Consider the following 69,032-nt stretch of genomic DNA (forward strand, 5'->3'; position numbering starts at 1 on the left):
CAGGCTCCCCGGCAGGCAGGTTCCTGCTGACTGTCCTGGAGGCAGCTGCCCCTCAGAGCCTGCCTGACCCATATCCCAGGCCATCCAGGGACCCGAAAGCACCACTAAATGTACAGCAGGGACTGCTCGGTCCTGGGACAGGCAAAGGCGGGTCTGCGCTGGATGGGACAGCGCCTCTGGGCCGCGTGAAGGCCACCGGGTCCTGCTCTCCTGATTCTCAGTCCAGATCCCAAAGGCAGACCCACCCTGAGTGATGCAAATGAGCCAAAGCCAGCCTGAACGGTGCCCCGTGTCCTCAGGGCACCCCAGCAATGCGCCATCCTGCGTTGCCACAGCTCCAGACCCATGTGGAGCCCTGAAAATCAATTTCCAGGGGCACTTGACTGAGTGTGGAATGCTTTCGTTTCACCTCTCCTCCCGCTCCCAAATTTGCCTGGATGGGTTATTAATGGGCCCATTTTCTTCTGCTATTTGGAGAGCAGGAGGCTGCCTGGGGAGAAAGGCGCCAGGGAGAGGACAGGGGCCTCCAAATGCAGGACCCCCGAGTCCCCCCAGCAGCTCCAGCAGCGAGGGGCCCCGCACAGAATGCCGTCTGTTTAAAGAACAAACCCTCCGTGTTGCAGCATCTGGGGACGGATGGCCCCGCACCGGCTCAGAGACTCGAGCTGTTCAGTCGATATGCTTCTTCTGTGACAACACAGCGCGTCACGCAAACCGGCCGCTCCCTGAACAGGGCCCTGGAGACTGGATCCCAGGGAGATGCTCAACCGAGAGCCATCTGGCAGCGCTGAGAGATTCGCCAGCTGCACCCTGCTCCACCCCACCCCTCCCCCTCCGCCCCTCCCTCATCCCACCCCCAGCCCCACCTCCATCTCCACCCAGCTTGCCTCCAGCCTGAGAGGCGTCTCCAGGGGGATTCTGTGCTGACTCCCTTCTCACTTCCAGGACGAACAGCGCTGCCGTCTAAAACCCTCTCCTGCACGTCCTGTCCATCACAGACCCAGACTGGCTGGAAAACAAGCCCCTTCAAGGCACTGTGGTCGTGGCCGTCCCTGGGGCCCTGCTGGCAAGCCCCCTGCAGTCCTGCCATCCACGACCTCCTTGATTTCTGGCTCGTGTGCCAGGATGAGTGAACAGGGAAAACTGACTGTAACTAGAAGGCAGGAAGCCCTGTGCAGGGCGCAGCAGCCGCGGTGACCTGCGTGACACAGGCGTGATCTGCCACGGGGGGCGGTGCCCAGACTCCAGGGGCCCGGTCCTGGTGGAGGAAGGGGCTGCCTTCCCAAGACCAGAGGGTGGGGACAGATGGGGAAGTTGGCTCTTATCTTGCAGACGCTGTAAACAGCACAGGGGTTTGAAGCAAAGAGCGAGAGATGCAAACCAGGACGGTGGAAGGACCCCTTTTGGGCGACCGGCAGAGGCAGGATGAATGCTCTGCGGGGAGATTGGGGGCGGGGCAGGAAGGACCGCAGTGGTTCCGGTGACAAGGACCACGCCCAGGGCTCGGTCACAGGGATGGGCAGGGTGAGAGGCGGGACGTGCCTGCTTCTGGTCCTCAGAGCAGGTGACACGTGTGTTAGTCTATTCAGAAAGCTTTTGGAAGTTGCCCTTGTGGCACAGCAGAAATGAACCCAACTAGCATACATGAGGATTCGGGTTTGATCCCTGGCCTCGCTCAGTAGGTTAAGGACGTGGTGCTGCCATGAGCTGTGGTGTAGGTCGCAGATGTGGCTCAGTTCTGGTGTTGCTGTGGCTTGATGTAGGCCGGCAACTGCGGCTCCGATTCATCCCCTAGCCTGGGAACCTCCATATGCCGTGGGACCGGCCCTAGAAAAGGCAAAAAGACAAAAAAAGAAAAAAAAAAAAAAGAAAAGAAAAAAAAAGAAAGAAAGAAAAACAAAATAGGGAATACAAGGGAAAAAAAAAAAAAAAAAAAAAGCCTTTTGCTGGCACCTGCTCCAGGTCCCAGGCCCCAGGTCCCAGGCCACAGCCAGGAGCAAGGCCACAAGGCCGGCCCTCTACAGCTTTCAGATGCCCCAACTCCCAGGGGATGTGCAAAGAGCCAGCTCCTCCCTGAGTCACAGCAGCATTCCAGAGCTGGAGAGACGCACCAGAGTTCCAGATAAATGACTGCCTGACACCCCTGCTGTGCCTGCTCCTTGTCCCCGTCCGCCCTGTGCCCTCTCGCCTGTGCCACAGCCCTGGGCTGACCCGGCCCAACCGCACCTCCCCCCGCTTCCCGCCGCAACGCCGGGCCTGTGGCCCTGAGGTTGGAAGCTCAGGTCTTCAGACCACCTGGGGACCAGACGTCGGGACCATGAGGAGGCGAGGGGCGCGGTGGGCCCGACAGAGCTGAGGAGCAGCAACCCCAGGTCTGTGGCTGCCTCTCCTCTGATGCTCACCTCCCAGACTTCGTTCGAGTCCTGGGACGTGTGCTTTCTTCCTCAGATACAGGTGACAGATAGGAGACAAAACGGGTAATACTAAGAAAGCCTCGGAGTTCCCAGCATGACTCAGCAGTAACGATCCCAACCAGCACCCATGGGGATGCAGGTTTGATCCCTGGCCTCGCTCAGTGGGTTAAAGATCTGGCGTTGCCGAGAGCTGCAGTGCAGGTCAGAGATGCGGCTCAGATCTGGTGTGGCCGCGGCTGTGGCTGGGGTGCAGGCCGGCAGCTGCAGCTCTGATTCCACCCCTAGCCTGGGAACCTCCATGTGCCGCGGGTGTGGCCCTGAAAAGCAAAGGAAAAAAAGGAAACCTCTTCAAAGGGTCTGGCCCACCGTCATTGCTACGTAACCTCGGCTCACACAATGACCGTGGCCGTTGTCGTCTGTTGAAGGACAGAAACCTTGAGCAGCCCCAGCACAAGGCTGCCCACAGAAGAGGTGTTTAGAAAAACAACGGTTTCAATCTATCCTGAGCCCTGTAAAGAAGAAGATGGAACCGTCACTTATTCATTAATAATTATTTATAGTCGCGCATTTACCAGAAACTCCCTGAGGTAGGCTGCATTTTTCCAAACATGGCCAGTCCACTGGAGCCCACACCCCATGCTCCGTCTACACGGCAATGTCAGCCCTCCTCCCTCATGGGTAGGCCTGTGTCCCTCTCCTTAAGCCTGGGCAGACCTTGTGCTACCTCGACCATTAGGGCACAGAGGAAGGTATGCCAGGCCACAAAAACGCCGGGCACCTACTTCCGCATTGTTTCCGCGGATGGCCTCCCTTGGCACCAGGCGCCATATGGGGAGAAAGCCAGGCAGGCTGCGTGGACAGGCCAGGGGCAGAGTCTCTGGCCAATAGCCCCAGCTGTGGTCCCACCTGACAGCTGGCATCCATGGCTGGCACGCAGGTGACAAGCCTTCTGGCGAGTCCAGCCCCCAGCCCTCGAGTCCTCTCCAGCCTTCAAGCCCCCCCAGCAGATGCCGTGAGGAACAGAAGCAGTCATCCTACCCGAGTCCTGCTAAAACGGCAGATCTGTGAGCAAAGTAAGGAACCATCGTTGTCGGCCTGAAATCTTGGCTGAGTTCCTAGAGGAGCAGAGGGCAGGGAGCTGCCCTAACCCAAACCGAAAATATGACTTTAGCTTGGGTTCCAGATGCCAAGAAGAGACGAGAGAAGCTTCGAGCTTCTTGGTCAAGATGAAAGGTGCATGATAGTTACCTCTCAGGTTATCGGACACTGAAAGGGCCAGGAGGAGGCTGACGGCGAGGGTTTTCGGAAGGTCGGGGACCATGCTGGAGGCTTTTGAGGGGTGTGGTGCTGGAGAGGGAGCTTGGTACCACGGCTGCTTTGGTTTCCTGGAAAATCAGAAATAAACTTACTGAACCCAGTGAGTTACCTGAGGAGTTTCCAGATGGAATATTCAAAGCACCACCCGGCTGCTCCTGGAGGCCCAGGATGAAATGCCAGGGAAGAGAGGGGTTCAAGATTGACCTGGCAGGTCTAAAGGGACGAGGACTGGCTGCATTTGAAAACAAACAGCCTCTCCTTCCTTGGTCCTCAGGCTGGTAAATGATGCTAAAATCAGAAATGGTGTCCAGAGCGGCTTCATTTCCAGGATACATAAGCCCTTAACCAACCAATCCTCTTGCGAAAAACAACTCTCAGTGCTGGATGAATACAAAACAGCAAGTGGGCGAAGGCTGGGGAGTGGACAGAGCGGGCAGATGCTCCGTGGGAATAAGAACGTGGAAGCAGTGGGTCTCTGCAGCTGTGTCCGCAGGGGGCGGGGGTCACCGGGGGTAGTGCCTGGCAGCGGGCACTCCAACAGGAAGACCTGCTGTCCTTCTGGTGGGAAAGAACCGCAGGAAGGAGCCCAGGCAAGAATACGGGGACCCGGAAAAGGAGGGAGCCAAGAAAGGGAGCCCGCATTTCACAGCAAAGCTCCGCCTGGGGCTCTGGCTGGACCATGGAGCACACAGGTGTGGAGTGGACAAAGAGCAGGTGAGCAACGGTTTGCGCCCAGCCATCCACAGGTGTGACACAGCTCACCATTTGGGTCTAGCTGAGTAAATGGCCCTAGAAACGCCAACCCTTTGGAGCCATAAGATGGAATCCGAAATCTCAGAATGAAGCCGTAATGGTTTCTGAAGTTATTCGACAACTGAAGAGTGAGGAAAATGTGACATCTTTTCAGGGACAGGAGCCCGAGGTGGACCAAATGTGCACTCGGGGACGAGAACAGCCACGTCTCACCACGTCAACATGGGAAGGGAAGCACCCTCCCGATGAAGGAAAGAAAACCAAGTGGAGAAAATAGAAAACGTCAAAACCTCCAAGCAGGTATCTTGGAACCGAAACATAAAGCATCATAAATTTTAAAAGTTTCCAGATGGGCTTAATGAAAGAATCCATGACCTTGAATATACAATGAGAGACATCACCCAACATGAAGAAGAGAGAGAAAAAGCACTACGAAAACGAAGAGCATCCTTGGAGAAAACTCTCTCAACAAGACGTCAACATCCAATTAGAGACGCTTCGACAGTAAAGAATAAAGTCTTTCTCAGGTACAGGACAGCAAAGAGCACCCTTCTCCAGATCCTACACTGCAAGGAAGGCTAGAGGGCCGCCCCCCAGGACAAGGCAACGATGCCAGGTGGGCATATGGAGCTTCAGGACTGAATGAAGCACCCAGACATGGCTAGGATCTCCGTGAATAGAATTTGACTCCTTTCCCCTTAATTTCTTTAAAACACGCATGACTGAAGAAAGCAAATACCAGACACTGTCCTTGGGGTTTACGACATCATGTGGAGTACTCCAATTGACAATGACAGCATAAAGGATGGATCTGCAGGAATGGAAGTGGTGTACAGTGTTAGTTGGCACAGGCTGGCACAGGTCCTTAAAATTAAGGAGTGTAGAGCGTACTCCCTACATAACCCCTAAAATAACAAAGCAAAGATGTGTAACGTAAGAGCCTAGAGGTAAATCATAATGGAATTGTTTTTAAATGGTTAAATAATCACAATAAAATAAGAAGGTAGGAGTTCCCGTCGTGGCTCAGTGGAAACAAATCTGACTAGCATCCATGAGGACGCGGGTTCGAATCTGGCCTTGCTCAGTGGGTTAAGGATCCAGCATTGCCATGAGCTATGGTGTAGGTCGCAGATGCAGCTCGGATCTGGCATGGCTGTGGCTGTGGTGTAGGCCAGCAGCTGCAGCTCTGATTCCACCCCTAGCCTGGGAACTTCCATATGCTACAGGTGTGGCCCTAAAAAGCCAATAAAGAAAGAATAAGGTGGAAAAGGAACAATTATAACAAAAACCTGAAGAAAAAACAGAAAATAAACATAAAACAATATACCTAAATATTCATAGAATACGTACTCCAGTCAAAAGGCAGAGGTCATCAGAATGGACTTTTAAAAAAGCAAGACCCAACTCTATACTGTCTACGAGAAAAGCACTTCAAGTAGAAAGACAAAAGCAGGCTGAGAGTAAACAGATGAAAGCACACATCCCATGCAAAGAATACAAGTCCGTTTCAGTAGCTTTATTAACACCATCTACAATAGGCAGGACGATAACAACTGTTGCCAAAAATAGATATGGACATTTCATAAAGACAAAAGGGCCGATTTATCAAGAGGACGAGACAATCATGAATGTGTGTGCACCTAATAACAGAGGCTCGAAATACACGGAACAAACTCAACAGAACTGAAGGAGGAAACACAATTCCAGAGCCTAGTAAGATATTGCAATGCCCCCTCCTAACAACTGATAGAAGAGCAGGGAATAAAAATCAACAAGACACGGAGGATCTGAATGACACGATTTATCACCATGACATGGTGGATATCTCTCAAACGCTACCCCAGCAAAGAAAAACGCATCTCTTTGTCTAAGTGCACGTGGTCTGCTCACCCAGACAATGTATTCGGGCCACACAGCAAGTAAGCTAAATTTAGGAGAACTGATATCAGACAGATCATGTTTCCTGACCACAGTGGATTTAAACGATAAATTAAGAAGAGTAAGATGTCTAGGATTTCCCAAACGTATGGATATCAACAGCATCTAAATAATCCATGCTCAGAAAAAAGGAGTCACAGTGGAAAGCAGAAAATCCTTCAGACTGAATGGTAATGGACAAAACCTCAGGGGACGACTTATGGGATGTAGCTAAAGCAGTGTGTTGAGGGAAATGGGTAGCTTTAAACAGCTTGTATCAGAAATGAATAAAGGTCCACAATCAAAAACTTAAGGTTCTGTCTTCCATCCTGGTCTATCCCAAGAGACTGGATAGAGTTCCCTGCGCTGTACCGAAGGACCTCATTGCTTATCGATTCTAAGGGTCAGAGTCTGCATCTGCAAAGCCCAGACTCCCCGTCCATCCCACCCCTCCCCCTCCCCCCAGCAACAGCAAGTCTATTCTGTCTGTGAGTCCGTTTCTGTTCTGTAAATAGATTCCTTTGTGCCGTATTTTAGATTCCACACGTAGGTAGCATTATGAGAAAAAGAATGCATATGTGTATGCAACTGGGTCAGTTTGCTATGCAGCCGAAATTGGCACAACATTGAGAACCAACTAGACTTTCATTCAAATAAATAAATAAAATAACCGAAGATGCTACCTCATGAACTAAAAGAAGAGCAAAATCAATCCAGAGTAAGTGGAAAGGAGAAAAGAATAAAGACAAGGAAAGGAAAAAAAATAAAGGAAACCAATGAAAAAGAGAGAAAATTAACAAAGCCAAAAAAAACAAAAGAGAGAGAGAGAAACCACAAATTATTACTATCCGAATGAAAGATTGGTTGTTATTTCAGATCTTATAAGATAATAAGAATATAATATGGCTAATTTTATGCCGATAAACTCCATAACATTAAAAGTTTAGTAAGAGAATTGATGAATAACTTTATGCTAACAAATCTGACAACTTTGGTTAAAAGGACAAACGCCTTTTTAAAAAAAACCACTTATCCAAATTTACACTAGAAGAAAGAGAAAATCTGAATATTTCTGTGGCAATTTTTTTCATGAGTTGTCTCTTTTTATGTACTTATTTATTTAGTCATTTTGCCTGTCCAGGGCCGCACCCGCGGTATGTGAAGGTTCCCAGGCGAGGGGTCGAATCAGAGCTGCAGCTGCCGGCCTGCACCCCAGCCACAGCCACGCCGGATCCTTAACCTACTGCGCGGGGCCAGGGATCGGACCTGCGCCCTCACGGATACTAGTCGGGTTCGTTTCAGCTGAGCCACGACGGGAACTCCTTGCGAGTCTTTTCAAATAAAAATGAACAAATCTTCCCACCAAGAAAATTCCAGGCTCAGAATGTCTCACTGATGAATTCTATCAAAGATTCAAAAAGCTATGACAAAATTTATATATCAAATTTACACAAACCCTTGCAGATAACAGAAGAGGAAGGAGTTATTTAACTGGCTTTAGGAGGACAGCATAATCCTTATACGAAAACAAAGCCATTGCAAGAACACCAACAATGAACCAATATTTCTCATGGCCGTAGACAAGAATGTCCTCATGAAACTATTAGTGACTCAGGAAATACAGCAACACATGAAGAGAATAACACATCACAGAGACTTCCTGTCATGGCTCAGTGGTAACAAACCCCACTGGTATCCATGAGGCTGCGGGTTCGATCCCTGGCCTTGTTCGGTGGGTTAAGGATCCAGCGTTGCCTTGAGCTGTGGTGTAGGTCGCAGACATGGCTCGGATCCCACGTTGCTGTGGCTGGGGTGTAGGCCGGCAGCTACAGCTCCAAATCTGCCTCCAGCCTGGGAACCTCCACATGCCATGGGTGCACCACCCCCCCCCCAAAAAAAAGAAAAAGAAATAAAAGCATACAGATCTGAAAAGAAATCATCCAGGCTCTTTGAGGTTGAAATAATTGCTCATGCTCTGCCCCAGCTTGTGCCAGCCCCTCTGCCCTTCTCCCAAACCTGTGCCCCCAGAGCAAATTCCAAAAGGATACAGGATGTGAAGGGTGCCCCAGATCCCTTACTAAGGAGACGGAAGCTCCTGGGAGCCTCTGATGAGTCCCCCGCCTTGGGAACCCCAAAGGCGCCAGTGTTATTCACCAAAACAAAGCCTTTGAAAGTGGTCCTGGAGGCCCAGGGGTTGCCCACTCCAGCTCCAGGCATCGGCCTGGCTCCGAAGGCCCTCGGGGGGTGTCCCTCAATAGCAGGTTGGATCCAGAACTTCAGACCTTCCTCTGTGTTCTGCTGTTGCTGACAAAATCCTAGCAGGAGAGCCCAAGGAAATTGATGGGCCTGATTTCAGGTTGCCTTTTGTGTAAACTCGCCTTTGGCCAGCGCCTTGAATGGCTTTTGCTTTCCTTTCTGTCTTTGTTCTCAAATTGCACCCGGGGGATGCAGGCATTCAGCAGGCGAAGCTGCAGCCTGGAGAGCGGGGGTGGGGGTGGGGGGGTCTCCACAGCTGAGTCCATGCCAGCGGAGGATGAGAGAGCCCGGCTCGGGATCCTGAGGCTCCTGGGTTTGAGGCGGCCTCTGCCGCTGGCCGATCCCCTAAGCCTTGGACTCCCTGCTCCCTGCCTGAGTCTCCTCCTAGAAGCAGGTGAGAGACAACAGCTTCCAGCCAGGGCCTGGCCCCGGCTCCTTGTGGAGCAATTGCCAGGGTCCCATGGGCTCAGCTGCAAGGGTGGAATTGGAAGGTGTCTCCAGCGCTGCAGGGCAGCATGGGGCAGCGAGCAGGGCAGGAGCCTGGACGCCATGGGGGCAGGGCGCTCAGCATCCGGGCACCCTGCTTCCTCTCTCTGAAAAGATGGAAGCATCTCGGCTCAAATATAGACACAGTGAGGGTACCCTTCACGCCTGCAAGGTCCCCAGCGCCGAGACGCACGGCGGGGTTCAGGATCTCTGGTCCCTCCCTTGACCAGCCAGGCATGGGGTTGGGGGTCTGTCCGGGTCCTCGGGCAAGAAGAGGGGGGCACTGGGTTGGACCCAACACTACAGCCGCAGTGGATGGCGGGCCCTGGCCTGAGGGCGGGGGCCTCCCGCCTCGTCCACACTGGGTCACCCTGCCTGTCCCTGCAGCCTCGTCCCCGCTTACAGAGCCCATCAGACCCCCAGGGTGCCCATCCCAGCAGCCCACCTCCACCTGTGCTTGTGCCCGAGGCTGCAGACGGTCCCCCGGCCCAGCATCTCCTCCCAGGCTTCTCAGCCACCACTGCCCACCTCAAGCTCCTGACTCCCCCGTGCTCTCCCTTCCCCTGCAGTGGAAGCCCTACCCACCCCCAGGCCCAGACCCGCCTCTAGACCCCCCCTTGACGCCCCAGCTTCCTGCTCAGTCAACAGGCGTCCCTGTCCCCACTCTGAGAAAAAAAGCCCATCCATGCCCTTAAGCCCCTCCCGGCTGCGCCCCCGCAGCCAAGCCGTCCTCACTCACGTGGACATTTCAGCTGCCCCCTGACAACAGCCTGTGCTGGTCCCACTCTGACCCCCAACCCTTCTCCAAATCTCAAAATGCAAATCAGACCCGACACCCCCCTCCCCCGACCCCTGAAGGCTGCCTTGTCATGAGAACACCGTCTAAGAGCCTTTCTGTGGCCCGCAAGTTCCGGCCAGCACTGGCCGTCGCCGGGAACTCGGCCTCTGCTCACCTGAGCTGAATAGAAACGCGGAGACAGAGTGTTGGGCAAAGGAGAAAAAAACAGCTTTATTGTTTTGCCAGGCAAAGGGGGTCACAGCAGGTGAACGCCCCCAAAGACTGTGACTGGGAGAGGAGAGACTGGGAGTTGGATTTATAGTTTGGGGCTGAAAAATAGGACGGCAGAGAAGGATCAGGGCAGAGGCGAGCTTGCGTTGTTTTCAAAGCTGGTGTTCCGTGGTCTGGAGGTCGTCTTTCTGGAAAGAAGGATGCTTCGCGAACATCTTCCGTTTGTGGGGGGCTTACCTCTGCGGAAGAACGCAGATGCTGATGGCTGTGCTCCCGGAGGAGGACCCAGAGCTGCCCCAAGGCTGCGCCAGTGTTTCTCGACGGCCCCTCCCTGGTCTCTGCGTCCCCTCCCTTCCCTGATGAGCAAGTGTCTGAACCTGCCCTTTGAACCAGGGAAGGTGGGGAAGGCTGAAGTTCCCTAAAAACAAGAAGTGGGGGACGCAGAGAGGCTTGTGTGCCCAGGGTTAGGGGGTGTCCACAGACGAGGGGGAACCAATCAGAGGACAGAAAACAACCGCAGCAGCGAGATCCCACGCACGCTCCAGACACCGTGTCAGCCGACCAGACAGACGGAGGACAGATTCCAGCATGGACGGAGGCCCCCAGACCAAGACAACTTAAGGAGCTGTTAAGCCTCAAACCCAAAAAGACTTAAAATTCACACCTAATGCCCTAGATCCTCCTTCTCTGTTTCCCAAGCCCTGTCCCCTCCTCCTGCGTGGAGAGCAGGTTGGTGCCCCGGCCTCGGGGGGCACCTGGCAGGCCTTCCAGGCAGGAAGACGGTGGGACCAGCAAAGGGGCAGCGGCTGCAGGTCCAGTGGAAGAGGGTTCCAGGGAGGAGGGGGCGTCAACCGCGGGGGGTGGGGGAGTTGCTGCTCCCAAGTGAGACAGACTCATCATTGACCTCCGCGCTTGACAGCTGGACTGCGGCTGCTCTGAGCAGGGCTCGGGGAGAGCAGGCGGGGACTCCCTGGGCACAGCCTTGTGCCTATAAAGTGGAGCAGAGAGGTGGGGTCATGGCCTGGGAAGCAAAGGAGAGGAGGGGTCCTTTCCTTAAGAGGGAGGACGCAGCCGTCCTGGCTGTGGGTGGGGATGGTCCCGCGGGGTGGGGAGGGGGGAGGTCCGTGTAAGCACAGACAGGGCCCCAGGGAGGGGAGGGAGCGAGACGGAGCGCCTGGGACCCTGGGTCTCCTGTGGGCGCCCCGATGTTCTCAGAGCGGGAAGAATCACGTGGTCGTCTGGGGACCGAGTGTGGGGAGGGGTCCACGTGTGAGAGTGGGTAAGAGAGGGGGAGCTGGGGAGGGGGCTGAGGCCGGAATTCTGGGAACATGGAGCGCGCTTGGGGGGAGGTCGCGGGTTCAGGGGGACCATCTGAGCAGTCAGGGGAGCTGCTGGGAGAGAGTCTGGGCGGAGGCAGGAGGGGAAGGCTGGGGGCTGGGGCCCGAGAGTGGCTCCAAGGACAGTTCCCAGAAGGGACAGGGAGGCAAAGGCGGTGGGGGGGGCAGGGGGTGGATAAGGAGGAAGCAGGGAAGGGAGTGGGGGCCTTGTGCCCCATGAACCCCTGCAGAAGACCCAGTGAGCATCCTCTCCCACAGGGCTGGTGAGAACGTGAGAGAAGACCCGTAAGCCCCCAGCACGGGCCGGGCACACAGTAGGGCTGAGAACGGTGTCAGCGGCGTGGCCTCTGTAGCCCTACTCACCATCTCTGCCACGACAGGCCACACACCCAGGACCCGCCGCCTTTCCCCAGACGACTTCCTCAGGTGAGAAGCCCACCCGCTGCTGGCTGCAGGGACCCCCAGGCGGATGAGGGCAGGCAGCTGGGGGCCTGGGTGTGAGCCTACGGCCAATGCCCAGCAGGTGCCCGCACCCCTGAGGATGCCTCTGTCTGGCCAGACCTGTCACACAGCGAATGGCTCTCAATCCACACCTACCGTTCCTGAGGGACTGCGGGCCCCCAGGGAGGCTGAGAAGGGAGGGCAGAGGCCCGGGGTGGGGGAGGGGGAGGGGTGCGGGGCTGGGCTCAGGATCTGAGGAGCGGGCAGCCCACTGGCTCTGGGCTCTCAGCACAGGAGGCAGGACAACTCGCGTGGGTTGGGCCCCACGTGCAAGGAAATTTGCAGGGAGGAGAGGGGGAGTTAGTGCCGTTGCTGTGGCAACCGCTCTGTCGCATTCTAATGAGGCTGGCAGTGCCAGGAGGCTCCTTTTAAAGGACCTTGAAGCACATCGAATGGGGGGCGTCCTGAGGAGTCTCAGCAGGACCCCGGCTTCTTCTTCGAGCTGTGGCCCAAGTCCCATCAGCACAGCAGGAGAGGGTGGAGGTGCCTGGCACCTGCTGTTCCAGCCGAAGGGCTCAGGGCTGGCGCGAAGGGACAGGAGGCCACCCCTGTCTGAGCCCCAAGGCTGTTTCTACCTGGAGCTGTGGCTCTGGGGGCTTCATGGTCTCCCAGGTGGTAAAGTGGATGGATAAGAAGCAAAACGCAGTTGGTCTAAGTTGGTCAGCAGAGAAGGGTGGCAGCATCCAGGACGGCGGCCACCTTACCCCTCGACTTTGGCCAACCCCAAAGCAGTGAATGGGAACAAGAAACTCAAGAGGAGCTGCTGGGGACTCGGGGTGGGCCCTGGGCCCACAGAGATAGATCCAGAACAGGGACTAACTAGCGAGGGGGCATGGGTGGCAGAAGCGGAAACGACTATTGTAAGGCCGGATCATGCAAAGCACAGCAAAGCACCGGAAATGCAGAGACGGGAAAGGGAGGCCAGCAGAAGAGGACGGGGACGGTGCCCCATCTCTCAAAGCAGGAGGTGGCCGACGTGGTCGGGATGGAGGCCGGGAGCAAAGACGTTCCCCTCCACGTGGGGAAGGGTCCACGCAGACCCCCTTCGTCTGTACTAGAGGGCTGTTCTAGGGGATAGCAGCTCTGGGTGAAGGCAGAGGCATTTTAGTAGCCACTTCTCCAGCCTGGCATCCTTTTCCCATCCTCCATTAAGTTCAAGTACAGCCGAAGATTCTAAGTTGCGAACCGTGTCCATCAGCACCTGCTCCTCTGCCCTCTGCCTCCAGCCCTGAGCTCGTGAGCCTGGCACATCTTGGGCACTTCCCGTAGCTGAAGATCCCTCCCTGCACCCAGCAGGCAGGTAGGGCTGCCTCTTGGATGGAGACAAGGCAGGCATGGTAGGGGATCTCCCACAGTCAGGGGTCAGATTTGGTTTTAGGGGACACTATCTGACGCGTCTTCCTTGTATGTCCTTGTATGCACACACACAACACACAACACACACACACGGAAACATGTCGGCATCGCAACCATCTGGTCACAACACAGCTTATTCTGGGCAGTGGGCTTTTGTTGGGTTGCTGTGTTCTTTTTTAAAAGCATGTTACTTTTTAAAAGCAATACGGTAACGAGTCTGTGTAACTTTTCTCTTTCTTGGGCTGTGCCGACGGCATATGGAAGTTCCCAGGCCAGGAATCCAAACTGTACCACAGCAGTAACCAGAAGTGCAGCAGGGACAAAGCCAAGTCTTTAACCACTAGGCTACCAGGGAACTCCTGTGTAACTTTCGAAAACAACCTCCTTAAGATAGAATTCACATACCAAACAATTCAGCCACTTGGCGTGTACAATTCAACCCTTTTGGCATAGGACATTATCATTTTTTAACAGTGGTAAAAATTGTGTATAGTAAAATATATGAATCATTTAGTAAAAATTTAACCATTTTAATCAAGTGTACAATTGAGTGGCACTGAAGGCATTTACCACATCATGCAACTAGCATCACGATTTCCAGAACTTTCTGTACCATCAGGTAATTCCTCCCTCACTCCCTGGTACCTTCTAATCAATGTTCAGTTTCTGCCAATTTGCCTCGTGGAGATGCTGCACTGAAGTGGAAGCACACAGTTCTCGCCCTTTTGGGACTGGCCCCTTCTACGCGGGGAAAAGGGCCGTCAAGATTTATCTTCGCAGCCTGTGTCAGAGTTCCCTTCCTTTCACTTTTTTATTTTATTTTTTGTGTCTTTTTAGGGCCACACCTGCAGCATCTGGAGGCTCCCAGGCTAGGGGTCTAATTGAAGCTGTAGCCACCAGCCTACACCACAGCCACAGCAACGCCAGATCCAAGCCGCGTCGGCAACCTCCACCACAGCTCACGATAACGCTGGATCCTTAACCCACTGAGGGAGGCCAGGGATGGAACCTGTGTCCTCATGGATGCTAGTGGGGTTCGTTACGCTGAGCCATGACAGGAGGTCCAGGTTTCCCTTCCTTTTAACGGCGGAGCGGAATGGTAATCCGTCGTGTGAACAACCTACATTCTGTTTATTCCTTCATCCGTCCACAGACTCTTGGGTTTCCATTTTTTTGCTGCTGCGGGAAGAGCTGCTACGAGCAGGGCTGTTCAAATCCCTGCTTGAGACGCTGCCGTCAGCTCCTTTGGGTAGACGTTCAGAAGGGGGATTACTGGTTCGTGTATGGTTGTGTGATTTTTGAAAGAAAAACAAGTCTTACTACAGTTAGATCTTAGCGCTCGCTTCACTTGAGGTCATCAATACAGCCTTCCTCTCCCGACCAAAGATGCGGTCACAGTGCAGCTCCAGGACCGTGTCCCCCCCCCTCCTGAGCCTCTGTCCTCTTTGTACCCGGGGCAGCTGCAGCCGCCCCAGGACAAGGATGGGGAGGCTGAGGCAGAGACTGGCGGAGCGGGGGTGCTGCAGAACCTCCAGGCCCTGTCCGCTCTTCATATCACTGTCTCTGCAGGTTCACACAATGCTTTCATCCAGCCCTGCCCTTGATCTTGGCAACGGCCTCCGTCGACCCCATTCTACAGGAGGGGAAACTGAGGCTCAGAGAGCCACTCCCAGGGGGAGCCAGGGCCAAATGCAGCCTCTCTCCGGGGTCACCAGGAGGCCCAGAGGCCACGGGCGTCACCAACAGCTTTCTCTCCTGGCACGAGAATGAGAATGCTCCACCAATAAACCAGGAGGGGCAGAGCGGAAGGTGGGCTGGCCCCATCCCCGTCCCTCTTCTCAGGGAACACGCCTCCAGCTCCTTCACCCCAGGCACCCAGGGGCACCACCTCCAGTGTGGGGTGAACAGCATCCGCCCTTGCTCGGGGACTGCCTGATGCCCCCGCGAGTCACGCCCCCAGGCTCCAGCCCCCGCACCTGTGACAGATGAGGGCTGGCATTCTGAGATTATCAGGTCTGGAGCCCCTTTGCTGTTAGGCATTTTCCTTCTGGAGTTTCTTTCCCATAGACGGAACACTAAACACGGGGGCAGAGATGAGAAGGATGTTTCTAAACACCTACGACCAGCTCAGCGTCTCAGAAAAACCAGGGGCTCAGAGTCTTCTCCCCCCAGGTCGGGGATTTAGATGGAAGATGTGGCCCCCAGGACGAGCTCCCTGGGATCTTGGCTGGGGGTCCATGTGAGAGTGTGGGGGTGACCCCGAGGAGAAGGTGCATCTTTTTCACCTCCTGGGGGGGCGAGGGTGGAAGAACTGGCAGGTTAGGGGGTTCTGGAAGCTCACAGCGCCAGCTAGGGAGCCTCTCTCCTAGGTTCCCGTTGCAAGGCAGGCAGAGCTGTGTCTGCTTCGGTCTCAACCCCCGTGCCCTTGATCTCCAGCAGACTAACAGGGCTGTCAGTGCCCACGCCCACACGGACGCATGGGAACCAGGAACACAAGGACAGACCCTCACCCAGCACTGGCTGGGGACAGAAGCCCCAGCACGCCAAGCGTTCTCCCTTCCTCCTCTTTCGAGCCACCCCAGATGCACAGGAAAAAGACCTGTCCTGCCAGATGACCCACTTTCTAGCTCCGATCCCATCCCCCTCAACCCACTCCCAGCCTCAACCCTCCTGGCTCTGAGTCTCATCTTATCTCACGGAAAGGGGGCCTCCAAAGGCCTTTCCATCCTGAGCCCTCATCCCGGGCGCTCTGCGACCACCCGTTGAGTCCAGGAGGGCCCGGATCCCCGCTCCCCAGGGCCCTGGGCCGGGGGTCCCCATTCCAGACGCCAGGGGCCTGGAGTCCTGCGGCGGCTGCCGCCAGCCAGGGTGAAGTTTTCTCCCCGAGTTAAATTTCCCCCGCCTTTTTGATGTCACATCCTGTCCCAGCCTGCTTCCCCGCCGCCGCCGCCACCCTCCCTGCTCCCGCGCGCGAGCGTGGCGCGCGGGTCCCTCTGCGCCACCCCGCCCCCGCCCCTTCCCGGCAAACTTTTGGCACCCGGGCGGTGCAGCCGCGCGCCCGAGCTGTGCGGGCGCGGGGCCGTTAGGAGGAGGGGCCGAGGAGGGGCCGAGGGGCGGCCCGCCCCGCCCGCCGCCCAGCCCGGCCGATCGCGGAGCCGCTCGACGCGCTCGAGATGCAGAGCGGAGGCTCCGCGCAGCAGACCCCGCGCGCCACCTGCTCCCGGTGCTGAAGGCGCAGGGACACGGCCGGGCGCCGCCGCGGAGCCAGCAGAGCAGAGCCGGGAGCGCGTCCGCGTCCACGCAGCCGCCGGCCGCCGAGCACCCAGGGCCCCCCGCACGCCAGGACGTTGGAGGTGGCCGCGAGACATGCCACCGGCCCGGAAGCTCCTCGGCCTCCTCTCCTCATCCTGATGGGCACTGAACTCACTCAGGTACGAGCATCCAACGCCATTTTCCTCCCTGCGTGCGACGCCCCCGCCCGGCCCCGGGGCGCCTGGCAAAGTCGGGAGCAGCTCGGCGCGGCCCGGCGCCCCCGGCCCGGGCGCCCCCGGCCGCGGGCTTGGGGAGGGGGCCAGAGTGCCAGCCGCACCTGGGGTGGAGGAAGGGGTGCGGGCTGATCGGAGACTGCTGCTCCGTCCCCCTGGACCCCCAGCCCTGACCACTCCCTCCTGGCCTCCCTGGCCTCCCACTCCCTGCTGAGAAGTTCAGAGGGCAGCCGAAGGGGGCCATCTGGCTGCTCTTGTCGTCTGGGAGGAAGACGGAGGAGCAGGATGTCCAAGCCCCTGGCATTTTCAGAGGCAGATCTGACCTAACTCCCACCCCCAGCATCCCCCCTCTGGAGCATCCTGCATCCTTGCCTTGGGCTATAACGCTGCCCTTGGGCTCCCCAAGCAGGCGGCAGGGGTGGTGCCATGGAGACCAGACCCGGGATGGCAGGCGCTGTGTCCGGGGCTGAGGTGCATTGTAGGCTCATTGTGGAGGGTTGGGTTGGGTTGGGTTGGGGCTGGGGTTGTGGCCACATGGGCGGCGTGAAGTGTCAGCGGCGAGCGAGTGGAGAGACCGCTGGGCATTTTAAGTGGCTTGTGTCCCCGAACAGTGTATCAACAGAGAGCCTGTCTCTGGCTGGCTGGTATTCTCCATTTTAAAATTGCATTTCAGAGCTGGCAGCTCTGGGAGGAGAAGGGCTGTCCGGGAGTGCTGGGCAGGGGGTGTTCCTTTGGCGCCAGGGTGCTGGGAAGAGCCTGCCAGCTTCAGGAGTCAGGCTGCTCAGAGTGACATTAAAATGCCCTTTCAACGGTGCCCCTGTGCCATGGTCGGAGCTGGGAGATGCTGGCCCTTTGTCCGGGAGGTGGATGGGCTGCCAGCTCCTCGGCCCCAAGTGCCAGCTGCCCCCTCCCTCTCCAAATAAAAGAGGAAACAAAAGAGAGAAGAGACGGGGAGAGGCAGATTGCAAGAGAGAAGGCTCTGGAAGGAGCTTCCCTTGTTTTGCCTTGAAGCCCTTGCCGGCTCCCTGGCTCTGCCAGCAGGTGCAGCCATGGCTCCAGCGTCGGGGGGGGGGGGGTCATCCCATCTAGGCCGAGGGCGCCTGCCCTGGTGCCTCTAGGACCGTCAGCCGGGCCCCCTAGGGAGGTGCCGCGTGGTCTCTGGCAGGGAAGTTGTCTCGGCTGCTGGGAAGGCCTGGCTGAGGGCGGGCTTGTGCCCTGTGGATGGACACTGTGTGCAGGCACGCGTGCACACTCACACACACGCTCCCACATGCTCCCACCCTAGGCATGAGCACACGCGGCAGGAAGGGGCCAGAAAGCTTATGCCCTATTCCGACGTCTCGGGAGAGAGGTGGCTGGTCTGGGTGGCCCTGGAAGTGGCTGCCTTCCAGCTCCCCAGGCCCCGCCGGCCATTGGCCAGGCTCCCCAGGCCCCACTGGCCACCTCCAGGCTCCCCTAGCCCTGTCCCCGCCCTCGCGAGATGCTTCTCCTCCAGATGTTTGCTTCTCCATCTTTTGAAAGATCCCCTGTTCTTGAAAGAAACTTTTGGTCCAGCTTGTGTGGAAGCTTTGTCTCCATGACGGGAACCCCCGTCCTCGCTGAGGGGCCCACAGTGGCCAGGTCTTGCCCACGCGCCTGCCCCCTGCCCCCCGTTCTCCCGACGGCCCCTTCAGGACTCCAGCCAGCTCCCTGAGCCCACAGCCACCCCCCCACCCCACCCCGCCCACCCGGGGCGGAAGGGAAGCAGGATTGTTTTCTTTGGAAAGTTCCTCTTTTGGAAGCTGAGCTGTGAGATCTCCCAGGGGGACACCTCCCTCTACACAGCCAGTACCCTCCCTGGGCCCTGCCTCTGAGGCTACGTGTTCAGAATCTTCTGCTGGAAGCCAATTATTCCTAATTGTGCTGGGATCTTAGAGCAGCGGCTCAACCTTCCCAGCCCTTTCAAGTCTGCGAAGGGGTCAGAGAGAGGCTGGCTCGGTCCCCAGCTCCAGAGACGCAGGCCGTCCTGATCCCGCCGCGGTGGGCTTCTTCGGGGTCAGGCCAGGGGTGCTCTGCCTTTAGCAGTGACCTCTCAGGTGGGGACGGGGCTGCTCTGGGTCCGAGAGCTGCTCAGGGACACCCCCACCCAAGAATCTTGCTTCCTGGGTCCCAAAGCGAGTCGAGCCTAGGAGGCTACGCTGCGTGCTGTCAGGAGCATTTTTGCTGCCTACGTGTGTGAGCGAATAAAACACTTCGACTTCAGGAGAAGGGGGAGCAGCATGCAGGTGACGGAGCCGCGTGCGTCTGTGTCCCCTTCACCCTTTCCCACGTCCACTTTAGGCGAATTGCTCCCCCAGCCACTCGCTCACCCCGAGGGCCCCTCTGAGGCATGGGGACACACGTTCTGGGGCCACTGTGGTGGTGGATTAGCACCTGTTCAAATGGGAACGAGCCAGCCCGCATGTTTTGACCTGCGCTTCCCAATCTCCACCGAAGGATGCAGGCAGACGGGCGGGGGATGGGGGGGTGGCGGGAGGGACAGAGCCCACAGCCAGGCCATCTGTTCTCCCGACAGCTCGCTTACGGTGAGCCGCTCAATCAAATGCCACCTAGTGATGGATGACCTACTATGCGCCAGGCTCCTGGGCCCAGATGAACTCTGTCCCCAGACAGAAGGACGCTTTACTGGGTTTTGTTCTGTGGTTGTCAATAAAAGGCTGGCATTTCGAGCTCCTTGAGAAGCCTCCTTGGAGCACCCCAGCAGGTGCGGGAGAGGAGCTGATCTCCCGTCTTGGGGGCGGTGGGGCAGCCTGGGGCTGCCCGAGCGCCACCCCCCGACTCCCCCCACCCCAGCCCTGCCGTCCCTTGAGAGAACCACAAGGGAACCACGTGTGTGACGGCGTGAAAGGGGCCGGCAGCTCTGTGCCGGTGACCTTGCCCCCTCTGCTCTCACCCTCCCCAGTCCCACCAGCCCTGCCCCGGTGACCTTGAGACAGGCTCTCGGCTTTAGCCTGAGCTGCCAACTTTTTAAAACTAGGAGGCTGAAGCTTGCTGATGCTCGAAGATGTCTCCCCACGACAAACCCCCACCCGGGTCCTGTCCTCCTTTCCTGCCTCACGCGGCTCTCGGATGCCTGCTGGTCAGGCTTAGCTCGGTCAAACCCGGGCTGGCAAGGCCAAGTGCAAGCCTGGCCATTTGGCATCCAGGCGGGGAGACCTGAGGCTCTGCGGTAACTACTTCTTTAGGAGGCATGAGGGCTCTGGGATCCGAGTGGAGGGAGTTCGGAGCTCTGAGCTGCTTTGCAGAAGGGGTGCTGTTTCAGCTGGTCCATGGTTGCCCCTGGGTGAGCCGGAGAAGGAGGGCGGGACAGGACAGCTGAGCAGCAGGAGGGCTGCACACCGAGGTCGCAGCGCAAAGAAGGGCCCAGGACCTATGCTTTTGCATCCGGGTTCAGCAAACAAGTCTTGAAGGGCTGGTTTATCTCACTGGGCCCCTAACCCCAGGTGGAGCTGGGGCCTGACCCCAGGCTGGGCGGGGCCTAACCCGCGAGGTGGGGCCTGACCCCAGGCTGGGCGGGGCCATTCCTCACTTCTTGAGGATGCTGATGCTTGGGGTGGGGGTGGGGGGTGCCATCTGTAAATGACCAGAGGGCATCCCTGAGCGCCAGCTGTTACTGGGGCTGTCTTCAGGCTTTATGGAGTGACTGCTGCGTGCTTGTCCCGAGCTTGGTTGGCTGTTTGCAGGTCAGGGCACCTGAGAAGAGGTGTGAGTAGACTCTGGGATGGGGTGGGGGAGCCGTGATGGGTGCGGAGTCCAGTCAGGCAGGTGTCACAGAGGGGCTGACTCCGCGCCAGCATCCCCCTGAGACCCATCTCTTTAAATCTGTCTTCTCCCCCTCACATTCAGCGAGAGCAGAAGACCCCAACCCACTGCCCCGAATAGACTTAGCAGAAGACCCCAACCCACTGCCCCGAACAGACTTAGCAGAAGACCCCAACCCACTGCCCCGAACAGACTTAGCAGAAGACCCCAACCCACTGCCCCGAACAGACTTAGCAGAAGACCCCAACCCACTGCCCCGAACAGACTTAGCAAGAAGAAAACCATCCATTCAGAGGGGAGCGTGAATTCTGTCACCTGCTTGAACCTAAACTTGGTCCCCACCATCTCAGTGACCCCCTGCCCATCACCCCAGGCCCTCGGCTCCCTGGCTCGTAGTCCCACCTCCGCCCTGGCCACTGGGGTGTTGGCGGTACCGGGATCCGGGGGCATTGGCAACACTGGGTCGTTTCCTAACCAGCTAGTTCAGAAGGCCTGCGTTTTATTCCGTCTTTGCACTGAGGTCGGCCCCACAAATTGCCGGACTGGGAGGAGTCTGCGTTTCTGGGTGGGAAGGCTCGGGACCCCAGGGTGCCGCGGCTGTGGTCCTCCGTGTGAGGCAGCTGCTTCGTCTCTGAAAGCAATTTGCTCCTCGTTCCACGGACCTCAGCCTCTCCCCAGTTAAAAGAGAGACAATTTTCTGCCTTGGGTTGTCTTTGTGACTGAAGTTATCAGGCCCTGTAATCGGTATTAACATCCCCGTGTAAAAAGGGATAACAAACTAATTACGGGCTAAGCCGAATTAGATGCATGGCAGCTGCGAGCTGGCCTGACGGGGACAGGAGCCAGTTTTCGGCGGGGACAGGTGCCCTGTGGACGTGCTTCTGGCTGGGACACTGCGAGCAGGTCATCCCCCCGGTGGCTGAGATTTGGGGGGGAGGGGACAGTGGAACCGGAAAGTACACATATCTCTTCATTTATCAGATTATTACACATAAGAAACTCGCCAGGAGCTTACAGCACCAGAGAGAAAACCCGTCCCAAGTTTAATATCTGTTGAGTGTCACGGCGTATCACACTCCCCATGTCACACTCCTCACCAGGAGCTTGATCTGGGTCCCTTGCACGCTGCCCAGCGACGGTGTGGTTGTCCTTGTGACCGCAAGGAGGAAACCAAGGTTGGAGGCAGGGCTGGTAACCTGCCCAGTGGCCCAGCCAGAAGGTGACAGACCCCAGATGCAGTCCCAGGTCTGTCTCGTTAAGGCGGAGAGAGAAAAATAAAAAGAGAGAGTGGCTTCATGTCCCCGAGAACCAGTAAGACAGGAGGTACCTGGTGTCCACACGGTGGCTCCAGGGCCTCAGGACACGGCCTCGAACGCCGGGTCTCTAACTGGGTGGCCCGAAACTCAATGCTTGGTGCTTGATGCTTGGCCTGCTCTGACCCTGGAGCTTGGCTCTTGGAAGGGGAGGAGCCTAGGGGGTGGGGTCTTCTCTCCAACCCAAAGGCGGGGTCCGCAGCAAGCCCTGCACCCCCGGATGCATCTCCCAGCAGGTGCGTGGCCATTGAGATGCAGGGAGCAAGAATAGGACGCCGGCCTTCTTAGCTGCTGTCACCTCTAAACCTCTGACCGTTTGCCCCAGACCCCCTAAGGTCCTGGTTACACTGTTACCTTGCGTGTCACATAATTACGGGGAGACAACGCCACCGCCGTGAGGAGGCTTCTCGTTGCCGACACGGCCTCCCTTGCTTGGGCACCCAGGTTAAGTCCCATGACCAGCGCCCAGGTGACAGTGGGCGACAGTGACTTCCTTACTCTTGAACAGGTTTAGAAGACGTGGACTCCCTGTCCACTCATCCTGGTCTTGGCAGGGGGCGATTGGCTGGGCACCGTTCCTGTGTCCAGTGCAGTGACATTAAGATCAGACAGCCAGTAAGAGGGTGGGTGCCTAGAAAGAGGCTGGATTGAGGGGTCCAGGGGAGAGAAGGGAGGGCGGGGGCCGAAGCCCGGGCTTTGTCCACCTTGATGCTGTCGCCTGGGGCCGTCCGCTTCCACGCGGTGGGGTAGGGAGTGCGCGAGACGCCCCAGGAGCTTAACCTCCTGGCACGGGGGCCCCCAGGCTGTCCCCAGGGCTCTCACCAGTGGAAAGAACGTCACTCCCACTTGCTTCGGGTGTCTGAGGGTCAGGGAAGAACAAAAGTGTGTTTATAAATACTATAAATAGCTCTACTATAGCCCAGGGTGCTGGTTGTAAATGGCAGCCTAGCATGACTCAAAGAAAAGAGCTCTCAGGATGCCGAACACTTCTGCTCTCAGATGGGTGGGTACCCTGCTCCCTCGCTCCCATCCGGGCAGCCCAGCCCCCGGATCTTGTCCTGTTCACTCTGCAGACTTGGACGTGGAGGCCTGTGGCCGCTGGGGAGAAGGCGGTTGAGTCACAGTGTCAGCAACTCGAGGGATTTCTCCCGGGACGACAGCAGCCCTTGGCGGAGGGGCCGAGGTGTCTGAGGCGGAGCCTGGGCTCTGCAGGCAGAGGGGCCTCAGCGTTGGAGGCGCTGGGAACGTCCTGAGGGCCCAGCGTGTCCCCAGGGGCGCGGCCGCGTGCGGAAGGCTCCCCGGTCTGGGGGCACCAAGTCCTCTGCCCTGAGCAAGTGCGACTTTCTGGGGTGTTTCCTGCCGGACCCCAGAGTTGACTCTTGGATGTTTTCAAAATGAGTCCCCTTACTTGGGAAGCAGGAAGCAGTCAAGTTCACCCGCTCAGCCCCGAGGGCCAGGTGCCGGCGGAATCCTCCTGTCCCGGGTTCTTCAAAGCCTTCCCCCTAGAAGGGGACCCCGTTTCTGTTGGGGCAACTACCCCCAAATGGGGCCTCCCTCCCACTGTCTGGATGTGACTGTCTGAGGCATACCAGAGACCCGAAGCCCCACGTCGGAGAGGGGGCTTGAACCTGAGGACAAGGCAGAGGGAAGGACGGCCCACTGTGGTCTCCCGAGGCCACGGGGAGAGAAAGTTCCAGAGAGCCGTGGCTCCTCCCGCGGCGCCCCGCCTGGACCACGTCTTCCCTGCTCCAAAGACATTCCTCTTCCAGGGGGACAGGAAGAGGGGTGGGGGGAGCAGAAGAGCCCCCCCCAGTCTCCTCCTCCCTCTCCCCACTTTCTCCCCCCCACGCTCATCCTTCTCTTTCCTCCCTCCTTCTTCTCTCCCCTCCATCCCTCCCTGCCCCCCCATATATGCAAATAGCTCGAGGGGACTATGCATATTCTTAAACAGCAAAAGGGTATCTAAACCCTGTCCTTTGGGGACTGTCCCTAGGTCCAGGAGCCTGGGGGCTGGCCCTGGCCCCAGCAAGTCCCCGCCCTGTGGACCTGGTTCCTGTCCAGGCCAGGGGACGGGTGTGTCCCACAGCTGTGGTGGGGCTTCATTCAGTGACTCCCCAACCCCCCAGGGCGGTCCCTTAGCAGAACAACAGGGCTGCAGGCAGGAGGAGGCGTTCACGGTTATGTAACATCAGTGTTCACGTTGGGCGCCGTGGAACCCGGGCCGTGGAGGCTGGCATTCTTGTTTTCACGTGTGCTGGCAAATGTGCACAGAGCCCACCAAGGTCAAGGCTGGAAGGGGTTGGCGTGAGGACAGAACCCTGGCCCGTAGGGCAGCTGAGCAGGCTCCGCCCAGAATCACTGGGCAGAGGGGAGCGCTCACAGCCCTCCCACGCTGAGCTGAGGGCTCCGGAATGCTCCAGCAGACACGTCCTGGCCACCGTGCCCTGTGGCATCGTGCAGTTGGCGGGCGCCTCTGGCCACACAGATCTTGCTATTTCTGCACCTCGAGAGATTTCTCCGTGGCTCCTGCTGGGGTTTGAGTGTTTGTGTCCCCTGAATGGTGTTGAAATCCTGCCCCCGTAGACGATGGTAGCAGGAGGTGGGGTCATTGGGATCGGTCTGGGTCCTGGTCCCTCATAATCAGGTTCCAGGGAGCCCCTCCCCTCTGGCGCTGGGGACACAGTGAGGAGGCCCCACCCAGAACCCGGGGGGCCTCACCAGGTCGCGACCACGCCGCCGGCGCGGCGTCCTGATCGCCATCGTCCGGCCCCCAGAACTGGGAACAATAAACACCCACTGTTCCTTAGGCCCCCACCCGTTCAGCGACCTCGGACCGAAACACCACGACCTCTGAAGGGCAGGGGGGTCCATGGCTTTGAGCCTGGCCCTGGGAACAGCTGGCCCACCCTGTGACCTTGGACAGATCTTGTCATCCTTCGAAGCCCAAGGTGCCTCCTCTATAAAGCGGAGCCCGTGTTAGCACCGCCGCAGGGCGTCTGTCAGGATCATGTGCGTGGCGTACTTAGTTTGAGGGTGTCCGGGGCGCGGTACCGGCTCCAGCAGTAGAACGATGGTTATTCAGAGTCGCAAAACGAAGGGAGCCCTTGCTGAAGCAAAAGCCGTGCAGAAACCGGGATTTCAGCTGCTTCTGAAGAACCCTTGGTTTGGTCGACGCCGTGGATCCTTTAATCCTGCATCCTTGACAAGGCACAGTTTGCTTTGGGAAATACTGTACAGCTTCTAAATCAAATTACACTTGCTTGGGGCTTCTAAATGCCTTAAAAGCAGTAGTTTCTTCCTACTGAGTCATAGATTCTGGACACTGCAGAGGATTTGGGTTTGAGATTAGATGAGCTGGAAGTGAGTTCCCTCGAACCTCTCAGCGGTCAGAGCAGCACAGGTGCGGGCTCCCAGCTGGGTGGGGAGCGGGTGCACCACACAGACCGGTCCTGTCCGCACGCGCTCTATCTGGGAGGAGGGGTGAGACCGTGCATTTATTCTATTCTCTATGGAGAACAGACAGGTAGCCAGATGACGACCAGGGTTTAAAGGCATCCGGGTGGGTGTGAATCAGCTCTTCTCCCATCCCTCCCAGTGCTTTGACCTCCTGGGGTCAGCTTCGTCCCCAGGGAGCTGTAGGAGTTCCAGGGTGCAGCCTACATTTGGCGAATGCCATGTCAGTTACCCAAAGCCGCATTTTAAAACGGCTGCTTCTCAGCCGCGTCTTAGGGGTTGCCACACGCCCTTTCTGGCGCCCCAGCAGGATTGCTAGCTCAGGAGAAATACGATAAGGGGGTTTCAAATCTCCAGGCTGCCTCTAATTGCCTGTCCCCTAGAGCGTGGAAGGCAGCCCCTCAAGCTGGGGATGGGGTGGAGGGGGGCGTCTAGCCTCTGCCAGGTCTTGGGAGCAGACTTGGGTTCATCGCTGCAAACGACCTGGTTCTCATTTCCTCTGGGGAGAAGCCCGGCTGGGTTGGCCCTCCTCTCTTTAGAGCAGCAGTTAGAAATCCCCAGGGACATGACAGCCGTGAAATCTCAAGTTCTTCAAGATCAGGAGAGGTTTTGTAAGTTCTCTGCATCTGCCCGTTTGGAGCGCACCTTCCTGGAAGGTATGGCTCTGGGTATTGGGAGCGGTTTGCACGGCCATCAGCACCTCCTCGGCATCACATCTGCGCCTCTGCATCCACAGCATCTTGGGCGTGGTCCTCAGCCAATCAGCTCTTAGGGGAGGTGACAGGGGTTGCTGGGAGCATTGAATCCCCGCTCTGCCAGGGGCTCACGCACCGGTCACTGGTGGCTCAGCTGAGGGTCTCCCCTGAGCCCCTTTGGTCTTCTGAAAAAGGGGGGTGACAGGGAGGATCCCCCTTATCTGCCACCACATCTGCTTCCACACTGAGTCACTGAGTCCTCACATGCCCCAGAAAGAACGGCTGCTCTTATGAAATGCATTTTACAGATGGGGAAACCGAGGCACAGGAGGGCTAATTGCCTCCGCCAGGACCTCACAACCAATAAGCGGCAGAAGCAGGGCTCAATCCCGGGCTGTCTGGCCCCAGAGTCTGCCCACGGAGTGACCACTCTGAGATGCCTTTCTTGGCAATGCATGTACTCAGTTGGTGGTAGCTAAGTTTTCGTTTGCACGGTGCCCGGGAATCTGCTCTATACAGTTGGTCCAACAAATAAGTGGTCAGTGTCCTTCTGCGGTGCGAAGCAGGTGTGAGTGATTTGGGTTGGCACAGCTTTCGGCCCTAAATCTGTGTTAGAGGGTCGTTGAAAGAGAAAGGAGGCGGAGCTGGGGTGACTGCCGCCCCAGCACCTGCACTCAGCGTGGACCCAGCAGAGCCTGCAGTACCCGCTCGCGCTGGGAGGTGGCGCGCTTCCCCAACCGTTGGAATTCGCTGCTTCCAGCCCAGCCGCTGCCCCAGATCCTGTGCATTAGCCAGGAAAACAAATCTGGGGGACCCTTCAGCTCAAAGGTCTCACCCCCAAGGCTCAGGCCAGGACCACCCTGGCCGTGATTGAGTCCCCTCTACAGAGGGACCCGAGCAGAGAGAGGAGCCCTGGAAGGTGCGGTCCAGCTTGACCGGAGGAAGGCTAGCTCCTTCGTGCTGACGTCCACCCTCAGTCCCCATCCGGGAAGGGAGATGAATTTTCTCCCAGGCAGAGAAGAGGGCAGTGAGTGAGGTGGGGGTTCTCTACTCCCCAAATGGCTGGGAAGGTTTAACGGGGGCCTGGAGGACGTGCATCTTCCATCTCCCGTGAGAAGAGCCTCCTGCACATTCTAAAACCCTATCAAGGGGTTTGACCCAGTCAGGCCTGCACTTCCAAGAGACTCACACGTGTCCTGGCGCTGATGCTGTCCAGGGCTGGGGGCTCGTGCCAGCCCGCGCTAGCTCTCTGCCTGGGCACCAGGAGCCCCCGCGGGAGCCGGAGGACACTCACCCCTGCTCCCCAGCCACAGACCCCAGGTCCCTGACCTGGGCCCCACCTGCACCACTCTTGTCCTGGGTGTGGCCGCTTTAGCAATCCTGCCGGCAGGTGGGAACCCCAAACCCAGACCCAGCTCCTGCACCACTCCAGCAGGTCTGCACCCAGGAGCCCGCACTGGGCAGTGCTTCCACTGCCAGCAAAGACCCAGGGGCTCCTGGCTGTCCCCGGCTCCCTGAAGGGCCTTTTCCCTCTCCCTGACCCCCTCCCGCAACCCTGGAGCTGGAGAGCCCCCCAGGGGCTGCTTTTGGAGCTGGGCTCCAGCTCGCCTTCCAGGCTGGGTTTCAGGGCGCTGCCCGGCTGTCAGGAGCGAGGAGCCACCGCAGGATAGGTCCTCAGCAGCCACGAAGCGAGCCCTGTGGGGTCTCAGAGGGGCGCCCGCCCTGGCTCGCTGGCGGCCTTGAGGGTGGGAGGGCAGCGGCCAGCTGGTGCGCTAAGGCCGCTGCCATCTGCGCGGGCGGATTTTGATGAGTTGAGGGGCGGTGGTCTGTCTTTCTTCCCGGGTCACCCCCTCCCAACTCCTCGGCGGCAGGGCTCTGCAGACGTCGCCGGCAGCAGCCAGGGGGCGGCGGGGAGCCGGAGTGGAGAGGAAAAATCCACCCATTTCCTGGGCAGATTGCGTCGGCCGCCGCCCGGCAGTGTCCCCGCCTCCCGGCCGCGGCCCCCGCGCGCGCAGCCAGCGCGGCGCTCAGAGCCGGAGCCGGAGCCGGAGCCGGCGGCCCTTCCCGGCGGCGGGCGGCAGCGGACGGGGGCCAGCGGCGGGGCGGCCACTCTCCCGGGCGCCCGGGGCGGCGCGACCATGGCCGGGACGCGCGGGGCGGCGGCGGCGGCGGGCGGGCGGCGGCGGGCCGAGGGGGCGCGGGGACACGGCCGGGCGCCCCTGCCCGCCGCGGTGCCCGCCGCCTGAAGGCTGCCCGGGGCGCGGAGCCGGCGCCGGCGCGGCGCGGGCGCAGGAGGCACTCGAGGCGCGATGTCGGTGCCGCTGCTCAAGATCGGGGTTGTGCTCAGCACCATGGCCATGATCACCAACTGGATGTCCCAGACGCTGCCCTCGCTGGTGGGCCTCAACACCACCAAGCTCTCGGCGGCCAGCGGCGGGACGCTGGACCGCAGCACCGGCGTAAGTGCGCCCGCCGCCCGCCCTGGCGGGGCCTCCTCCCCGCCCCCTCCCGGTCCCCAGCCCCGGGCGCGCGCCGCGCGGGGAGCAGGGCGCAGGGCAAGGGCACGCGCGGGGGGACCCGCGGTGGCTCCTGCGCGCTGCGGCGGCGACCCTGCTCCCTCCGGCCCCAGCGCCCTCCTCTCCTCGGGTCGAGGTCCCCTCCAGGCGATGCTTCCTGCCTCTGCCGGGTGCCCTGTCGGGGCCAGGGAGCCTGCCAGGGACGCCGAGGCTCGGAGTCCTCATTCAGCTAGCAAGCCCCCGTTGATGGGGTGAGGAAGCTGAGGCAGGGGTCTTGGGGACTTACCCAAGGTCACTCGGCAGGTAAGGGGTGGAGACGCCGTCCGCCCCAGTGTCGCTGGGTCCAGCCTGGGCTCGGAAGTGAGCCCGCCCTACTTTGCAAAAGGCGACTGGACCGGCAGGAGTGGGGCCCCGGCGCGCGGGAGCTCCTGCCCTCAAAGTCCCTGAGCGCCTTTCCCGCCCCATCCCCTTGCCGAGGGCCACCGGTCCGCGGCCCGCCAGGGTGCAGAGGCTCGGGCGGGGCCGGGGAGGCACAGCTGTGCAGCTCGCCCCTCACCTTCTGCGCCCCCTCCCACTCTATCCCCCTAATGCTTCTCCTCCCTCTCCAAGCCTTAGGGGAGGGGGCAAGAGCCAGGGCCTCCGCTGGGCTGCGCGGACCTAGGTGGAGGCTGGAGCCACCCCCCTCGGTGGCAGGGCGGGTGGGGGCGGAAGGGGCGAGCCCCAGGCGGGCTCCCTCTTGGCTAAAAGGAGAGGTGAAGGACACGCAGCTTCCCACTGGGTTTTGGCGGTCAAGGGCGCGGCGCTCCGGGAGGAGGCATCCTGGTGGCCCTTCCTGAGACCTTCATCCCTCCGGCACCTGCTCTTTCAAGAACTGCATGCAGCGTTTTCTTCCAAACGACTTTGTTTCTGCTCTGGGTCCTGAGCTCCTGGGGTTGGAAATGAATGAAATGAAATGCGTCTCCTATGGACTCCCTGCGCCTAACTTCTCCCCATCTCCACACTAAAAATAGCAGGGAGGTGACCTGAGGCCCCTGGGCAGGCTGCAGAGTCTGTGCTCAGGGAGTGTTTCGGGCCATCGTGTCTGCCGCGTGTACCTGGTGGTCCAGACCACCTGAGCTGGGCTGCAAGGTGACACCAGCCATATCCCCATGTCAGCAGCCATGCCCAGCTGAGGTTTCGTGATGGGCACACCTCAGGACTGAGGTTGGGTGTGACCCCTGCACACCTCAGGACTGAGTTACTGGTGGCATCCGCCAAATGGCTCGTGGGTGGCAGCCTGCGCGAGTTGGAAGCCTGGCGGCTTCTCGGGCAGCTTTCGCCAGGCTGCCAGCAGGCACATTGCCGGGGCTTGGGGTCGTTGCGGCTCTGGGCTAATAGGCTGCTGCTGGATGCCGGCTCTTGCCGCGGGTGCTTCATCTCCAGCTTCAGGGAGCGGCGGAGCGAGGCTGCGCGAGCCTCCCTGCTCGCCTTACGGGGCGGAGATCTGATTTCTAAATTACGTGCCCGCTGTGAGTCAACCAGCCACTTGTTTTCCTGCCCTGCTCCTCAGCCAGCTCGCAGCCTCTGGCCACCCCGCCCTTCCACCTAACGTAGCAATTGGGTCAGATGCCCAGACTCCAGGCATCGCTTAGATTTCAAAAAAAAAAAAAAAAAAAACAACCCTTGAATTAAAAACATTTTGGAAAGAGTCATGATGATTTGACTCCCCTCCAGCCCTGGGGATCCTGATGCGAGATGGCTGTGTTCCTCCCGCGTGGCCGATGCCTTTGGACTGATTCTTTCCCGGGGGGTTGGACGGGGACAGTCATCCCCAAGCTCTCTTGTGCCCTCACTTTCTCTCCCTCCCTCTCCCTCGCCCCATCTGCCCCTCTAGGTGCTGCCCACCAACCCTGAGGAGAGCTGGCAGGTGTACAGCTCTGCCCAGGACAGCGAGGGCAGGTGTATCTGCACGGTGGTCGCCCCCCAGCAGACCATGTGCTCACGGGATGCCCGCACGAAACAGCTGAGGCAGCTGCTGGAGAAGGTGAGTCTTTGCTGGCTGTATGTGCCTGTGTGTGCGTGCCCGTGTGTGCCCGTGCCAGCAGTGAGGCGTGGCTGGCCTGCAGGGCCCATCCTGGCTCCAGGGCCTCACTCTTCCCTGCCTGTCCCACTGGGAATATTTGTGAAGGAGGCTGGATGGAGCCCCCCGCGGGCTGCCCAGGAGGAGACCCCTTGGGCGTAGCCTGGGAGACGTGCAGGGCTCCCCCCCCCCATCTCCAGGTCCCACCCACAGTCTGTGGTTCCCGGGCTCAGAGCTGGAGCCCAGATGCCTGTGAGTGGAAGGACCTAGGGACAGCCAAGCCGGACGTCCATCCCGGTGGCTGCCTTCTAGGTGCAAAGCAGAGAAAATTGCCGCCTGTGTAAACACCTGGGAATAGCACGTGTGCTTTGCAGGTGCATTTTGAATCTGTTATTTCACTTGATTTTCACAAGATCCAGGTGAAGGTTTTAAGATGTTCACCCCATTTCAAAAAGTGGGAGTCTGGGCCCAGGGAGAGAGACCAGCTGGCCCCAGCCAGACAGCTGGGCGCGGGGCGTCAGCTCGCAAGCCCGGCCCGCCTTCCTCCTGGCTTGCCCCCTCCACCCCCGGGGAGGCTGGTGCTCCACGCCACAGCCAGCTGGCTTCCTGGAACATTCCACTAGGGAACCCTGAGTCTCAGATAACCTGAGAGCCAGCCGGGGGCCGGGGCCAGGGCAGGGGGGGGATTACTGAGGGGAGGAGAAGTGGGTGGTCCTTCTGCCCCCTCACCTCCCCCCCAGGGAGGGGCCGCTTATATCCAGATCCTCTGCATCCTGAGAGCCGGCGCCGCGCACACTCACCCCACACGAGTGCTCACGTGCACGCGTGCCCACAGACACCACACACACACCACCTGCAAACACACACACTCACAGCCACCCCCACACCCCACACGTACCACGCTGCATGCACACGCACCACGTATACACCACACACACACACAGCGCACACACACAGCACTCACATCGCACATACACCACCCACAAACACACATTTGCACACAGACACGTATTCCCACCGCACATGTATTGCACACACCGCACACATGTGCATACGCCACGCACACAACACACACAAATACTCATTACACAGACGCAGTCCCTACACCACACACACAGACAGATGCTCGTTGATACACACACAGGCACACAAATGCTCTGCCCTCTGGAAGCAGCTGGGCAGGGACTCTGGTTCCCTGGCAGGAGAAGGGCTTGGAGGAGCTTGAGCCTCCGGCTCCCCTCCGAGGGCCTGTGTGTTCTTTGTTCTCCGGCCTTCAGCCACCCCAGTAAATCCCTGGAAAAGAATTCAAGACAAATGCACGTAACGGGCTTCACCAACATTTATTAACACCAAATTAGACCAAAGCCTAATTGGGCCTTTAATTATTCATTATGGTAGAGGAGGGAGGCAGAGCGCAGAGGGGCCTCGGGCTGCTGGGGGGCCCCCCCTCGAGCCCTTGGGAGGAGGTGCTGGGAGGGTTCCAGAAGCTCTGGGAGCCCCCGGGAGCCCTCCTTCCTGCCTGTGCGTCACAGCCTTACTGCTTAAAAATTTAAAGCCCTATTTTACACCCTGCGGGCGCTGTGTTCTCAGAGCAGAAGCCCTTTGTTGTGGACCCGGCTGGCTCCCTGCGCCAGGAGGGGGCAGGGCTGTGTCCCTCCGTCCCCTCCCCCGCCCCGCCCCTCCCCACCCCCTCTGTTCTTCAGGGGGGCTGTCCGAGCACCGGGGGCCCGGCTGTGTGTGTTTCTCCAGCCTGGCGTAGTGTCGTTAAAACCCACCTGAGAGCTTCCAGAGTCAGCCTTGGATCCCAAATCCGGCCGTGGGAGGAGCCTGGCACCAGTGTGTCCTGAGAGCTCCCCCCGCCACCCCAGGTAGGGCTCAGGAACCAGAGTTGGCCAAAGGCAGGCAGGGGGCCTCGCGTTCTGTTCTTTGATGAAGCACACGGCCCAGCGTTTGAAAGTGTGGTGGCTGGCTGCTGTGTGACGGTGGCCAGATCACTGAACTTCTCTGAGCCGTGGTCTCCTGGTGTGTAAAATGGGACTGGAAATAGCATCCACCTCCCAGGGGTCGGTAAGGATCAAAGGAGATCGGAAGCATCCGCCCGGGTTGTCATCCCAGGACCTGTTCTGGGGCCGACCTGACTGGACCGGTTCTATACAGTGGAGCCAGGAAGATCCAGGGCATCTCTTAGCAGCACCAGGCCCCAGAACTAGAGGCAGTGGCAGGCAGCACTGCCAACAGCCAGGCGTTCAGAAATAAAGGAGTTCCCATCGTGGCTCAGCAGTTAACGACCCAACTAGGATCCATGAGGATGCGGGTTCATCCCTGGCCTCGCTCAGTGGGTTAAGGATCCGGCGTTGCCTTGAGCTGTGGTGTAGGTCGAAGATGCAGCTCGATCTGGCGTGGCTGTGGCTGTGGTGCCGACTGGCAGCTGCAGCTCCGATTGGACCCCTCGCCTGGGAACCTCCATGTGCTGCGAGTGCGGCCCTAAAAAGACAAAAGAAGAAAAAGAAAGAAAGGCTGGGGTCACCCCCTAGATAAAGCAGTCAGCTGGGGTGCTTGCTGAGGACAAAAGGTGTAACTCATGGATCAGCTATGACCATATGACCAGTTGTGGAAATTGTTACCAGTTTCCTTTCTTAAAAAAACAACAAACGAGATAATGTGGGCTGAGCACAGTGCCTAGAACACAGATGGTCCGTAAACATTAGAGGTCAGAGGTTCCCCCAGGCCAGGGTGTCTTCTGCAGGCTACTGACGCCCTCCCCTGCACCTGCGGCCGCCTGGGTGGGGCCGGGGGCGGACCGTGTCTTTGGGGGCTGTGTGACCTTGGCCCCTCCGTTGGCTTCTCAGGAACTCATGCTACAGGTGGGAAAATGGACGGGCTCAGAGGAAGGGCCTCTGGACCAGGACCTGAGAAGATGCTGAGAGTGGTTGCTGCCTGGGGCTGAACGAGCTGGTTTCTGATTGGCTGCAAAGGGGATGCGGAAGGACTGTAGGAGCGGAGCGTATCGTGTTTCAAGGCAACTGAGTAGCTTGGCATCTTCAGCATTTGTTTTCTCCACTTCAAATTGAGTGAAATTTTTTTTTTTTAATTTGGGAAAAGCACTCTTCCTCAGGCAGATGAACAGCCCAGAGTGCAGTGTGGGGCCCCCATCAGGGGAACGGGGCTGCAGCCTACGTGGCTTCAGCAGCTGCCGCTCAGCAAGTTTTGGTCTGCAGCCCTGTGGGTTTTGCTGCGACATCAGGAATCCCCTCAGGAGCGGGGAGGGGTCTTGACTGGAGCCGCCCTCGGGCCCCCACCTCCCGCCAGCCAGCCACCTCCTCCCGCCAGCCAGCCATATGGCTACGCCAGGGCCTCCGCCTCCTCCATGGTCCAGCAAGTTGGCTGGGACAGGCGTGTGGGTTACCGCTGTGCAGGCGTGGTGCCCACCACGGGATGGTGTTTCCAAGTGGTGCACGGCCACTTCCGGCTTGGCTCATCGATGGGAGGCCTCCCTGGAGGAGGTGGCATGTGGGCTGGGCCTGGCAGAATAAAGGAAACAGGACTTTGCTCTAAAGAAGTCTGCAGCTCCTGAGAGTGACAGAGACAAATATTTGAGGGGGAACAGGGAACCTGAGGTAATAGAGTGAATAGAGTTGTTTCCCATGAAAGACAGGAAAAGAAAAGCTCAGAGAGCCGGAGTCACCCACGTCCTACTGCAGCTTACAAACCCGAATCTTTAAACGGACAGTGGAAGACGTACGGTGTGTGTTCCTTGCAAACAACAAGCCATGAAATCCCAGGCATTTTTAGGCGCCGAGATGAGTGGCATCAGGTTTTCTCCGTTGGGTCTCTCTCTCTTTTACTTTGTTTTACCTGCGGGGCGGAGCAGCCACCAGGAGAACGCAGACCACGCCATCACCGCGTCTCTCACCGACCAGGCAAAGCTAAGCCTGTACCCAGACCATCTTGTTCCTAGAAGGGAGGGGATTTGCAAATTCAACAAAACAGCAGCAAACGAAGGTCTGCAGCTAAGGAGGCCCACCCCCCGCCCCCAGGAACTGGTTCGATTCTGACAAAATGAATGCAGGGACCCCAAGCCTCCTTCCGCCCCCATCCCCCACCGCAAAGGCATCTGCCCAGAAGCACAAGCCAGTTTCCCGAAAATAAAATGCGCTGGCAGGTGGCTGCACTGCAACCGCTTTTCCTTGAAGCGCTCTGGAACCCTGTTGAATATTAAAGTTTCATCTTGAGGCGAGACTCAATTCAGATCTGCCTGCAGAGATGTACAACAGCGATTCTTCATCTGCGGGGTGATTGATTCCTGACTCCGCTCTGAACGGACCTGTTTGCAGCGTAGTCATCTACCGATGATGCTGGGGGGTGTGAGGGGTGGCGCACAAGATGCAGGCTCCAGGAGCCTGGTCCCGTGCTTGTGCCATCAGCCCTCTCTGCGGGACACCCAGTGAACTCGGGAGAGAGAAGCTGGCCCTGGGGGTGGGGCGCCCGGCAGTGCTGTTCGTCTTTGTTGGTATTATATGCCTGCCTGAGTGAGTTCAGCCTGCAGGATAAAGAGACCAGAAACAACCAACTGCCCCCCCACATCTCCCCAAACCATTGCCTGGAGCTCTGACCAGTGGGGCCGCAGAGGTCCCTGCCCCCCTGCCTGTAAGAACAGGTCCTGGAAGATGGCAGAGGACGTGTTGACCAAACCAGTATGCTCTGTTTGGGGCGTCCTCGGTCACAGCAATCCCTGATACCCTGGTGAACTAGGAAGTCACGCACGGGCCGCTTCTGTCTCCCAGTGGGCTGGCTGACGTTGGCGTCTCCTGTTAGGCGATAGATAAGGGCTTCCGGCACCTGCCGCAGCTCCTTCCCTGAACCTGTTGCATTTTTGGCAGGTGCAAAACATGTCCCAATCCATAGAGGTCCTGGACAGGCGGACCCAGAGAGACTTGCAGTACGTGGAGAAGATGGAGAACCAGATGAAAGGCCTGGAGTCCAAGTTCAAACAGGTGGAGGAGAGTCATAAGCAACACCTGGCCAGGCAGTTCAAGGTAGGTGTGCCCCTCCCCCTCCTCCTCCCCTCCCCCACTCCCTCCCTTCCCCTTCTTTGCCCTCCCGTCCCCCACCCTCTACCCTCCTCTTCCCCCTCCACCTCCTCCCCCTTTTCCTGCCCCCCCTCTTCTGAGACTGGGTGGGCCTCCCTTCCTGCTCACCCCTGTCCCTCCAGAACAGCAATTAGAGGCCTGGGAGGCGCCCAGCAAGGATCCCTCTTTACCTTGCAAATGGCACCTGTCCTGGGAAATTGAGAGGCCACCTGCCCTCGCCCTGGTTTGGCAAAATTCACCTTGAAAGGGGCAGAACTGAGGTGCAGTTTTCACACCTATTAGCTTCCAAGGCCAGGGTCCCAGGTCCCGACTTGTCCAGCCAAGTCACAGATTAGCTGGGGCCAGGGACGCGATTGGTTCTTGCCAATCCACAGCTGCAGGTGAATCACATTAGCCAAGGATTAGCTAAATTGATTAGAGCCATTTCTGAGCAGGGCTCACTCGGGGCTCTTCGTCACATCTGACCTGATTTATCTGTGACAGGTCACACTGTACACTGGTAGGCGAGCGAGAGAGAGACAGAGAGAGAGGGAGAGAGAGAGGGAGAGAGTGTGTTTCTTCCTTCCCAGTAAATTCCTTTCCTCCGTGTAACTCTGGACATGAAAGCCGGGGTTGGTTTGACCTGAAATTATGTATGCATATGTACAAATGTGTGTCTAAACACCTAGAGTTTACTTGGCTTCAACATGGTTAAACCGACAAATTATATGCACCTTAATTAAGGTATACATGCATGTTAATGAGAAATCTAGCCCAGATGCAAATGAATGGGTCATTTGCTGGCCGGAGGGGGAAACTGCTGATGCTGGCTTCCTGTCCTTTTATGCTAATGCCGTCCTTTCCTGCGCTCGCTCGCTCCTGCTGGTTCGCTTTTAAAAGCAATACACTACATAGACGAAATGGCAGGCTGATGAAGTTATAAATCTCTATGATAAGGAGAATAACAGCCCCTAGATCCTCTTGAGGAGAAATGAGCTGATGGCTCCTGGTGGACACAGGAGGACATGTGCGTGCTTGTGACATGTCATCATGAGTCATCCAGGAGAGAGATTTTGACCTGCCCGACCAGCAAGAGCCTGTGTCTCTCCTGGTGAGGCCAGCCCTTTTCTGGGCCAGAATCAGATTCCTCTCAAGCCCGGGGTGTCTTCCGCAGTCGAGGGCCAGCTCATCCCTGAGGGCCAGCTCATCCCTGCAGGCACTGTCGGCGCAGGCCTCTCTCCCAGTTCCATCTCTGTGCCACTGTGGCTCGGGGTCAGAGTAGCAGCCAGCCCTTGCCCACACTTTAACTGCATTGGGCCCTCCGGCAGAAATGGCTACGAGGGCAATAAATTGCCCTTAAAGCAATTCATTGGGACCAACTCTAGCCTCGACGTGCGATTTTTTTTTTCCAAGTGACTGTGGGACTATTTGTCTGTTAGTGGCTGTCTGTTCCAGGCAGGCTAGTGAGGTAGTCGTTCAACAGTTTTCATTTTCTTGCTTGCAGGGCTAACTTAAAAGAGAGTTTTTTCAATGCTGCAGTGACTGAAGAGGCAGCTCACTCCCATGTAAGCCTGACAGAGGCCAGAGAGCTATTTTGCACCTTGCATTTTTACTCTGATTTCCCAACACTTAGCACCATAGCCCCAAGGAACCTTGACCACACCCAGGACCTCTTTTGCATGCGACTGTAGATGCATTTCATGAATAAGTTGAACCCTTGTCAATGCATTTTTTGAAACAGAAAAACAAAGCAAACAAAAAAGAAACTTTGTGTCTGTGACTTAACGCATGTAACCGTAAGATGTTGCCTTCTAAACTGACAATAAAGACCTTTCCCAAATATGTTGGTGTTCTGGAGACTGTTTAATACGCTCTTTTAACTCCTTTGGACCAGAATCAATCCATCTCTAAATAAAGGGGGAGCGCACACACTTCCTCACCTAGGGAGAAGCCAGGCCAAGGCAGGGTGTTACGAGTTTTTGCACGCATCGCACTGAACCCAGCTTATTTTAACCTTGCAGGCGATAAAAGCGAAAATGGATGAACTTAGGCCTTTGATCCCTGTGTTGGAAGAGTACAAGGCCGATGCCAAATTGGTATTGCAGTTTAAGGAGGAGGCCCAGAATCTGACGTCAGTACTTAACGAGCTGCAAGAGGAGATTGGCGCCCATGACTACGACGAGCTTCAGAACAGAGTGTCCAATCTTGAAGAGAGGCTCCGTGCATGCATGCAAAAACTAGGTAGGCCCAGAACCCGGCGGGCGGGCGGGCGCTGCACCTCCCGCTCGCTCAGCGCGCACAGGCTTAGGGAGTGGTGCTGAAGTGGACAGTGCCCGCCTGGCTTCAGGGAGCCGAGCCGACGGCTGGACCAGGGCTCCTGGGTAGGACCATCTGGAGGGACAGCCCAGTGCAGGCAGCACCCGCCCTAGGGCCTTCCGGGACCCTGCGCAGAGGCCAGCTCTCCGCCCTCACTGAGCGGCACATCTGGAAGGGACTAGAACCACGTTAGACGTGACATGCCATCCTCAGAACGCGTGCGTGCGTGTGTGCCTGTGCCTGTGCATGTGCGTGTGCGTGTGTGTTGGGGTGAGTTTTCAAGACACGTTTCACAGGGATGGAAACACACATCTCAGATCCCCGCCAGCTCGAGAGTAGGGGCCGAGGAAGCCCCCCGAGATACTGACTGGTGCAGAAAATCCAATCCCATTCACACAAATGAGGGGGCACCCCCCGGGCGCCTGGAAGGGGCGGGCCTGGGAGCCGGTTCCTTCTGAGTCTCATTGGTGCTTGACGCCCCTTCGCCTTCTCAAAGTGCTCATTAGTTGCTTTAACCAGTCTTCGCGTGTCAGCGTCGAGCCCACTTTTAAATGGTGCATTTTAAAACCCCGATTCCACGTGTGGGTTTTCTTAGGAAAGATTTGCTGGCTCTTCTCATCAACACAAACGTGGTTGGTGTGCATAATTATACTTTTCCGAGTAACTGATTGGGTAGCGTTTGGGAGAATTCTGCTTTGAGGAAGAAGCTCCCCTTGGGTTTTATCTGATATTCGCACTAGATTCCCCTTTTATTCCCCCCCCCCACTCTCCCTCACTACGAATACCTTATTATAAACTTAAAACCTCCCCAAAGAACAAATACTTTTAAAGCTCCCCAGTGCTCTTGGGTGGAAGAGAGAGAACGTTCAAAGGGCGAGGAGGTCGAGCCAGCCAACCTTTTTGCTTGTCTAGGTTATTTTCGGGCTGTTCTAGGTGCCCTAGAAAATCCTCCCGACCCGGGAAAGGATGTGAGCTGTGTTGGGAGTAAGAATGACTCCGTGGTCACACGTACACTCAGGCCACGTCGCATGAGGGACCACCTGCTGTGGTTTTTCATGTGTGCTTCATGGCGCCCAGGTCCTGGTGTGTCCGGGGCTGGTGACCGGGGACGATCCCGGGAGGGCCTGGGCTGGCCGTCTCTACCAGCCCGTCCCATTTCGGCATTCCCGGGGTCGGCAGGGCTGTCGGAAGTGTTCCTGGGTCTTGGGCTTGTCGGTGGTGGTGGCGCTGTGCGATTACTTCCATTGGGTGCTGTCTCTGGGTTTGGGTTTCCCATAAAGACCCCAAGCCCCCATCGCCTCTCTCCAGACCCTCCAAACACTCCCGCTGGAGGGCGCTCTCAGCCCCTGGAGCATTGGGAGGTGGGGGTTTTCTTCGTGCTTTATTTCCCCGCAACAGCGTTTTCCCCTCGCTGGTAGACAGACTGTGTAGACAGACCAGTGCGCAACCAAGCTGAAGCCTCCACATCTTCCAAGGAGCAGATCAAGGGGCAAAAATGGAAATTCAGAGTGAAGCCTCACAACCAATGAGAAGCTCAGGGCCTTTCCCAGAGGGTGCTGCCCCCACCCCAGGCAAGCCGCCTTCCCCTGCGAACTCAGCCTGTTTTAGCCGCTGGGTGAATTTCCCTTAAGGTGCACAGTCTGGGGCTTTCCGTGGTTACCCTCCGGCCACTGAAATAGTCGCCTTGGGAGTAAAGAGAGGATGAAGAGCCCCCGGGGCTCTGTTCTCCACCCTAGGGTCCTGTGTGGCCTCACCTCTCCGCAGAAGTCCTTCTTCAGAAAGACCTTGACCGGTAGGCGGGCCGCTGAGTCTGCGGGGGGTGGAGTTCCGGGTCTGTCTTTATCCTTGGCGATTTCAGCAAACCCCAAACTGAGAACCCCCGCCCGGGGCAGGCAGGATCCTAAAGCAGTAAGTGCCCCTCGGCGGCCAGGTGGCTCTCGCACGGCCTGACCGCTTGGCATTTCAGATGCCTCTTTGTCTGTAAGATGAAGTGTAGAGAAGTCCCCATGTCCTGGGGTCACCGCCGGAGTCCTGGTCACCACGCGTATCACGGGCTGCGCGCTGTGCCCGGCACAGAGCAGGCGGTGGTAGGACACGTAGGTCATTAGTCAATGGGCGATGGATGTGATTGGTAGAAAGAGGGACCGCTGGCTAGGTGGGTAGATAGGTAGGCAGGTCAGAAGACAGGTAGGTACACAGATTACAGGTGTAGGAGGGAAGGTAGGCAGGAAGAGAACAGCTGGATAGGGAGGCAGGTCAGTAGGTAGACAGCTGATAAGTCGATAGGTTGGCAGGCAGGTCCCAGTAGGCAGGTGGATGGCAGATAGTGGGTACATTTTGTTGCCGCTGCTTCTCCCTCTTCCTGGTTTTCACCCAAACTCCGTAACTTAAAGACCCAACTGCTATCCTGTGGCTGCTTAATTTAGTCATATTTTAGCCTTGCAAATAGGTACCATCTCAGCAGCCTGTTTCCTCGCCGGAGGTTGCCAAGGAGGGTGAAACAGGGAACCAGCTGCCGGCTCCGATGCTGTCCTGGGCAGATAGGACTTCTGAGATGCAGCGCGAGAGCCCGCAGCCCCTCCCTGCTGCCCCCGCCGCACCCCCAGGTCTGAAGTCTGACTGTAGGTCCCCGGTTTTGAGTGGGGAATCGGCTCTCCTTCCAGGTCCCCGAAGGCGCTTAATTAGGTCTCTCCTTCTCTTCGGATCCATGTGGTTGATGACTCCTGACCCCAGAACAAGGGCTGGAGGTTCCATTGGTTTGGGGTTTCCGTTGTTAAATCCCTCTCTCCGTGGGATTGTACGTTTTTCCTCATGGCCCAGCCAGAACTTGAGTTTGAAACTCTGATTCTAGAACAGGACGCTGGGCTCAGCATCTCTCCGGCACGCTATGGAAGGGAGGCAGGTGCTCAGCACTGGTTCCCCTGTGGCTCCTCTTGTTCCCAGGGGAGGCGGAGACGGAGCTGCCCAGGGACGCCGTGGCCCTGCGCTGGGACAGGGGACTTCGGTGGCACTCCACAGAGCGCCTGCGGAGTCAGAAGCCCCAGCAGCTAAACCAGCTGAAGCCAGAGACTTAGGATCCAATGCGGAATGCTGCTCGTAGCGAGTGCATCGTGCACCTGTTGGGGTGTTTTCCTGTCTGTGAGATGCGGGGGACTAGCTGACCTGGGGGCTTCCACTAGTTGGACCATCCTGGGACTCTGGTGCTGAAGGCCTCCTAGGGTCAAGGAGACAGAGAGGGGGCCCTTACCTCCTCCCCAGGGGCCTGAGGGAGCTGGGCAAGTGGCTGCCAAGAACGGTGGATAAATCATCCAATTTGCACTCAAGGTTGAGCATGAGGTTTGGGGAGCCTTGGTCCACAGGCTAGCCCACCAAGTCCCAGTGCTGCTCCAACAGTGGGGTCCGGCGGGCGGGCAGGGGTTCCCCCCTGAGTCCTTCCGGGCAGTGCTTGGAATTGCCTGTGGCAGAGGCCTCCCAGCGCCATCCCTGCCCTGGGGGTGGAGGAGAGCATCCAGGGGGGGGGCCCCTCCCGCTCTGGGCCTGCGAGCAGGGGAGGCTGCCCCCTCTGGTTATTTCATCTGCAGGGACGTTTGTCTGTTGACGCTCCCAGTTTTGCAAACTCTCTTTCCAGTCTTTGAGGGATAAAAGCTGGGAGATGGCCTCAGAGGCCTGGCGGTCCCGGGACCCGTCTGCTTTCTACGGGGCCCCCCGCCCCGTCCTCTGGTCTCCGGCCTGACTCCTTGCCCCACCCCCGGGCCTGTGTAGTCTCCGTTTGGGGCTCATTTGGGCTGCTGTTCAGAGAGGCCTCCTTCTAGGAGCGGCAAGAAGATGGAGTCACCTGCAGGGGCCCTGCTTTGTCCCAGCTCCCAGCTCGCAAGGTGGCCGGCCCCTCCTCCTGAGACCCATCCTGGGCTTTCAGGGCCCAGGGCCCTCCGCCCTCCGAGCTGGGAGCCCAGCCTCCTCTGAGATGCACCTGCTCACGGCCCCGAGCTCCACCCTCCCCTCCCTCCCTTTCCCAGGCTCACGAATCCTGAGCACTCGTGACGAGAGAGGGACACTTTCCTGAACTGATTGTGCCAAGACTCCGCCTCGCGGCTCTGCCTCGGGGCTTTTTTAGATCCTGTCAGTTCCTGAGGTCTTGGCAAAACCAGTCTGGACGGAGAACCAAAAATAGCTCCCTGACTCCAGCCCCAGTGGAGCGCCAAGTCCACAGCCACGAGTTTGAAGAGCGGGGCTCCGGGGCCAGCTGGACCCTCTCCTGCAGCCTCTAATCCAAGATTCTAAGGCTCCCCCAGGGGCTGGGGATGGGGGGGCTTGGACCCTCAGCCACAGTGAGCTCAGGGCATGGAGTTGGGAGACCTCCCCCCAGGGCGGAGCTGATGCCCCTGCAGACGCTGCCTCCCGCCCCCCCATAGGTGGGCTCCCGTTCACAGCAGCCGCAGGCGGCCAGCCGGACACAGGTACCATCCAAGGCAGCCGGGGGCCTGGACTTGGCCACGGTCTGTCTGGATCCCTGGCTGCCGGCCTCAGGGAGCAGTTCCTCTGATAGGTGTCCCACTGCTTTAACTCCCACAGCCACTGCTGAGGTGGGTGCCGTTATGCCGGGCATGGAAGCGGCCGCCCACCTGCACCCCCGTTCCCTCTCCTGGACGCCTAGAAGAACAGGGCTGACTGGGGTTTCTGGGACATGGATGGGTGTACCCCTCAGTTCCCGAGAGATGAGTCGGTCGTTCCTTTCAGACACCGCCCCAGGCTGAGACTTCGGGGTGGGGGGTGGGGTGGGGGTAACAGCGTCCTGCCCGGGAACACCCGGACCCCACATCCCTGCCCAGGGAGGCAGGGTGGGTGCCCCCAGAAGGAGCAGGCTCAGCAGAGGCATCCGTGTGGGTCCAGGCACAGGAGACAGGTGGGCGGGTGGAGCTGGGGAGGAGGGGGATGTCGGCATTTCTCAGGGGGCGGGCAGCCCAAGGGAAGGTGCAGACGGAAGAGCGAGCTGGGCCGTCCACCCGCCGTCTGCGTGCCTCCTGACTGTGACGTGGGGGACAGATGTCTGTTTCCTCTGGGGGAGGTCGTCCCAGGCAGAGAGGCCGCTGAAGCCTGGGACAGAGCCTCAGTGCGGCGGGCACCTCCCAGGATGTGTGTCCATGACAGCGCAACAGCAAGTGTCCCCCCACCCCGGGGCCCCTGATCCATGACACCCTTGGGGCCATGGCACCTGGGACTTCTTCCAGACAGGACCACGTCCCCAGCTAGCCTCTGCTAGCATCTCCCAGTCCCACCAGTGGGGGGTAGGGGTCTGCTCTCTCCAGGGGGGCAACTCAGAAAGCTCCCCTAGGTCACAGGAACAATGAGAGTGTGTGGGGGCAACCAGCCTAGTGCCCTGCCTCTCGCCCACCCACATTCCTCTAGACGGACCCCCCCCCCAGGGAACCCCACCCCGAGTCCTCAAGACCCTCGTGGGATGAGAACAGGGCTCTCGTGGACAAGCATGTTCTCGTGAGATTTCCAAGGACCCAGTGACTCCTGCCTTACTCCTGGTTGCTGCAGACGCTGCTAATGTCCAGCGCCCTCTGTCCTCCTGCAGATGGAGGGGTGGACGGGAGGGACAGCCCCTCTCTCCGCAGTGCCCACCGCCCACCTGCAGACGCACCTACCTGCCCTGCAGGCCATGGTTGCCAGGAAGCCTCGGGCCACGAGGGGACAGCATGTCAGCGGGAAAGCATAGCTTTCCTTCTCAAAGGGGAACAGGCAAAGTACAGACTGGGAAGGGGTGGGCAAGTAAAAATAGTTGTGTTTCCTTCTCCAATCTGGGCCAGAGGCAGCGGCCCAGGGAGCGGGGCCGCCGGGCCTTAGAGCAGGGCAGGGTGACTTGATGGGAACTTGGTTGTAAAGCCACCTTTCTTCTGCTCGCAGCCGGCGCCCAACCCTGCACCAAGCCTCGGATTGCCCAGATCCCAGCTCTTCTGGATGATACAGAGCCGAGGCGGCGCCCGGCTCCAGGCTGGGGTCGGGAGGGTCCCTCTCACAGGCTGGGCCGTGAGCCTGACAGATGCACCTGCCTGCTTCAAGTTCGGAGGGAGGGGGAGGCCCCAGACCCGGCCGCGGTGGGCGTGGCCCTCCCCGGGGCGGCTCCCTGTCCGGCCCACCTCGGAGGCTGGATTACCCTGGTTCACTGCAGTCCCCAGGCTGTCATGGGCCATCCTCTGAAAACGGCCGATCTCCGGACTCGGTGCTGACACCGTGGCCGTTTAGCGGGGCAGGCAGAGCTGGGAAGTGACACGCAGGCCTGGCCTGGAGGAGAGGGAGGGCGTTACAGAGGACACGGGTCCCGCATTCCTACGTCGAGGGGCGAATCGGCTCCTGTGGCCCAGGAGCGGATTTCCGCTTGGCACCGTGGCCACTGTGGGCTGTCGGGGCAGTGGGACAGGTGCCAGGCTGAGTCAGGAGGGCTGGGTTCCCGCTTCATCCAGGCTGAGTGGCCCCGAGCGCGTCCCCGTCAGTCTCCATCCACCATCCGTGCGCAGGACAGTGCGTCACCCGCATGCTTCCGGTTGGGCAGTGCCTTCAAAGCCCAGCCCTGCAGCCCCCGGTGGACGCTCACAGGTCTGGGCCCACCGGCGGGAGGGGCAGCCGTGCTCCTGGTCTGGTTGTAATGGTTGGAAGAGCGCCTGGTAGTGAGTCCTGCGGAGGAGAGGCCCCCATCCTTAGTCGCTTCTATTTTATTTTATTTTATTTTATTTTACTGTCTTTTTAGGGCTGCACCTGCGGCACATGGAGCTTCCCCAGCTAGGGGTTGGACCAGAGCTACAGCTGCCAGCCTACACCACAGCCACAGCGATGCTGGAGCCTTCACCCACGGATCAAGACCAGGGATCGAACCCAAGCCCTCGTGGATCCTGGTCGGGTTCCTTCCCGCTGAGCCACAGTGGGAACGCCATTTTTTATTTTATTTTTGCTCTTCGTCCCTCCTGGAACCATTCGAGCCTCGCCCGGCGCCTCGCATCCCGCACTGGGCCTTCAGATGCACCTTCTCCATCAGCCTTAGGAGGTGCACCTGCTGCTGCTCCCCCCTGACACCCCCAATTCCCAGAGGAGGAAACGGAGTCTGGGCGAGGCTGACCCCCTACCCGCTCCTCCCACACCCGGAGGTGTAGCTCTGGCACCCCCTCCCCGCCCGGCCCGACTCCCGGGGATCTCGCTGGCCTTTGGGGCTGGGGTACCCTGGGACGAGCAGGGCAGGAGCAGCAGCCGAGGGAGAGGTGGGGGTCGGGCCAAGACACTCACCTCCGTGCCGTGCCCTCTCTTCCAGCATGTGGCAAGCTGACGGGCATAAGCGACCCCGTGACCGTCAAGACGTCCGGCTCCAGGTTTGGGTCTTGGATGACGGATCCTCTGGCCCCAGAAGGTGACAACAGGGTAAGTGCCTTCTTCCTCAGGCCCAGGTATGGGTCGGGTTTGGACCGTCCTGGGGGACAAAGCTTGGTGGCCCTGGGGGGTGTTCCGGGGACTTTGGGGAGCGGCCCAGGTCCCTGGCTGAATTTTCCTGTGCCAACCCAGAGTCACAGACCCAGGGCGGGGTTCCACATGCAGTGGACAGTGGCAGTGATGGGGGCTGTGGGCTGCGACGCGCCCCCGCAGGCAGGGCTCTCTCCCTGGGGGCTCGGAGGCGCCTCTAGGCCGAAGCCTTCAGAGGCTGGCGGCCCTGCCCCCGCGCCGCTAGGCCCTCTTGTTTTAATGACTTCTCATTTGGGTTTCATTTGCCATTCCTTTCATGGCTGATGGAAACGCATGTTCTTTTTTGATTTAGGAAAAAAGCCACGTTCTTTTTTTTCTAGACGTTTCCCCCTGGGGTAAAAACTCTGAAAGAGAGAGAGACGAGTGTTGTATCTGGATGAGGAAGCGGGGCGCTGGGTTCTGTGGTTGGAGTCCCTCTGGGGTGTGGGGACAGGCGGCTGGCTAGCATCCTTGGGGAGCGTTTCACCAGAGGGGAGTGCCACACGCCCAGCTTCTGGGTCTCAGCGGAAGAGAGGAGTGGCGGGCAGCGCCATCCCTGGTGACCCACCCACCTACCGCTGGCACCCAGCCGTCCAGAGCCTTTCTTTTCCAGCCCCTTGCTGGCAGGACGTTTAGAAAATAAACATTAAAAACGGCCGATGAGAAAGGAGCTTAGACATTTGAGATCCCCGGAGCGGCGTCTGGAGGACCTTTAGTAGGAAGGGACCTGGAGCTTTCTGGCCTGTACCTCCCCCACCCCTTCCCGCCCTTCCGGCAGCCTGACGGCTTCTGTCTAGAACAGGAAGGGGCACCTGTCTCTGGCACACTGTCTCCTTCTGGGGGGGACCGAGTCGGGCTGTCTAGTGGCCTGTGCATCTGCCTTTATCCGACAACTTCCGGCGGGAGGGGGCCCCCCGCACCTCCCCCGACCCCGGGCAGGCCTGAGCTTCTTCCTGGAGCCTGTGCCTGGTTTTGCCAGCAGTGTCCAGAAGGCTGCAGACCCCGGCTACAGCTAGGGGCAGGTATTTGGGGGCTGAAGTTCCTTTCTGTTTTGTTTTCGGAATTGTGGCAGCTAGCTGGTGCTTGGGCATTTTCTAACAATTTAATTGGCCCATGAATGACCAGTGCATGGCCAGTTTCCAATGGAACTGGCCCGTGGTTACCCCAGCCACCGTTCAGTGCTGTCCCCGTGGAAAGCCCCACTCTGTCCCGCGTTTGATCAGGCACCTGCTCTCGCCGCAGCCATGGGTGATAATTACAGTAACTGGGCTGGGAGAACCAGACCGCGACGGCGGGGCCTGGGGGGTTCCGGGGTGTCCTGTCTACCCGTCCTGCTTTGGTCCCGCAGCCGCCCTCCAGCCAGCGGGTCACAGTGGTCTCCGCTCTGCCGATGAGAAAAGCCAGGCTCAGGAGGGCCACGTGACCCGCCCAAGATCTTGCAAAGGCTGGACAATGGTTTTATTTATTAGCCACAGGCCATTGATTAGCCGTGGATGTTCTGAGCTGAGGCCCCTCTCGATTACCCTCCCCCTGCCTCGTGCCCCCACCCCACCCGCCCCCCTGCACAAACCCAGCAGGCTGCTGGGACCTGAGAGCTGGAACCACTGAGCCTGGTACAGCTGGGACGAGCCCCAGGCTGGAGGACCCTCCACGCCTGACTCGACACCAGAGGCACCGCTGGGTCCCCCATCCAACGTCACTTCCCTTTGTTGTCGTGAGTGCTCTTCAAATTGCCTTTTCTCGGACACCAAGCAGCAGGGCTCCCAGAAGCCCCCGGGCCGCGTGGATGTGGGTTTGCGAGGCGGCGAGGCGGTGATGGATGCGTTTGGAAATTAGACGTCTCTCTTCTGCTTGATGACTTGATCACCTTCAGGGAAAGGGGCCCTTGTGATGGACGAGGCGGATGCCGGGGGAGCGGGAGGGCGGAGCCGGAGGGCGGCCGGAGGGCCTGGGCACGGAGGGAGGGGAGCCGCTGGCCGGCAGGGGGCCGTGGGGGTCCGCTCCCAAGCTTTGGGCAGTTGGCAGCCCTGCCCCAAGCCAGGAGCTCTGCACAGCTGCCAGCTCGCAGCCTGCAGGGGACACGTCCGCAGGCCCCACCGTTGGTCTGGAAAGGCGCTGCTTTGTTTCCTTTTGGTCTTTTCCAGTCTTCCAACCCATTTTGATCACACACGCTGGAGACCAGTAACTCCCTCCAAAAACAGAAATCAATGTCAGCTTCAGGGCCAGAGGCTCCCAGGAACAAGCGAAGAGGTTGGGGCCCGCGAGGGTGGGGTGGGGTGTCGGGGAATGCCTTGGGCTCCCTGGTCAGGGAGCCCCTGAAGGGGCCTTCGCGTCCCCCTGCCTTTGTGCGGAGCTGTGAGAACCAAGCCAGCTCTTTCCCTAAGCACCAGCTGTGTGCCAGGCTCTGTGCTGGGCTCTGGCGGTCTTCTACCCGGTCCGGAAGCAGCCTTCTCACCACGGTGACCGGGCCACGTGCTTCCGAGGGCCCCAGGGCTCCAGAAGCCCGGTCCTCGTGCCCGGCTATGCCCCCCTGCTGGGAGACCACGTGTGTTCCAGGGACCCAGTTCCCGGGTGCAGAACCCCAAGACCTCTGACTGTGACCCTCCTGGGGGCCGGCTTTACCATCCTCTTACTGGCCTCGAAGTCCCGGGATGGCTCACATCAGTCCTTAGTGAGGGGACCGGCCGGCCTCTGGCCCTGTTCCAAGGAGGCCATCTCATCACAAAAACCCTGCCATTGCACAAACAGCAGTGAGCTTAGCTGCATGTTTAAAAGTCCTTCCCTGTCGTCTAAACAGTGTCCAGCCATCCACCCGGGGTATACAGATCCTCCGAATCCCGCTTCCCGAAGGGCAAGTGCTCCCAAACGGGCAGCCGCACTGTCCCGTGCGGTCAGCGGTCAGCCCAGAGCCCGCGCGGCTCAGGAAATGCCAGCGCCCCTTCTAGCCGTCTCTCCGTCGTCGCAGGGGCTGTCTGGGGGCTGCCGACCCCGCCCCCTTTGGACCCTCCTCCCCAGGGGAGTCTCCCCACCCCTCTTGCTCCCTTCGGAGCCCTTTGCCCTTTGCCCCAGCTCCCCGGGGTCACCTCCTGCTGGGGATGTCACGTCCTGCCACAGCAGACCAGACACAGCCAGTGGCTCAGCCAGCGCCCCCACCCCACTGCACCTTTCTCAGCCGTGTCCCTGCCTCACCGTGGAAGGTGGGGGCCCCGTGCCCTGCCCTGCACCCACATGGCCTCTTTGCTGAAAAGCACAAGAAAATAACAGGGGCCATTAGGCAAATCCCACGTTCTCGGTAAATGCCGCCACATGGAACAGAAATGCAGTCGAGATGTGGGAACTCCCAGGTTTTCTTACGTGGGAGGTGGTGTCAGGTGCCCTGGGTCCAGGGAGCCTGCCCGCAGCATCCGCCCAAAGCCCAGCATTTGCAAAGGAGAGAGGGAATCTGAGCTGGCTTTTTTTTTTTTTATCTTTGGGGCCCCCATGGAGGGGGGAGTGCTTGCTGGGGTGGGAGGCACACTGGCCTCTGACCTGCCCAGGAGCCTCCGTGAGCAAAGGCACCAGCAGCCTCTCACTCAGGGACCTTCTTTCTGTTGGGAGAGGGGGCTTTAAGCTCTGGCCCTCCCCCCCACCCCTTCTCCCTTGGCCGCCTTGGCTTCTCACCCCCTCGTGTCCTCAGCTCTCCCCATCCCTGGTCTGGGTCCCCGAGGTCCTTCCTGCAGGAGGTCATGCACAGGGAGCTGCCACCCGCATGGGGCATGGCCCCGAGGTTGGCAGCACCTGGGGGGCAGGGTCTGTTCCCATCACCTGGAAAGGGGGAGGCACACAGCTACGTGGGCCCCTCCGGCCATCCTGCCAGGCGGCGGGTGAGACGGGCACCGTGGTCAAGCCTGGGAACGAGTGGGTGGAAAGTCGCCCTCTCCTTCAGTCCGTGCCCGGAAACAGAGCTGGCTCTGTGGGGACAGTGGGCATCAGAGGGCGGCCTCGAGCCTGGGGGGACATGGCCAGGAGAAGGCTGGCCGTGGGCGTGTCCTATGCAAATGCAGGGTCCAGCCCACTTTCTGGTCAGCCGACTGGACCGTGAGACCCTGGGCGGGACCCTCGCCTCTGAGCCCCTCTGAGTTGGGGACTTGGAAGGGGCGCCTCAGGAACCCTGCTGTGTGGTAGAGTCTCCTGGAAGCTGTAGCCAGCCCATGCCTGGCTACACCCCAAGGTCCATGTCGTGTTCTGGGGGAGCGAAATCTGGTTCCCGGCCTTAGCAGAGAGGCAGGGGTTCTGGGCAGCGCCCTGGAGCTGACAAGTTTCCATCTGCGCCTCGGGGTGTGGACAGGGTGGCATGGACAGGGGGTGGGGGGAAGGGTAGGGCATTTGAGGTGAGATGGGAGTGGACTCAGAGGAGGGGAGCCCGCTGCCCACGAGGGGCCCTCGCCACAGGCCACTCGTGGCTCCCGTGACCTGCGTCTCTTGTGCACAGAGGGGCTCACTGGTAGCTCAGACCCCCCCGGCCCAGGCCAGGAGCTGGTTGTCAGGCGTTTAGTATCTTGGGCTGATTTCTCCCTCCCAAACTGCATTTCCCGAGTGTTGTGCCCTGGGTCCGATTTGCCCATTTATTAGAGAAAAATGCTATTCACAAAGTCTTAGCGACTGGCTGCTGATGTCATGCAGCTCTGCCCAGGGGAAAGGGGTGCCGGGTCCCTGGGGGTACCAGGGAGCCTCCGTGGAACCAGGTCCCCCTGATCCAAACCCACTCGTGGGGGAGGCAGACAAGGACACCTGTTCCAGGAGCTGAGGTGGGGGAGGGGCCGGGAGAGGGTGCAAAGCAGCACGTCGCTTGAGCTAAGTCTTGCGAGCAGCGAGCTCCCGGTCTAGGAGGTGGCCCAGGGAGGTCGGCATATCCCCCCGCCGCCCCGCGTAGCCCCCACCGCCCACCCCCGCTGCGCCTGTCCCGTTCTGTCTAATCCATGACCCACATTACAGAGCCTGGGATAAAAGCCTCAAACGAGACCCAATTTAAAAGAAAAAACAAATCTTGTTGAACAAAAGGCACATCTGCCTCTAAGCATCTGAGTGGATGTCTCAGGAACAAGGCTACGATTTTTTTTTTTAATTCCTCACGCATGTGTAATACTGCGTCGGAAAGCCCACATCCTCACTCTCTCCTGCAGCTGGCAGAGCCCTGGCGGCTGTCTTGCTGCCAGGCAGACACGCTGGGGATGGCATTAGCCCCGCAGACTTTCCTCTGACTGATGGCACCGCTTCCTAATTTGCTCCCATATTGGTTGAAAATGACGAAAGCGTTTTGTTCAAAGTCTAGACGATTTTCAAGTCAGCGGGCATTGAAGCAATAATCGGAAATCTCCTCCCCTGTAACCCCAAACTGGGGCCTCTACTGGGGGTGTTATCTTGGCAGATTGGAGCCATCAGACCTTCCGGAAGCTTGCATTCCTCAGGGAGAGAGGCTTTCCCTGGACGGGGCGTGACAGCGATTACACGCGACGCTTCCCAAATGTCAGATTAATGACGTTCCGCCCCTCCCACGCCCCCCCACCGACCGGTGATTCAGTCCGGCCCGCTGTGCCCGCCTGGCCCAAAAGAGAGGCCTGACGCACTCGCCCACTTGGTTGCCAGCGTCGTCCTGCCAGGGTACCTCGACAACGGTCATCAGGGCAGACCGCCCGGCGCTCTGGGCACCTGTCCTCATCCGGGCCCAGGTGGCTGTGTCCTCTGCAGCAGCGTCCTGCTGGGGGCGGTGTATGTGCTGACGGAGTGCCAGCTGTCCCCCAAGCGTGCCCTTGGCCAGGGGAGCGGGGAGCAAGCAGACGGGCGACACTCCACAGCCTGGGGGTGCCCCAAACTCATGTAGTGTTTCTGGTTGCCGCTCACCTGGCGGGACCTGCAGAGGGCGGCCCCCGCCGCCACCCAGCGCGAGGCTGCGGGTCCCAGTGCCCCCTGGCAGTGTCCTTCCTCCAGGCAGTGCTTCCTTTCGTCCGTCCCGTGGGCGAGGTGCCCGACGGTCGGGAGGAAGGACGCCCTTGTTCAGTCGGCCGCCTCCGGTCCTGCCAGCCCCTCCCCTCGGGGCCGGCTCCCTCTGCCCTGCACCGCTCACGGGGCTGCTCTGTCCGCAGGTCTGGTACATGGACGGCTACCACAACAACCGCTTCGTCCGCGAGTACAAGTCCATGCTGGACTTCATGACCACGGACAACTTCACGTCCCACCGCCTCCCGCACCCCTGGTCCGGCACCGGGCAGGTGGTCTACAACGGGTCCATCTACTTCAACAAGTTCCAGAGCCACATCGTCATCCGGTTCGACCTGAAGACCGAGAGCATCCTCAAGACGCGCAGCCTGGACTACGCCGGCTACAACAACATGTACCACTACGCCTGGGGCGGCCACTCGGACATCGACCTCATGGTGGACGAGAACGGGCTGTGGGCCGTCTACGCCACCAACCAGAACGCCGGCAACATCGTCATCAGCAAGCTGGACCCCGTCTCCCTGCAGGTGCTGCAGACCTGGAACACGAGCTACCCCAAGCGCAGCGCCGGCGAGGCCTTCATCATCTGCGGGACCCTCTACGTCACCAACGGCTACTCGGGCGGCACCAAGGTCCACTACGCCTACCAGACCAACGCCTCCACCTACGAGTACATCGACATCCCCTTCCAGAACAAGTACTCCCACATCTCCATGCTGGACTACAACCCCAAGGACCGCGCCCTCTACGCCTGGAACAACGGCCACCAGGTCCTCTACAACGTCACGCTCTTCCACGTCATCCGGTCGGACGAGCTGTAGTGCCCCCGCCCCCCCCGGCCTGGGCGCCCCGGAAACGCGTGAAGCAGCTGCCCGAAGCATCTTCCTGAGACTGCCGATGCTCGTGGGGAAAACTCAGCAGCAGCCCGGACTCCGGCGTCGCGGGGGCGGCGTGGCCCCCGCGTCCCTCCCGCTCCAGCCGGAGGGCGGCCCGCGGGGGAAGGAGCCTCCCCGTCTTTGCAGCCGGGACTGCAGCCCGGGGCGCCCCGGCTCCCCCATCCTGGTCCCCTTTCTGGTCAATGAACACACTCAAGAAGTCAGGCGATGACTGTTGGCCAGTTCTCGCCGAGAACACCCCGCTGTTAGGATTGCATGGACTCGTCCGTAGATTGTGGTCCGCGCGCGCGCGCGAGGGACGTGAGTGTCGTGTGTCACGGAGAGCCCCCCGGGGCCGCGCTCGGCGTCGGCGCGGGCGGTGTCAGCTCGTGTGACTCACTTCCCATCCCCGCTGCCGTCCCGGGACCGCGTCTTAGAGGAACTGGGCCGAGACTCCGCGTCGCCGTGGACCCGAGCCCTGTCCCCGCCGAGCGGTGGCCGGCGCGTGGCGTGGGCGGGGGCAGCCCCAGACCTTTGAATCCGCGTACCCCGTAGCTAGATCGTACAGTGTCCGTCTGTCGTTCCCTTGAGGTGGTGACTCGTATGTTTAGTTTATGCCATGAATGTTGTAAGTGCAATGCCGTAGTTTGGATTCACACGTGGGTGGTTTCGTGTCTAAAAAGGTAAGAAAAAACCCCACACACATCAGTGTTCACCCTTATAGAGAGATGACGGGGTTCATGTTGGTAATAGTTAAAGGAATTATCCTCTTCCTGTTAAAGGACCTCGGTAAGGTCAGCACGGATGGGAAGCGCTTATCCAGGGAAACCCCGGTTTCCGGTGGGAAGGAAGCGTTCCCGAGGGCAACGGTGTGCGGAAAAGACATTTTTAAGAAAAAAAAGAGGGAACCTTTGTACTCTCTGGTGGACTAAGGAACAATAAAAGTCGTAGGAGATGTTTGGCTTCATGTGTCATTTCTTTTTTTGTTTTTTTTTTTTCCTTTTAGAGCTGCACCTGCGGCATATGGAGGTTCCCAGCCTCGGGGTCGAATCGGAGCTGCAGCTGCCCGCCTACCCCACAGCCACAGCAACTGGGAATTCCAGCCCAGTCTGCAACCTACACCACAGCTCACAGCAATGCCAGATCCTTAACCTGCTGAGCGAGGCCAGGGATCGAACCCGCCACCTCGCGGACACTGGTCGGGGGTCTGCTGGGCCACAGTGGGAGCCCGTGGATCGTCCGTCAAGGTTTAAGGATGATTGAGATGCCAGGTCCTTGCAGTTCTGGAGGGAGGGCCGCTCCAGAGACCAGGGAAAGGCGCCACCCAGACACGGGCCCCATGGGAGCTCTGGGTCCCCGAGAGCCCCAAAAGTCGGAGCCTGGGAATCAGCTTGGAGGTCCCTCCCCCCGCGCGAGCTGGAATCTGAATCCGAGGGCTACGCCACTGAGACTCCCACCCCCCTGCCTGGCACCCTGCCCCCCACCCCATCAGGCTCCTCTAAGTTGGCTGGAAGGTGCCCGGGACAGGCATCCGCTTCAGACGTGGTGGGAGGACCCCCGCGGAGACCCTGCTAAAGAGTGGGAGAAAATAAACAGAGGCCCTCGCTGGCCCGCTCACTCACTGGGGACACGGCAGGTGAGCGGCCGGCCCCGTCTGGGGACCGGGTCCCTGAGCCTTGGAGACAGAGATCCTTGAACCGGAGGAGAGCGGGTGCACACGGAGCCAGGCCTACAGGTGCCGAGTGGGCCCTCCGCTCCCCAGGCCCTGAGCCGTCTGCAGGACAGAGCCCGCTGGCATGCCCTGCGCCTTCCGGTGGGCACAGAAGGAACGGGTCTGAGGAACTCTGCTTTCACAGGACCGAGTTCGGGGCACGCCTGAGCACTAGAAGCAGAGCCTGGAGCGAGGGGTCCACCCGCCTCCCCCCCGCGCCCTCCCCTCTGCTCCGGGGCAGCTGGCCTCCCCGCAGTGTGGACAGCAGGACAGTGATGCGGGTCGGGGAAGAGCCGGCAGCCCCGTGAGCTTGGCCCAGCTGGCACCGCAGCCAAACCAGCAGGCGGGGGAGTGGCTGTGTTTCCCAAACGCTCTTCTTGAGGTTCCATCCCTCGTCCTGGAAAGAAGCTGGGCGGGTCCCCAGGAGGGTTGCTGGCGGTGCTTGGATGGGGCAGAACGGGCGTCCACGAGGCTCGCGGTGCCCGTGGAGTCGTTGTGAGAACCTCCGACTCATCCCCATGGCCGGTCAGAGGCTGGAGCCACGGAGAAGGGGAGCCGGTTGGGCAGGGAGGCTGGGGGGGGGGGGGACTTGTCCCTGCTCGGTCACAGCCGGCCTCCTGGTGACCCGCCCAGCCAATAGTTGGGGAAATATGGGCTGAGAAGTAAGGTTGTCCCCCTCCCCGCCCCCCTGGTGGAGCCACGCGCTGAAGGAGGAGGACAACCACGGGCCAGTCTCATCGCCGTTGGGACCATCTGGGCATTCCCTGGATCGTCGTCAGCGCCGCCCCCCCAGGATGAGAAATGAGGGGGGGCTCCTGAAGTACAAGAGGACTCTGCAAAGGTGGGGGGATGTGGGCCCCCAGGTCCCAACTCTGCGTGGGGGAGGGGCGGCTGCCTTGCAGGTCAAGGGTCACCCCTGGACCTTCCCACCTGCCGCGGGGTCCAGGTCTCTATAGCACACCAACCCTCCCAGCTCACGGGCAGTCTAGACTTGCCTCTCTGCAGGGGGACAGGGCCGCCGCGTGGCTGGCACAGGCCGCCTCGGACCCCAGCACACCTTGACCCGACTCACCAGGCAGGGGTCCCCCCAGCTCGCTGCGCTGTGGAGCCCCGGGGGCCCTCCCCTGGATCCACCCCACATCCCCTGATCCAGCTCAGAGCTCCGGCCTTCTGGAAGCTTCCCCTTCCCCCACGTCTTCCTGTTCCTCTAAGACCTTGCTCATCAGCAGGGCTCTGGGCTGTCCCTTCCCCCCCAGCCTGTTCTTGGAGATTTGAGGGCTTTTTGCTCTGCCACCCCCAAGCCTGTCTTGCTTTCTTGTCACTGGTCCTGGATGTCCTTTGCCAGACACCCTGAACCCTGATGAGGGAGGGGAGAAGGAAATGCCTAAACCTTAATTAGAGCCTCATTAGCTGGGCCCCTCATTAGTGCTCTATAGCAAGAGGCCCTTGCAAGACGAGCATGCAATTAAAACTTTCAGAAGTGGAGGCGGCGTCATACTCTCCTGTCTGCAAATTGCCCTGCAGCGAGCCGGGCACGCCGGCTCTTCCCAGAAACGCCCTCACTGAAACGTAAGTCCGAGTGTCCAGACCTGGAGTTCCCGTCGTGGCGCAGCGGTTAATGAATCCGACTGGGAACCATGAGGTTGCGGGTTTGGTCCCTGGCCTTGCTCAGTGGGTTAGGGATCCAGCGTTGCCGTGAGCTGTGGGGTATGTAATTTGCAGACAAAACTCGGATCCCGCGTTGCTGTGGCTCTGGCGTAGGCCGGCAGCTACAGCTCGGATTAGCCCCCTAGCCTGGGAACCTCCATAGGCCGCAAGAGCAGCCCTAGAAAAGGCAAAAAGACAAAAAACAAAAAAACAAAAAAAACCAAAAAGACAAAAAAACAAAAAGAGGCCCAGACTTTATTCCCCACACGAAGGCTGTCCCCATACAATCAGGCAGGGGATTGTTGTATAATTACAGCCTCAATTATGGGCCGATTTCTCCTAATTTCCCCTTAATGACACAGAAAACAACAAATGCGCAAATACCTGCTCTGAGTCACCAGAAGACAAAATAATGACCTGATCGGTTCCGAATGGATTTGCTGTCTCAGGCTGAGGATTTGCCGGGGAAAGTGCTCCTCCAGGATATTAAACATGCGAGAAAAATGGTTCCATCCAGAGAGCAAATAAAACAAACGCCCTGCCGCTAAATCTCCCTGACTCCAATAACGGAATAGATTGGCTGATTGCAGAACATCTGTAGATGAATTTTCCTTATTACAAGTTTGGCCTGGAACCAACTCCCAGCCATTCTTTGGGGGTACAGGAGGCCTGAGCGTGAGAGGCCCGGTCCCGCCTGCCACTGGGCCTGGAATCTTCCTGGTTCTTCTTGAAGGAGGCTTGTGACCGGTAAGCCTGCCCTGCTGCCCGTGGAACTCACTTCTGGCTCCCGGAGTCCGAGGCCCGCGTGGGGTTTATGGAAGGCGTGGGGTGGGGGTGGCCGAGCTCCCAGGAGGGACCAGGAAGTAGGCATTTCTGGTGTCCCTGGGAAGCGCAGGGTCCCCAGGCAGGTGCCAGGCTGCATCCGAGAGGAGGGAAAGGAAGGTGAGGGTGCTGCCAGGCAGCTGGACAGGCCGGGGCGGGGGATGGGAGGCTGTCTTTCATCGGAACATTTAACGTGGTTCAGTTTGCGGGTCACTCATGGTCAGGCCTGGGCCCAGAGGTCACTTGAAGCCACACATCCCTGCAACCTCACACCACCGTGTAGAGGAGGCGCCAGGCTCCCAGTCCTCAGGTGGGGAAAACCTCTCGGGCCGGCTGACCCATGAAGCAGCATCCACGTCCACAGGAACGCGAACGCCACCACTGGGACACATCAGAAACCCTCGGGTCCCGCGGGTCCCTGGGGAGGGCGGGTTGGACAGGAGCCGAGCCAGGAAGGTGGGCAGCGAGCGGTCCTTTGGAGCTCACGGGAAAATGAACCCCAGAGGCAGTTCCTAGAGCCTGGGGCGGGGTTTCAGGCGGCGGGGACTTGGGTCGGACAATTGTCTGGACACCTGCGTAGGCGTGGCCCATGAGGACCTGACACTTTTTCGTGGGACCTCAAGGCCCCTTCAAGGAGACTGAACTCACAACCTCTGGCCAACAAGACAAGAAGGACCTGACCCTTATCATGGCCCCACCCGTCTCAGCGTAATGCCCCTCCCCACCTTGAGCGGCCTGGCCCACTCCTTCCTGCCCCTACTAGGAAAGCTATGTGGCCTCACCCCATCCCCCGCACCCCACAGGGCCTTATACGCCCGCAACCAACCAGCGAGTGTATCTAAAGACCCCCTTTCCCCAACCAGTCAGCAGGCCAGCAGGTGAATCGCGAGAGCTCTCCTCTCCCTGGGCTGTGGAAACAGGACCACACACTCATTGTCGACGCTCCCTGACCACCAGGAGGCCGCCCGGTGCCCCAGCAGCATTTCTACTCGCAATAAACTCTTCCCTTCCGCACGCCTCCTCCCCCGCACCGCTATGACTCCGGAAGTTCTTCTTCCAACCTGCGTGTACAGACCTCGACATGTGTCACTGAAAGAAGCGTGACCCAGGGACCCCAGCCAGTGAAAAGCGAGGCTGAAGCCCCCGACGTGCTGGAGGGGGGCTGACCCAGGACCCCAGAGGCTCAATGCCAGACGGCGCATCTGATGCCGGGCGTCAGCAGGCCCAGGCACAGCAGAGCCTCCTAGGTGAGCCGGCCTGCTCTCCGTCAGGGGACGCGCTCCTTCCTTGGTCTCCCAGGTCGGTGGCATTGAGGTGACGCCCCCCTGAGTGAGAACGGCCTCCATTCGATTCCCTGCGGGTGAACTGTTTCTTTAAGGGTCTCCTGCGGCGAGCTTTTGCTTTCATGAGTCCATTGTTAGAAACTATTTTCACAGGCTTCAGGGACGAGATAGAGTCCTTTGAACCCAGGAGCAAAGAGAGGGCTCCGGTGCTGCCCGCATCCTGCTTGTATTCTACACTGTTTTCACCTAGTTTTTTCCTGAAGGTGACGCTGGGGACGTGGAGCTGTTCCTTTTCATCACCGCGTGCTGTTCCACGGAGCAGACGTGGCGGGGAGGCAACTAGCACCCCCACAGCCGCTGTTTGGGTTGTTTCTAAGAATCTGCTTTACACACCCCGCCACGTGTAAAGTCGCATCATGCTTGTGCATGACCTACGTGTGTCTTTGGACTAAGGTCTGAGGGCACACACTCTGCCCTTCTGCCCTGTCCTGGGGCATTCCCTCCCACCAAGGTCCCCCGCGTGCCCTCTCCCCAGCCAGGAAGGAGTGCACGGCTTCCCCCGCGGACTGTTCGAGAAATCGAGGGGTCGCCAAGCACTCCGAGGTTTGCTTCCCTTATTAAGAGTCAGGGCGGCTCCTCTGGGTCTCAAGGCCATCGGCGGCCTTCACCTGGGCGCTCTGGGCTCCCATCTTTCCCCGCGTTTCCCTACTCGGCGGCCGGGATCGTCCCTCTCTTAGGAACGCTAAGCGCGCTCCGAATGTGTGGGAGGTCAGCCTGGGTCTGTGACTCTGGGCGTTGCCAGCGTCGTGTGCTCCGTCCATCTTCTGAATTTGGCTCTGATGGGTTTTTTCAAATCGGATCAGAGTTACCCATCATCCTTTGAATGCTTTTGGTTCTTGAGTCCCAGAAAGGGCCGTGCTCATGACTGAATGGACCCATTTTCCTCTGGTGCTGGTGCAGGTTCCCTTCTTACTGGGGTTTCCATAGTGGGTCCGCTTTTATCTTTTTCCAAAAGGCGGCCCAGCTGTCCCAACACAAGTTATGAAAAGCCACGCCCCTGAAAAAAAAACACAGAGAGTTCCCATTGCAGCTCAGCGTTAATGAACCCAGCGAGGGTCTGTGAAGACGAGGGTTCAATCCCTGACCTCGCTCAGAGGGTTAAGGATCCGGCCTTGCCACGAGCTACAGTGCATGTCGTAGATGCAGCTTGGATCCCACCCGTATAGCTGTGGCTGTGGTGTGGACCGGCAGCTGCAGCTCCGATTCGAGCCCTAGCCTGAGAACCTCCATATGCCTCAGGTGCAGCCCGAAAAATACACACACAGAAAGAAGGAAAGAAAGAAAGAAAGAAAGAAAGAAAGAAAGAAAGAAAGAAAGAAAGAAAGAAAGAAAGAAAGAAAGAAAGAAAGAAAGAAAGAAAGGAGAGACATGGCTCCACTGCCCCTGGTGCTGGGCCAGACACTGAGGGTCCCACGGCCTTGGGCCCCGTTTCCAGGCCCTTCTCTTGGTGAATCTGCGTTTGCTGCTGTCACTTGGAATTTGCACCATTTCCATAAATTTCCATAAATTTGCTTCTAGGCAAATATTCACAGCCTCCGCAGCTAGGCCCTCACTCCCTGGCCTTCTTCACGAGGCTTGCACAATTCCGCCCAGCCTCGCCCCGACTGATTGGTCAACCTAAGTGGGATTTTTTACCTTCACCGGTTTTGTCACCTCAGCAAAGAATAAAGTGGTTTCGGGATGCTCCGTCTCTCTGAGGCTGATCTTTGTTGTTCTAAACAAAATGTCTAAATCCACAGACTGCCAGGATGAGGTCCCACTGCTGGGGGGCCCTCAGGGAATCCCTTGCTACCTGGCGCCTCACCTGTGCTGATCCAGGGCACAGAGCGCACCTGAGCCTCCAGGCCCTTGCTCTGCTCTTCCTGCCCTCGGCTGGCGGCGGGCACACACAGCCTGTCCTCTAGCCGGTGAGTCACCAGACGCTTATTCATCACAGAGCAGGCGGCGGAAGGTGCCAGAACGCCGTGGCAGCAGGGATCCGGCGTGCTGGTGAGTCACTGCTGCTGGGCGCTGAGCACGCAGAGACGGGGGACCCCGGCCAAGGAAGGCACGGGGCTGGCATCCGTCTCTGCTGCACCCTCACGGGCGGAGGCCGGCAGGTGGGGGAGGGGGACCCTTCCTCCCTCTGTGTGCCCTTGATCCGGACGCCCCCTGGGCGTACACGCCTGCCCACTTGTGCCCGGGCACACAGACAGGCTCACATCAGCAGATTCCAAGGGCCCGACCACACCAGGGAAGCTGCTGGTCAGTGAGCCAGCCTCGGAAGCGCCCTCAAGGTTTAGTCTCCACTTTGGCAAAATGGACCGGGTGCTCCCTGGAGGCCTCCTTCCACCTGCCCTCTGCCTGGAGGGCACAGCTGAGGGGTGACGTCACAGGACTGGCCGCTGTCTTGCCCCCGGGGAAGGCGGCCACGTCTCTGTGACCTCTGCCAGGGCAGGAGCACCGGCTCCAAGTCCCACATCGGGAGACCTCAGAGGCTGCCGCCAGGAGGTCAAGGGCCCCTTGGCCCCCTTCCCAACCCCCCACCTGCCTGGTGAAATGGGATGACACCGCAGCCCTCTGCCCCTCGAAGGCACCTAGCAGGTGAAGACAATGGGGCTGCAGCGACAAGCTAACCCCTGAACACGCTGGCAGAGCTAGTTAGGGGCGAGGCTGGGGCGGGCACCCACCTCGACACCCAGCCCTGGGCTCCTGCGGAAAGAAGAGCCGCGTCTGGAGAAATCAGTGCACGTCCCACCCTGTCCTCTAATTGGCCTGAGTCCCCACAAGGGCGGGAGGAGAGCAGGCTGCCCCCATCCCCGCCCCGGCCGGTCCTTCCTGCTCACGTCGGGCCTCGAGGGAGCACGCCGGCCGCACTGGCGGCTCCAGCAGCTGACTCTGAAGAGAAACAGCAATTTCCTTATTGATCTTTTCCAGGCTTGAAAGGAAGGTCGCCCAGAAGGAGGCCACTGGGCACCTGCTTCACTGTTTCACATTTGCTTACGGAATTCTCGGGTTACCCCGGAGGACCTCCCCACCGTCCAGCGGCTCCCGGGGGCTCCTGAGCAGCAGGGGCTTTGCCAGCAACCCCAGCACAGACTCCAGGCTGCCCCCCTTCCCGCGGCATCCCTCCCCCCCATACACACACCCCTTTCTGTCCAGGCTGTAGCTGCCGCTCCTTCAATTAGCGGGACAGGCTCTCCCATCAGCTGCCTGTCTCACTTCCGCGGCGCCGGTGTCCCTGCGAAATTGGCTGTGGCAGGCCATAATAAAGAGGAGAAACAGCAGCTGCCCCGGGTCCTTCAGAGCCGCTGACGACAACTCGGGGAGGGCCGGGGAAGGAGACATTCAATTAAAGTTTTACTGCAGCTCAGCGGCTCCAGGCCTGGCCCGCGAGCCTCAGAGCTTCACAAATGATGTCCAGAAGGAGAATTTGCTTGGGTCCTTCCTCCCAGGAGGCTGCGCATCCGCACGGGTCCCGAGCAGACTGGCGGGAAAGCCGGCCTGGCCAGGGATCCCGCGCTGCTGATGCTGTGCCGAGCTCGGAGCGGACGCCCAGCCCTCGAGGCTTGCTCGGTCCAGCAGAGGAGACAGAGACAGAGAATTCCAGAAGGTGTCATGAGGCTTCGATTCTCAGCTACCAAACTAGCAGCTAGTTTCACCCATAAAAAATGCAATAAAATAACAGAAAAAATTAGGTAGCCTCTTCCAGCCCTTAGAGGGTCTATGAATACAGGCTGAAAGTCATGAAAGGCGATTTTCCGGGTAAGAAACAACCCGTTCTCAGGCCCCCACCTTCTCTTGCCCTCCTCCCCAGCACGGCTTTCGGGGGAGCCATCTTCCCCAGGGGTGCAAAGGGGCACAGAAGATTAATTTAACACCGAGGGAGTTTCTCTGGACTGTGAACAGGGCAGCAGAGGTCTGAGATCAGAGTGACCTGGTCAACCACGGCCCAGCACTGGCTAGAGGTGTGACAGCCACGCCAATGACCCTGGAGGGGGGACTCCAATGGGACCCACCCCAGGGATATCAGAGCCCCCAGCCCTGGGGGAACCACCCAGGTGAGGGCTGGAGTGGGTGCTGGGGCAGGGGACAAGGCCGAGGGCTGGGACAGAGGGACTGGGAGACATGGATGCAGGGGCTGCTGGGGCTGGCTGGCCGGTCCAGTGTGCTGGGCTCCACACTGGGCCATTGAGTTGATGACCTCATTTCATCATCACAGCAGTCCCCGTGGCCCGGGGGGAGAGGATCAGCTGGGAGCCATCAGATAACCTCCCGAAGGCCCCAGGGAGGCTGGTGAGCCGACCCCCTTGCCGTGCTCATGGACCAGCCTCACAGCCACGGAGCAACGGCCAGAGTGACAGCCCATCTCGGAGCCATGAGACCATGTGTTCGAGGGACCCTGCACCTGTTGGTCGGCAGGTACCCACCCCAGGTCACGTGGCAGAAGCCTGGGGCCCTCGCGCTGGCTGACCCCTCCGCCTGGGATGCTGGCTCAGATGCTCACACAGCCAAATGCTTCTCCTCCTGCAGGTCAGCTCGCCCACAGGAGGCATCCATCCCCCCACTGCGTTGTCTGCGTGCCCCCCCTCCCAGCACGACAGCACAGAGAAGCTCCCCTGCGCGTGCGTCCCCAGGGCCCCTGCGCCATCACATGGTAGTGTTTGCTGATGAGTGAATGACAGGCGTGAACCTAGAATGTTCCGGTCACTGGGGACCACCGGTCTTTCCAAATGCAGGTCCAGATCTGGGCAGAGCCAGTTCTCCACTCCACTCCAAGAGCGTCTTCTCGGGGTGCCCGTCAGGTGCCGAGCCCCAAGGAGACGAGGTGTTCACCTACTCGTCCCGGTGCTCAGGGCCTCGGGGACCTGGGGACCTCCGCCCAGCAACGATTCTCTGTGCCTCGCAGGCTGGGGTCTCCGCGCATCTCCTTTCTGCTTTTCAGAACTCCGCTGGGTCACAGTCGCAGAAGGAAGTGAAAGACTGAGCTCCCCTTGGGGACGCGGACGGAGGCCCTGCCTGCTTCATAGGAAACCGCACCCCCTCCGGCCCCTCCCAGGGAAAGCGAGGGATGCCCGCCGGGGCCCCTCTTGTGCTGCCCCAGCCCCGCTGCAGCCTCGCCCTGGACGGCAAAGCCACGTGGAGGGTGGCAACTACTCAGAACAGCCGGAATGAAATGAAAAACCGAGGCCACGAGCACAGAGAGAACCAGAAAACAGGTCCTGACCCGGAAGAATTCCTAAGGTCCATCTTCAGATCAGACTAGCGGGCCGTTACGGAAACACTGTCCGATCAGACGCGGCAGCCGTCCTCGAGGACAATACTCGTAAACTGACTTCCCCCGACCCGGTTAGACCTGCACTGCGCTAAGGGCTTTTCCGTGACGCTTGCTGGCGCGGCCTCCAGACCCCCCGGCTCATCTCAGGAACTCCTTAGGGCAAAGGACCTTCCAAAGGCCTCCCCGCCCGTCCCCAGGCCTGGCACCCTGGCCAGCACGTGGCCTGGGAGTGCGCTGAGTCAGACTTCCAGTTTGTTCTCATGAGCCCCTCAGCTCCCCATGTCCCCACGGCGGCCCCAGACTAGGTCCCGGACCCAGAAAGGCCCACCAGCCTGATGGAGCCCAGCCGTCAATCTCCCAACACAAATCGCTCACACAGCAGGACAGAGGGGGGCCTGTAGGAATGCAGAAGTCCCAACCTGGAGACAGCTGGCTTGGGGTCCGAGGCATGCTCGGCACCACCCCAGACCTATTGCTCCTGTGAGCTTAGCGGCCAAGGCTCCTCTTTGCCCTGAGACAGGGGCACCCCCTGTGAGAAAGTGGGAGCGGGGCAGTTATGCCAATATTAAAACCATCGGGCCACAGGCACGCCAGGCAAAGGCCTTGGGTCCAGAACTTTCCCTGCTTGCAGGGCAGGGAGGGGCCGTGGGGACATGGGTAACGGCTCTGGGTGCCCCGGAGAAACGGATAAGGACACGGTTGTCGAGGTGGCCTGCGCCGTGGGCCTGCGGAATCTCTGCATGACTCCTGGTGGACACACAAGCATGAGAGGTGAGAGACAACGCGTCCGGGCGGGGCGGGGGTGTCAGCATCAGCCTGACCTCGGGCGGGCTTGCTGGGACCAGACAAGGCTGTGGCTCTCTTAATCTCACTCCCTATTTTTTTCTTTTTTTATTAGAGTATGGTTGGTTTACAGTGTTGTGTTAATTTCTTTTCTTATTTTTTTAGGGCCACACCTGCAGCATATGGAGGTCCCCAGACTAAGGGACGAGGCGCAAGAGCACTGGTTTGAAAGGCAGGGCACCCATTCGGGATCCGTGGCCGGAATTCAAGGGAGACCCACAGCACCACACCCCGCGGGGCCATTTCTCCGGCAGCTCCCAGCTGGCCCACGGATGCATGGAGGGTTGGGGCCGGTGAGTGAGCAGGTGAGCGAGCAGGTGAGTGAGCAGGTGAGCGAGCAGGTGAGCGAACAGGGCAGACAGACGGCTTGGGCTACGCTGGAAATGCAAGGGGCCGGGCAGGGCCGGCTCCGTGGTGAGAACTGGCCACGCAAGGGGCTGAGGTCCAAGGGAGCTGAAGAGCCGGAGGCTGGCCAGAGGGAGGCGTGGCACCAGGATTCCGCAGGAGGAGCTGCCCAGGGGTTGGGGCAGCCAGGCCGGGGCCTGTGGAGTCAGGACCCGAGGGGGCCTGGGAATGGGGCCCAGAACCCAGAGGGGGCCGTGAGGGAGGGAGCGGACCGCAGGTTCCATGCAGTTGGGGCGGGGCTTTGCCCAGGGGAGGAGAGGGGTTTGAGGATGCGAGGAAAGGAGCCCCCGCCCCCACGGGGCCCGGACACACAGCCTCTCCTCTGGAGGCTGCAGGGAGCTGGGCCCCAGCCCCAGGACGGCCTCCAAGCAGGGCATGGAGGGGGGCGTCTGAGGAGGGCAGAGCCTGGTTCAAGGGCTTCACAGCGGTATCAGGGAGGCTGCAGTGAGTTCAGAGGCAGGAGGGCGTCCGCGCTGGGGTGACGAGGGGAACCAAGGCCCAGCGCTCAGACGGGGGGCCAGAACTGAAGGAGGCAGCTCAGAGCCAGGGCCTGACAAGCCCTCCACCTGTGCTGCGTCTCAGGGGCCTCTCCTGGCTGAAGGAGGAACGATGGGACGGCTTCAGCCTTGAGGTGGAGCCACCAAGGGGGCAGCTGTGGGGAGGGGGTTTCCGCTGATGCCAGAAGACCTTCCTGCGGTGGTGAGCCTCCCGGCACCAGAAGAATGCAAGCAGAGGCGGGCATCGGGGAGACGTGCCTGCTGTACGAAGGGAGGGGGCCAGAGTCCCAGCCCCCCGAGTGTGTAAATCCGAGTCTCCAGCAGCCTGCCCCCTGAGTCTGGTTAGGGAGACCCTGCGGGCTGCAGCTCGGGTCACCTCGCTCCCCGGCCCTGGGCCCTGATGCTCACGTGCACGGGCCCTGCCCGGGACCATCTGTTTGTGTGCCGGGCCAGATCGGTTCTCCGCAAATCCGTATCACAGCCGAGAAATCTCTCCGGCTCCAGACGGCCCCTCCGGCTCCCCGCAGCCAGAGCACAGCCCCAAGATGACATTTCAGCTCTGTCTCAAAGTCAGGAGAAGACGGTTGTGTTGATTGAGATGCTGGGCTTGTCCAGTCCCCGCGTGCCGAGAACTCACTTGCCTGTCGCTTCCTTAAGCCGTAAAATGGATTGTGCAGATAAAAGGGCGCCATAAAACATCGGCCACAGTGAGCGTGGCGGAATCGCTGACTTTATAAATCAGGGAAATGAGCTGCCCGGGCGCCTCGGCCGCCCTTTCAGGATGTAAAGTGGTCGACTCCTAAATTAGAGGGAAGGCAGCCAGGTGCCCCCCGAGGCTGCAGAGGGCGCAGGACGGAGCCCGGGGAGCGGAGACGGGCTTTCTAAAGGCACCTGCCGGCTTGGAGGCCTTTGAAAGGCAGAGGACGACAGCCCCAGGCTGAGCCAAGGCGTTGGGCACATTCTCTCACTTGTTTGGGGCCGCAGGGGGCCTGGCGCTGACCTTCCAAAGTCTCTCACAGCCACCCGGCCCCGGACACCTAGCATTCCCAGGGACCACGTGCGCAGCTACGCATAGATTTAGAAAGCGACCCCTCCCTCGGGTGTCTCCGACCCCTGGTCTGATGGACGGGCTGTGTTCATTTCCCTGCTTCGTACGGGAAGGGCAGCGGGCAAGCGGCGCAGCTTTCCTCCCCCACCCCCAAGGCGGCGGTCCAGGGATCCAGGACCCCATCCAGGAGCCTCCAGGGGCTTCTGGGAGGGAAGGAGGGCACCTGCCACGTGGTCGTCACTGGCCAGGATCAGTCCGTGGCCCCATGGTTACTGAAATCAAATCGTATCTGGGGCCACACCCAGGAAATGCTGCACTGGCTTCAGAACCAAGGTGCAGTGCTGGGTGATCTCAGGGAGACAGCTTAGCCTCTCTGAGCTCACGTCTGCTTTACCCTAGCGGAGAGGCTCACTCGGCTTGGCAGGGCTGTGAGGGTTGACCCCAACCCCAGCCTGGGGCCAAGCTTGGCCCCTGCACACGTGCGCATGTGTGTGTGCGTGTACGTGTGTGTGTGTGTGTGTGTGTGTGTGTGTGTGTGTGTGTGTGAGACAGGTTCATTCCACCGTCCGTGCAGCACGGACCCCCAGGGGTGGCCTTAGCGGACCCCCTTGGTTGCTACAGGAGGAGCCGGGATGGGTGCCTCCAACCCAGCATGTACACGGAGGGTAAATGGGCAAAGGTGGCCCCTCCAGAGAGGAACCCGTCTTTGTTAAGGACGCAAGCCAGCTGGTGTGGAGCCAGGCCCGTGGTGGGCGCTGCGCCCTTGACGGCAGAGCGCGACGCTCCTGGATGCTGGCCGTGCTGCCCAGCGCTCCGCCCTCCCCACCCCGAGGCTGTGTCTCTGCCCCTCCACGTGGGCAGGTGAGCACGCGGATCAGCTCCAGGTCCTCACCCGGGGGCCCTGCTGCAACGGGGCTAGACCTCCGGGGCGGGGGACAGGCCCAGGGACACGGAGCAGGGAACAGGGCCCAATGGGGATCTCGAAGGTTGGTCCAGGGCGGACGAGGCGAGGCTGGGAAGAAGGCAGCCTGAGGGGACCATCCGATTTCCACCTCGGAAGGCTCCCGGGAGAGGTCAAGCCAGAGCCAGGACTAGAGGCCTCCCCGCCGGCCGGGCTGCACCCAGTGGGGAGCGGGGTCTCACACCAGAGCCTCTGTAACAGCAGCGGAAGAAAGCCGAGCCCCTGGTCCATTTCTCCAGGAAACCAAATCAGGCCAAAAGGAGGAGCCGGGTGGATGGGGCCGGTTCAGACCTGGATGCTAACCCGTCGGGGCCCTGGCAGGATCCCCCGTGGGAAGCTCGCGCTCCAGCTGGTGCCCCGGGGAAGAGCTGGAGGGTGGAACAGGAGAGGCCTGAGGGGCAGGGGGGCCCGGGGGGCCCAGGGGCCCCGGTCAAGGGCAGCAAAGAACAGCCCGCTTCTCTCACTGTCCGCCCGGCTTTGGCGGCGCTGACACTGCCGTGGGCGGCCTGCTTCGGCACGTCCGGCCATATTATCTAGTGGCTTCATGATGGCAGGAGAAGCAGGAGGGACCAAATGTGTTAACACGCAATTTATTCTACACCGTAATTACAATTTGCAGCCTGTGATGAAAGCGCTCAGTGCCCCCAGCTCATCTGACGGGGGCGGTCGGCCTCAGGGGTAACCTGACGGCCTAACGCGCATCGGGCCCCTCGGCTGGGTTGTTCAGGGCCCGGGGTGCTGTTCTCAGGCCAAGCTGAAGCTGAGGTGACAGGGGTCGGGTCAGACACCGGCCATGTGACTCTGCGGTAGACACAGAATAACAGCCCTCTGAGGACGTCCGCGTCCTGACCCCGCGACTCGTGAACAAGTGACTCACGGGCCGCAAGGGGTTGGCCGAGCGCCGTCGCAGGGTCCTTACTAGAGGCGGGAGGAGGTCAGAGCAGAGAGAAGGCCGAGGCGCGGGGACGGAGGAAGGGCCAGGGCCGAGGGACGCGACTGCCTCGGGAGCTGGGAGAGGCGGGGACGCGGGTTCCCCCGGAGCTTCCGCAGGCGAGGCTGCCGCCTCGACATGGCGACGTGCCCACTGCTGCTGTTTAAGGCCCTGAGCTCGTGTGACTTGATTTAGTGGCTCCAGGAGGCCCCTACAGGGCAGGCCGGTGTCTCCCCGCTGCCCGCCCACGTCCTGGGGACATCACAGGTGGAGATGGACTGGGTGGGAGAGGGCTCTGTCCCCAGTTTAGACATGGCCTCTGGCTGCGCCCACGAGGGGAGCCATGGGCATCCCTTGCCAGAGATGCACCTGCTCACATGGGTGGGAGGTACAGAGAAAGGGGTGTGTGCTGGGGAGGGGAGGGAGGCGGGGAGGGAGGGGCCCAGGCAAGGCTGGGCCTTGGGGCCCCCCATCATCCTAACAGCCCCTGAGCCACATGGCCCCAGACAGTTGGCAGGATGTTCAAGGCTCTGGCCCGGGGTCGGGGGGGGATGGTGGACACAGCTCCCTGCCATGGGCCCCTGGTCCCTGCACCCCAGGGTCACCCCACACCCCCAGGCAGCTGCTCTACTGCCTTGGCCCCCTGCTAAGGTCCACACGGGCGGGGGGCTGCGTCCACACCTTCCACTGTGATTCCCTGGAGCCCCAGCACAGGATTGAGGGAGGGGGGCCAGGAGGGAGGGTGCTCCTGACCTCTGACCCGGGCTGGCAGCTGACAATGTGGACAGCTGCCCTTGACACCCTAAAAGTCAAGCTCGGAGGGCGTTTCAGTCCTGGATCCATAGCAGGCGATGACCTTGTTTTTTAACTTCCAGCACCTGCTCGGGATTGGGGCCCCCCATGCCCCCCCATCCGCACCCCCCGAGGAAAAAGCCAGGAATGATCCTTGGGCATCTGTGACCCCTGCCCCAGCAGGGAGCCGGCCAGGAGAAAGGTCTGACCGATAGGGACCCAACCTTGGCACACCAGGAAGCCAGAAGCTGCTGGAACTCATCCTCTAATCTCTGCGCTAACCCCATGATCTAATTTCCCGCAGGACTGGGCTAAAGGACACCTGGGGCTTAGCGACAAATTTAGACCTCGTGCGAAAGTGCTGAGTCACGCTCGCCTGT

The 69,032-nt window shown here is 59.7% G+C and overlaps 1 protein-coding gene and 1 long non-coding RNA gene across 2 annotated transcripts in view; both read left to right on the forward strand.

Moving 5' to 3' along the window:
• Positions 28,270-53,351, forward strand: OLFM1 (olfactomedin 1). Its single transcript, XM_021071662.1, has 6 exons — positions 28,270-28,552; positions 30,483-30,632; positions 35,549-35,704; positions 37,759-37,978; positions 45,360-45,466; positions 51,667-53,351. Exons 1-6 carry the CDS (start codon positions 28,403-28,405, stop codon positions 52,339-52,341), a joined length of 1,458 nt encoding a protein of 485 aa, XP_020927321.1. The 5' UTR covers positions 28,270-28,402; the 3' UTR covers positions 52,342-53,351.
• Positions 68,999-69,032, forward strand: part of LOC110256571 — a 3,781-nt gene continuing 3,747 nt past the window's right edge. Inside the window, exon 1 of the long non-coding RNA XR_002338205.1 lies at positions 68,999-69,032. This exon is cut by the window's right edge and continues 128 nt beyond it. This is a non-coding gene — a long non-coding RNA (uncharacterized LOC110256571).

The sequence above is a fragment of the Sus scrofa genome, chromosome 1 (genome assembly GCF_000003025.6).
Source record: "Sus scrofa isolate TJ Tabasco breed Duroc chromosome 1, Sscrofa11.1, whole genome shotgun sequence".
Taxonomy (NCBI): Eukaryota; Metazoa; Chordata; class Mammalia; order Artiodactyla; family Suidae; genus Sus; species Sus scrofa.

Coding starts and splice junctions, on each gene's coding strand:
- OLFM1 (XM_021071662.1), top strand. CDS start 28,403: ATGTCGGTGCCGCTGCTCAAGATCGGGGTTGTGCTCAGCACCATGGCC. Junction 28,553..30,482: donor CGCTGGACCGCAGCACCGGC/GTAAGTGCGCCC, acceptor CTGCCCCTCTAG/GTGCTGCCCACCAACCCTGA. Junction 45,467..51,666: donor CCCCAGAAGGTGACAACAGG/GTAAGTGCCTTC, acceptor CTCTGTCCGCAG/GTCTGGTACATGGACGGCTA.